Raw genomic sequence first — 72,089 nt, 5'->3', positions numbered from 1 at the left:
GGGAGAGTAGCGATCTGGGTTCAAAGTGACCATTGATATGAGTAATATCATTAGGAGTCAGCGTTCAGTGTAGTCACCGGAGTTAGCCTGGCACAAAATCGCCTGTACTCAATTCTTCTGATGATCACGAAAAGCCTGCAGTGCTTTAGTTATCCTGATTTAACTTTCGACTCTCTTAGATCTTGTTTCTTTCTTCTATACCGTCGATATGCGCGGTGTGTTTCTAATAGTGGGCTTATGGCCTTTGTATGGTGATATTATACCCAGTGTATCGAGTATCCGTATCTGGTTTTAGCCGAAATACAGATGCTGCTCAATTTCAACACCGCCCCACCCAATGAGTATTGACTGCCCCATTGAAAGGGCCCAGTTATCCCCAAAAGTCTGTGCAGACGGCTCTGTTTTGCTCTGCATTGTTATGGATATATATATATATATATATATATACATATCTATATCAACGCCGATATTCTCGGATCGCGTATCTCCGTTATATCTTTGTGGAGCCGGTGCTAACGGCGCCAGTACAGAAACAGTTCTCGTGCAGTGCTTCGTAATGCACTAACAGAAGGTCTAGGCAAATTATTGAAGCTAGAAGCCAAGTTCAGCCATAATCTGTATATCGTTGTTCGGCGACCTCTTCTTTATAGATTTTGCTCAGCCGTTATTATAATAAATATACTTATTAACAAGAGTATGCTCTAAGGAAGAAAGCAAACAGCAAACAATTTTTTGACATTTTCTTAGGTGGTGGCCAAGACCTGCATTTATCACGGTGCTGAGCCTATAGGTAGTTTAAATCCAGTCATAGAAAAACAAAGAAATAGATTATCTTTAGCGCAGTTTACGTTATGCTAGAGGGCTATGTAACGAACCTGATTCATTTGAACGTTTCTTCCCTGCCCAGCTTCATATGCCTTTGTTTGGATTACAGACTTGCATTATACTTTTTTGTATATTAGGTCACTATGTTGGAATAGAAAAACAGATAGTTCCGTTGGTGATTCTATAAAAAAAAAAAAGTTGTACAATATAGAAGCTGACTAGATTGCTTGGTCTCTAACAAGTAAACGCTCGAACGATCCAGTCCCATATCCTCAGTTACCTCTATCTTAGACGCTAGCGAGAGGCTGGGGTTTTAAATAGAGCCAACTAAATAATCATGCAAGACGTCTGCCCATTTGTCGACAGTAACTTTTAGATTAAGCTAAATTCGTCCGTTTCGTTCGGCCTCTCTCACCAAATAGAGCATGAAACGTCTAGTGGTCGGTAGAAGCGGTACAGCGAATACGATCGAGGAAAGAAAGTGTTTTTGTTACCCACGAGTAAACGCTTCCATTAGTATGATTGTACCTGTGTGGTTATGTTGACAGCGTTCTTAGTAGAAGCGGTCTTCTCTAAGTACGTAGGTGTTAAGAAAACTAGTTCGAGGAAACTGGACACTGCGGAGTATTGGGCATGTACGAAAATTGGGCATTACGTTAGCTAATTGGGATAATGCACACACTGAGGGGGCGCATGCACAGGTTCGAGTTTATGCCAACTATCATTAGTGCCCATAACTCTCTAATGATAACTACAAGTAATTAAGACATGCAGACGAAATTGCGCAATCAATTGCTTTTGTGACGACGCATATCACGCAAAGAAACGCAGAAGCGATACTGAAGTCAGGCGATAATACAGCCAATTAAGACAGCTTTCCTTCAGAATCTGCTTGGGTTTTAGAGACGCAATACAAATGCCCTTTTTCTACTAAACTGTTCTGCTTAGTGATATGGCAGCTGGGCTATTAGAAAATAGGGTAGATATACTAGCTTATTTTTTAAGTTTAGATAATAGTAAACCATGACTTGGTAAATTAATAGTGAGCTATATTGATCAGCCTAAACGCTGTTCAGAACAGGTTTTTATTGACCTTTTTAAATAACTTGATGTCGAATCCGTATTATAGATAATTGGAGGATACTTTTGGGCAAGGTGATATGTCGATGTGTATGTAGTTCATACACACCCACACGCACACACATACTGAAATCATGACCTACAGAAACTTACAAATATAACAAACTAAACTGGTTCGTTGATTACTAGACTTCAAAGCATAAAAAACCTGGTAAGGCAAGTCGAGTTGAAAGATCATCACAAAATGAAGTGTTTTTTAGGGTCAGTTTTCAGTTACGGCTTGTTCCTTCAATGGCTTGTTCAAAATTCCTATAAAACAGTTTCATGCCTCCAACACATTTTTTATGATGACCATATTCACAGCAATACCAGTGATAGTGATAATTTCTAAATGTTTGATAACCCTCATTTCTCCCATATCAGTTCTTTTCGTTATTTTATCCATGGTAAGGGTGGAAAATGCCATTCAATATCAATATGCGTTTCATCAAGCGGCATTAAATTCGATCTATCCGTACAAGCGCCGTTCTGCGCCACGAGAACTGTAGTTTCCTACGTATACCCCGTTCAGAAATGTTGAACATAATTTCACATTTCTTCCCCTAATAGTGGAACTCTTTTATTTTATCCTTATTCATGTTTCCTATCATATTCAACGCTTCAAGTCAGACAGATCATACGGGGGATAAGGGCAGGATCCTGTTCTATTCGATGGATGTAGTCGATCGTAAAATCCAACCCATTTTCAGCCGTAGCATTTACCCTGCAGAGTTGGTTTTTACCATTCGAGCCAATAAGCCAGCCCTGCATATCGCAGAGCTTCAGGACTATGAGATTCAGTGAGGTAGTAAAAGCGCGTGCACATTTATCCTTGTTGCCAGTGGCTGGGGGTTGGTGAGGGCTATGGAGAAGTGGACTGATTTCTCTCGCTGACGGCAGACGCCGGCATTCCACCGAAAAATTCTGCACTATTCTAGGCAACCCACGTCAGGCCCCTGGTATCAACCTTTCCAGGGCGCACGCTTCTTGTCTACATATATACATTCACATCCCCAGACGTCCATTCATACAAATCTAACCAAACACTGGGCCTTCTACAGCTGGCGCGCTGCATCCGAGCAGCCAAGCAGTTCCACCATGATTGCGGAAGCGCTCGCTTCGAAAAACAGGGTATTGAAATGTCTCTTCCGACAGGGAAAATTATTGCGTCTCGCGCCAACACCACCCGTATTCAGTTTTTAGAAAACGAAAGCTAACACTCGATGGAAGAAAAATACGCCCTGTGGAAATACATGTACAAGGACAACAAAAGGATTCGGATTGGGTCTTACCACAATGCTCGTAGTTTTTAAAAGCACGTCATTTATCCTTTTTACATTAGTAGGGAGCCTACGAGCGCCAGTAGTGGCCGATAGGTAGTGGTTCAACGTAACCGAAATCAAACTGTGGCGTTTCCTCGCTGCTCAGTAACTCGATGGTATGATTAACGATAGCTTTTTATGAACGCAAAAACGATTACGGTCGATCCGTCATGAAAGGTTGGCGGATGGCCGTGGATGGATACAAATTCAGGATTTTGACGAAATGTCGTCTACTCAATGCTAGCTTTTAATTAATAGAATGCGCTTTTATAGCAGTACTGATACACACATATTCTAAATTTTAATTTCTCTGATGGGACAGTTTGATAGAATTTGAACAAATAGCTTTGCAATTAACAATAGATCGCCCAAATGGGAGATCCGAACCAGAATAAATATACACATGTGGTACAAAGAAAATGCAAGCCATAATGTCTGAACGCAGAGTCGAAAAGCAACGGCTTGATCTACGGTGATCAGCTCTGTATTTTCTTGGTATTTTCTTCTCGAATCCGAATCTAGAATGGAGGCACATCAGCTATTCTAAGCGTTTTTATTTTCAATGTTTACAAATATGGATAGCGTAATCCAAAAGATGGCTCATGCACGTCTACCTTGAAGCCTGTTCTTTCTGAATGGGGCTGAGCAACTTGCAGGAAGGGAGTGCCGACAAGGCGAACTTACCGCCTAGGTCCAACTTCTCGACAGTTCATTGAATTGCGCTTATAGCGGTGGCATTGAAAACGCTAGCAGCGATCATAACCAGAATCCATAGAGCTGAAAGAAAGTTATTAAGCTCGTCCTTTTTTTAACGCATCTTTTGTGCCTCTCTGAGACTGAAACTAAACTGAAGAGCGCGGACATTTGCTCAGAACAGAAGAAAATGACCGTAGATGTTGGCCATCAAATAAATGACTTTCTCATTGCGAGCTTCACCACAATCCAAAATTGAATCCCATAGAAAAAGGGGCTCGTCTCGCGTCTACGCAGGTTCAGCGTACAAAATCTCGTAATGCAATCTTATAAATAAAGAAAAACAATGCGTTAATTATAAGAGACAAGTTTTCGATACACGAAAGCTACTTTTGAATTTATGCAACAGAACTTCATATTCATGTGTTACGCTAGGTCAATTTATGGTGACGCTCTATTTTTACATGCGGGGTACTTTTTCTGATCAAACACTTTCAATACTTTGCCCAACAGATTTCGTTCTGCTGTTCTGTAATATTAATTCTTTAATAGAAAAACAAATTTACACGTCTCAACAAAAACATGTTGTGCGAGCGGCCGGCAAAAAGAGTGGAGCTGTTTTCAGAAGAAGGCTCTGAGGAAAATTCTTTCATAAAAAAAGTGAATTTTCCTCAGAGTACAACACGACCTAGGTATACATATATACATATGTACACATAATAAAAACCTGTTCAGACAGCCTGGAGCTAAAAAAATAATACTCGACTCGACAGTGCTATCTGTTAGCGTACAATTTAATGATTTTTTTTTTTTTTTCATTTCTTTCAGATGGTTTTTTTCTTACGTTCTCAGAATGTTTTCGTCTGGCGAAGCCAACTTGCAAAAAATAACTATAAATCTTTAAAGCTGTTGGTTTTTTTCGACGGAAATATCGAAACTGGAGCAAAAGCTTTTATGGTGGGTGAAATTTGACTCTAAAGTTAGGGCAAAACAGATGTGCTGGCAACAAGTTAATAGGTATACAGCCGAAAGGGCATTTGTTTAAACTATAAATAAATCGCATTTTTTTCACTATTCAATCTTTTACCATGACAAGAACTATAGGATAAATCAGTTATAAAGCCCTATACATACAAACTTCACTCAATGTAGAGCATAGGATAGATTCAATAGATATCCGCACAATTTACTGTGAACTTTGAATTTTAAAATCTTATATTTGAACGCATAAAAAAAACTTATACAATTAAATTGATTTAAGAGTAATGATAGTAATAGCCGATTCTAATGTACGACCACAGAGTATACGATACATGTCGCTTCTCTGACAAATATAAATTTTTTCTAGAAGACATCTTTTCTTCAAAACGTTAGCATAGAATAACTTAAGCAATTCATTACTGGCTTTCGTTAAACGGCTACCGGAAGAAGGTTTAATGCCTTTTTCACTCTAGCTACTATCTCTTACATAATTTTTATATTTTTGAAATTCGACGGCCTCTAGTGATATGAGTGCTTTTTCTCTTCCTTGACTCTTCTTATCTTCGCTTGTCTTCAGATGGGCCGATTCGTTTTATTTCTAACTTTGTTTTCTTCTATGTCTGATTTGTCTGTCCTCTGTTCTGTGCACATATCGGATGTTGATTGCGATAAGCTAAAGACAGCCAATCCTTTGTTCTTCAAGGCTGAAGGTTTTTGTCTGTTATACCACTAGCAGCAGTAGCAGTAAACGAGCGGATAGGGTTGGGAAAACAAGTATGCTACGGCGATGGGTTTCTCCAGTACAATGTGTTACGTGCAGAACACCCGTATGTACCTATTCCACTCATCCTTCTTGTACATACTCACAAACAGAACGCTTGGCATGTGCTATCATCTGGGCTGAAATGGTAGACTTCAACTCAGACTCTACCGCTAAGTCAGAGTCTACCGCTAAAGGTACCGACCCGGACTGATAAATGGTATCGGAATTGACGCAAGTTTTTACTGCTGCATATGTCTTTGTACACATACCGTCGAAAAAGGAAAGGGTCCGCTCGGCAAAGCTCGAGGGATAACTTAAAGGTGAATGATGAGAAGCTGTGGTAATTGGACTTGTGTCGGTCGCGCGCCTCTTAGGACATTGTGGATGGCGCGACTAAACGAAGGAAGAGCGGATTTGTCTGCTGCGGCGCCGCGGAAGTAGCCGAGGGTCTGGTGTTCGAGTCAACCTAGCAGACGGACACCGTTTGTCCACACTGTGCTAGTGTGCATTCGGCTTGTCTGTAACCAGAGGGCTGCGCCAAGTACAACAACATTGAAATTTCCGGGAAGTGTATGCTAAATAGCGAATGATGTAATGAGGGAGCCAGACAGGGACACAAATGATATCAAGACAGACATGGATCTTCATTCAGGGATGAAAAAAGTATTCTGTATGAATAAACTAAATATCTCTTCAAAGCATCTTTCGTTTTTCAAGTACAAGACAAATATAGTGTTTGACGTGTTATGATTAAGCGATCATTGAGTTCTTCTTGGTATCGAGTCAAAGAAATCTATAAATATATCCCTTATTTCATGCATTTTGCACACCTTCGTCTGTATGAAGTAGTGTGTATTTCTGACATTGGTGACGCGTAGCTCATATGCCCTAATATACCTGAAACGGAGAACATCAAGGTTCAGGCGGTTCCTGAACTGCTTCTCAAAAACTCTTATTGTGACATTCATTTTTCATCAAGTTCTGACACGTAGCTCAACATAACATTTACGAAGTGCTTGAAAACGTCTCGCGATAGTCACGCGCGCCTAGTAGGTTCTGAGTAATCATTTAACTTGTCAGAAATACAAAATTCAGTAGCGTATTCTGTTAAGTTCTTTAAACATGGTCGCTAGCGTATTCTGATCAAAAACAAGAACAAAGAGGCTGCCAAATTGTAATGGAACCAACAAGTTCCCTTAGAACTTCTGTTTGGAAGTTTGGCGCCTGTGCAATTACTGTCAGAGAACATAAACATCTGTTTTCGAAAGCAAAAACAGTATTACTTCCTGTTTTGTCATTGTTCCTGTTCGTAATATTCATATTTTAGTACGGTTTCACGATTAAGCGCAACTCGAAACTATACTTAGATATATGCTAAAATTACCCCTAAAGGTAACCAATCATGATGGAGACAAATTTTCTATTCTAGCTAAATATTACTCATTTACATAGTATAGCTACGAACGCTGAAATTCATCAAACTACAAAATGAAAAGATACGTTTCGAGCGTTAAAAAAAAAGATTGTCTTGGTTTACTTTTGCTCTTGTACATTGGGTAGGTATAGAGCCAATGAGTTTCCTTCTGTGTCATTCATTTCAGGCATATTTTACTCTAATTTGACAACGATCTCGAGCCTATGACTAACTCCGATCAATTGCAGGGGCTTTGGCTACAGTTTCAAAAATCGGCTCACACATCTGCGGCTCGAACAGAACACAGGAACGTATTGAGGTTAAACAAAGCAAAATTGGCATTGCGACTCGGGAAGCTTGGAAACAGGAGAGTCTTGTTAGCATACGGGTCACGTCGAGAGCAATTGAGGTCGGTCACGAAGAGAGGACCTGAAACGGTGGGCAAAGATTCGGAATCCAAAATGGTACCATGCAGGGTTGTACGACAAGGCAAAACTGAGTCTACACAGGCATTGGGGTGATCAGAGACGTTGTTCCTAGAAACGCCAATGGAATACTTACATTCGTAGATAACGACGTTCAACTGAGTAGCAACTGACTTTTACCCCAAACACTGCTTAGGAAGAAGCGTGGACGCGTTTCGCGTGAATTCGAGAGGCTTCAGTGGTTTGTACACGGTTTACGGGACCATCCCGCCATGCGGGCTGAATTTGGGGAAAGGTGACGGAGGGACGCCTCAACAGAACGTCGTCGAGAAAAAGCGTAAATTCTTCTTGTCGCGGATCATGGAACGTCGAAACGATCACGACTGCGGCCAACCAGCCCCGCTACCTCAACTGAGTAGAGTACAGGGAAAGAAAGGCTGTTCCGCTTGGAGCAAGGCCCGTAAGTTTCTTTTATTTGGAATCACGCTGGTCACTGTCTCGCAAAGCATGGTTCACTGGCCTCGTGAGGCCATGCACCAGCCCACAGAAAGGTGCTTGTGCTATTCATAGGGGTTGAAATATACTTGATAATGGCTAGAAAGACGTCTGGCTGTAGATGAACGACTTTGCTCGATGACATACGAGTACAGAGGACGGTCCTGGTAACAATCTTTCTCCCGCTCGAGTACTGCTTTTCACAAACGCTTTCGCACTTTCTCTCAGAAGCAAGCGAACAGATCCAACGAAGAGGCAAAAAGCTTTTAGGGAGGGAGAAGCAGGGAATCGTACAAAGTTAAACGGCGTCAATGTAACGGTCTAAATTCGAGGATAAACGGTAAGACTCGGTTTGAACGGTGCCCGCAAATAAAGGTATATGATAATACCAGGGGTTTTATGATGGCGTTTTTAGCATCTCCTTCTTTGAGAATTAGGAATTATTTTAAGATTAGGTTGTATACTGCGAATACTGCCTATCACCTTTCACCTGTACACTTCGACCAATAAATGTATAACATTTTGGAATATAATTCATTCATGAGGACTTCATCAAGTTTCTAGCAAGCAGAGAAACATGTTTGGCCTTCAAGTTCGGATGTCGATGGAAATATAGAGCATAGGTCGTTATTGGTCATTTACCTCGTCTTTTTTATATATAATGGTACATAGGGACATACATTCGTATTTGAAGCACGCTCCTCGAATTGATTTCACTTCGTATTGTTAAAAAATTAGTGACTATTTTTTCCCTATCAATCTAATCTTAACGATGCGTATCATCAAATGGGAAATATCTAGGATTCTGTAATAAATTCTTAACTATTTACTACACAAAAGATAGCGATAATTTTTTAAATTGCTTCAGTCAACATGGCGAGAGATGTGTAGTAATGGCGAGAGAAATTAACGTTCTTTGTCCATTTGTTCAATAAGCCTATTGTGTAAACATAAAACTGCAGGTCAACCTGCCTGAACCTAACAATAGAGCCTTCGAAAACTATGTAGGTGCCGATAACCTGTCGATGAGCAATTTATATTAATAATGAAGTGACGATGAATAAGCTCATTGCTAGAAGATTTCGTTATATGGAAACGTTTGTCTAAAGTATTTCGAGCGTACACTTATTGAAGCAGCTCCTTGATTGCTGACTACACTGTATGAATCTATAAACTCAATACAGACAAATCAGCGGATAAATATATTGAGTGGGTTTCGAGGCGTCTCAAGAAACAAGCGCGTTCGAGAGCATGTGATGATAAATTGAAGATATCGACCTGCTGTTCTTCGTCTGATTGATAAAAAACGAAGAGAAACGTTTTAACGACATGGTCTGGCCTGCATTTAGGATGGTGTTGTACGCCTCTATAACTCGCACGGTCTACAGATTTGTGATTTATCAGTTCGAAAGGACTATATCGAGTGGCTGTTAACAACGTATTTTCCTAGCACCCAGGCCAGGGGACAAGTAAATGCGATCATTAGATTTCTATTGCTAAATCTTTTTTGGGTTCAAACGACTTCGCACTTCTCGTCACAGATACAATTTAACATAAAGGGTTTACAAAAGCGATCGATATGCGTCAACGTATCTTCGAAAGCACGCTGAAACCTATTTATGTACGACTTCAATTTACTTTGAAAGTAGACTGATCGACATATATCGACTATGTTTACTATGCATTACAGGAAACGATTATCTAGAGAACCATAACTCTGAAGCAGTCGAGAAACTAGCTTTATCTCAAAACGCTCAATCTTTCATTATGGAATAAGCTTGAAAATAGCTGGTTGAAAATGTCACAGTGTTTCAGCAAAAATGTCGCTGATAACGTTTACATATCTTGCGTAGGCCATTTTAGAACACCGTGAACGCGATCGTAATTTCAACGTTTCCATGTCTTCCTGGCGTATGCGTTTTTTTCGTTCCTAAACTCTATCGAACTACTTGCCCAATGAAGTGTTCACTGCCTTGAGGAGTGGCAGAGGGTTTACCTAAGGCCCCGAACTTTCTGAATTGGAAAAGCTAACTTTTAAAGTACGTCTTCAAAATAGACGACGCGTTCAAAAGCCACTCAAGTATAAATGTACATAACTGTCTTAAGGCTATTATGTGTAATGTAAGTTTTTATTGATCAATGAGCGACGTTATTAAACGACAATAAGTAAATAACAACTTATTAACGGATACGTACGTACATAGGTTGGCTATTCCGATCGGAGAACTTTGTCCTAATGGATTTATGAGGTTGGGTTAAAGTTTCCACATAAAATATGAACATACTGATTATCGTAAAGAGAAAGTGGTACCTCTATTCCACTGACACGTTGTTAACGTTAAACAAATATTGTTTGGTTTTAAAAGGGAAATGGCTTAGAAAGTAAATATATTTATGTAGATCTGAATCCGAGCTGCTTCTTACGATAAATAAATTGTGAGAAAAAAAAAAGTGCTAGTAATTAGTCAGTCCATTATAAGCTGATTTTCACTAGTACTGTTGTTCCAGAGTACTATTAAGATCTATCTACCACCATTTATCTTGAACAACATTTCCGATTTAGATAATTTTCTTTCTTTAATGCTATATCTAACTACATTTGTTTGTATCTAGCTAACTACATTTGTTTACTCGGATATGTTTTGTAACATATACTGATGGTGGGGCGGATCTAGCTCAATATCTGATTCATGTGTTAATATGTTATAGAGATGTTATGTTTTTGTTATGTGCGGGTACGCGCCCACCCTGTGGATACGCGTACAAACAATATGCATACATTGACGAACTACATATAAACACATACAGATTCTACAATTTTGCACAGACATCCGACATCTGCTTTTTACCAGTTGCTCTATGAATGGTTCGTCCGTTACGAAAGGGAGAATTAAGCAATCGATTAGGTGGCAATATTATAACACTATAAAACGAACGAGATGGAAGACAATTTCGAACTGGACCAGCACCCGATTTAACCTGCACAAAATATCGTGAACGTTAGTAGTCCTGCTAGCTTTTATGCGAGTATAATTTCAGGCACAACACAGCCAGGACCCGAACTAGTACAAGGTTCAACCAGTGTAAAAATACATTTCGTCACAATTCATTTTTAGCCTAGTTATTCGTCGGTGTAAGTTCATTAAAACTTAACTTAACTAGATTCAAACCTTTACACACGTAAAAATTTAACGTATGTACGCGACCGCTATGTACTTCAGGCTTCATCTATAACAACACTGTAAAAAGCATTTTGAATTTTCACCATAGCGCTTGACTGATAATATTGCAAGTAATGCCTATTTCTGTTAGCTAACCTGTACAGCTATATAAAATATCAATCGTTTCCGATCTCGCGGCCTAAAATACGGTCCTAATCAATGATTTGATATTAATCGATACCCATTATTATTGAGATATAATATAGATGCTCTCCTGCAGGGTTCTGCTTGGCTTTTTTACGCTGCCTATTTGACTCGGAAACGTCGATTGTATCGCAAATGTTGCTCAGTCGTCAAGTTGAATTTGTGCGTGCTCAGTGCAACTTATTGCACGACTCCTTTTTACCTCAACTTTAAACCGTAACCTGTTTCATGATCTAGCAGTGTCAACGTTAACGAACAATTACGTACTTGGTATATGTACAAACTCTAGTAGGACTGACAAACTATTATCGACTGGCCAGTGAAAAGCTAACTCTCACCCATTAGTCTATTGGGCATAACGACTTCGGCGACGTATACGCCTCTCTGCACTTTTTCCCACCTTACGATGTTAGCTGCGCTCGCTGAAGTTACGTTTCCGATGTTAAACACGTAAAGAATGTCCTTGCAACTGCAGGATATCTTAGTATGAAAGCCTACCCCAATGGTAACATTCCGCTGGGGTTGTTTCAAGATAATACTGGAGAGGTTTCACTGCCAATTGACTTCGGAGCAAACGGGTGTTTTTAGCATGCTAGTCACGATTAGAATAAGTAACAATGATAATATAATTATCTGTAATCAATCACTCGTTAGGTGCTTAATTCTCCAGCTGCCCAAGAGAACGATAATCTTGTGTCATGTATTTGCAATGACTAAATATTAGGTTGGATTCAGAGCAAAATCATTTTATATACAGCGGCTAAATTTATCAACTGAAAATAAAACTCAACATTTTTTCCTTTCTAGTGCATGTTTTCCTTTCTAGTGCATGTTTTCCTTAAGCTTTTGCTGGCACAGTGGACTATGTACCCAGTATGTTAGCAGCATAACCTTCGCCTATGTTCGCATAAGTTCGAAGTACTTTGGAGCTACGAAGTTCATACAGATTATTTATCTACATTATCTGTGTAGTTTTACAGATGTCGACACCTTTTAAAATAGGCATGTCATGATAAATCCATAGGGCCATTGATAGGTTTCCGTGTAGGCATTGGTAAATTTAATCAAATTGATAACAATTAACAAAGGGATAATTTAGATAGTGATCTCGCAAGGCTATGTAATGGAGCTTAGGAGTTGACCGAATTCTGCTACACAGACCTACGTGATATGTCCCAGTATTTAGGCCTTAGAGATTTTACAGATACAACTCTTACCTGATACACTCCATCTTTGCGTCTCGTAATGTGCTGCAGACCTATTGATAATGTGCCTATTTAAGCTAATCACTTGCTTACAGTTGCCATAGTTTCTAGCAGGCGTTGTGAAATCCGACGAATCAGATCCTCACTCCTTTGCTTTCGGGTCGTTAATGAATGTGCGATAACTTAACTTACTATTTCTGGGATGTTAAGCCTTCGTGCACAAATAACGGTGTTTCAGACAGCAGGCGGAATAGCTAGTTGCGTACTGTCGCGTGAAGGCCCAACATTAACTTGAAGACAGCCGATTCGACTCCGATATAGTCATTGCCAGATGATCTGAAGTTTGTAACTGTTTTTTGTGCAATGTTCAGAGCGACTGGTTTGAGAGCGGTGTCCACTGATGGTTTCTGAGATGTGGATTACAATCGTTCCCGAACGGAACTCAAACGAAGTTTTAGCATCGACAAAAGCAGCATTTAGGAAACGTCTCGAACGCTTTAAAATCCCTTTAGTATTTTTAACCAGCCCTGTAAAGGCTTCCATAATCAATTTACCGGCATAAAATCTCTGTATATTATTCGGCTGGCAACGCATCGCGGCAAGAAGTTAGGCGTCGTGCGAAAATGCTTATAAATGAATGCTTTTCTTTATATAGATATAATCATGTGTATACATTATATATATATATATTATTACAGTAATATATATATGTATATAATAATAATAAATAATATTCCGGTCCTTTCCATTAAGAACTACGAGTACTCTGTAATATAAATCTGAAGAACAATGTAAATAATTATTCTTCAGATTTGCATTTGTAAGTTTGTAACGGGTGTCTAGCTCTATCGATACGTATGTTCGGCTAAGTTTTACGAGCAACTGTATATTATTTAAATGGGAAAATGCAATAGCTTCCTTATTAATCTGCTCAGGAAACATTGTAAGCATTGGAGAAGCTAGAACGAGCAGAGCGTAACATGCCGTCGTGATTTTCTTATTTGTTGCTAAATTTACCGATCCTGAAAAATCGTTCCGCGCTTTAAAACGCAGGCCGATGCGTCCAATAGGATCAAAACTAGGATAGGTCGAATCTGCAATGAGCTCACCCTCAAAAATGAATCGCCGTTATTTGAATTTCCTTTCTTGACTCTGGCTTCATTCTCTGCGCTTTGATCATTTTTACTGTTCCTTTCACAGTTTGACGCTCCGCGTCCGAATCGAACAACTTAAATGGAGACAAGTTTTGAATCATTCGGGTAGTCGAGCGTGCTTGGGGCGAATGGTGTCTGCCCCCTCAAAAACGCGACTGGGCTTGTCTTCAGTGCAGTCGTGTCTTCGAATAGCGCAAGATGAGTAGTCGGATTTTGTTTGGCGAGATGCTTTGAATAGCACTTATCAATCTGGTAAACAACAACTCCAGCGTCCTGCAAAGAGAGAGGGTGTGTCCCGAGGTATAGATGTGGCCATTGAAGATTTGCACATCCCATGGCAAGCATCACTTATCTGTTGTTTTCTTTTATCTCGTATCCAAAAGTGCCGTCTGCAACCTATCTAGGTCGGATTCCACTATAGAAGAAGGTCTATGCTAGAGCTACTTCGTAGTCTTTGGCTGACTTAAACCGGACTTCGCATCGCCAGGCTGTAACGATAATGTGCCACCCTCAACGTATAATAACATCGCGGCGATAGGGGCAGTTGTTGGATCGGCCAGCGGGGCGGGGGTAGGGTAAGTGGAAAAGAAGGTGGGGTGGTAACTGTGCAGGCGGCACTCATGGCCCTATGAGAGCAAGGAGCTGCTGGATGGATGGAACTACCCGCTGGGTGGAATCCTCAAGTGGTAAAGAGAAGTGGAAGAGCGAAAAGGAGAGTCAATGAGAAGCGGGAAGCAAGTGACAACCGATCTACTTGATCGGTAGCAAAAAGCAGCGAAACTCAGACAGAAGTGAAAACTGCCTGTCACTGGTCAGTATGGAAATTTCCGCGGGGCCAGTGGTCAACCAGTATTGGCAGGCTGACGGCTCTCGATAGTTTGTCTTTTGCGAGTATTAGTGAATACCTTCAATTCGTGACTATTTCAGATGAATTATTTTCCCGGTATACGAAATGGCTTGCACTACGATAGGATACAACGACTGTAGATTCGTTACCTCAAAGGCGTGCCACTTTTCCCCGCTTCATTAAGCGGGAAATTTTGAATGATTTAGGCTAGCGTATCGCGCGCGACTGCTAAAGATTCTAGTTGTCTCTTTCTTAACATCACTCAGCTCGGTAATGATAATTAGATATAGTGAATACCGATCACGTTAATTCGGTAATAACTAGCGGCACCAGACATATTGGTCGTATTGGAGTACACTACGGAAAGGAGCGTTATTGCCTGGTCATGTGAAAATCCAATATCAGAAAACAGCGCTTGTCAAAAATTGCACTTCTATCCGAATCTCTGCGGCGGAGCAAAGCTGCCTGACCGTGTTAGTGCCTCAATTGTTAATGAAATAGTATAGAGCTTTTTGTTAGTTATCCCTGTTATAAACTACATTTCATCTCTTTGTCAAGGTTTTGGCTATGTATATGTTAAAGCCAAAGGTTAATAACAGATTATAAAAGGGGATATATATATCAATTTTAATACTGAACTGTCCTGCAATTATTTAAACACGTGCGACTTTCTGTGAGGGTATCTGAGTCTATTGCAGTCTTTACAGGGCGTTACAATGTGCAAGTTAAGAAGATTTGCAATACACAAATTGGCAACTGATGTCTTTGTCAAGCGGTGCCTTCGATTTTCGAAATGTACTTCTTTTAAAATTACCCTGCCCATTAGGTGTAGGTACTGGACTAAAGTGTCGCTCATGTTGTTTAGGATAGGTGCCAGCCTAAATCACAAAAATACTTGTTTATTCAATTAAATTATTTAGTCGGCTTGAAAGCTTCTTCGTGAATTTGTCTCTAAACCTTCAATACTTTATAACTCACGCTAAATTGGTATTGTCTAGAAAATACACAAAGTATATCTTAAAATTTTATTTTGTCCAAAAGAATGAAGGTCTGTTGGGTCCAGGGTTTGTAAGTAATATAGAAATACAAATGTGGCTATTTGCATGATTCAGTATATATATCAAGGACATTCGGTAGATTAAAACGTAGAGAAACACCGGCCAGTATAGGGTACACGAGGCCATCATGTCTAACTCGTTCCAACTAGCGGTAACCCCATGATCTTTTACGGTTTTGAAGGCTTTTAAACTGTAGCTGCTGGTGATTCATTGAACGACAAGGCAAGCCTCGTTAAGTGTAAGTTGTGATATGCTAAGGTGGTCCACATAACGCTTCGAGAATTTATTGGACATTATGTCGCTAGGTTACACTACACTAGGTTGACTAGGAACAGTTTAGCGACGTGGATTCGAACAAGTTCAGGCTATGGCGCCTTCAACTGACTGACTCGACAAATGTCTGTGAAACGAAATAGTAATCATATTTTCTCAAAAAGATAAGGAGAACAGATGGGCTTCGGGGTTTGCTTCTCAGAGCCGCGAAGTTCGAGAATCGAGCTGTTAGCGTCAGCCAAAGGCCTCACCGGCAAAACACTGAACTAAGTAAAGATGTAAAGAAACCTTCAGTACGAGGTTCAAGCTTGGTATTCAAGTTTAGGACAACGTCAGAGGTTTGATAAGCAGGGATAATCATGGATACCGAATACAACAGAAAAAAACAAAGACAATCAAGTATTAGGGACTCACATGAGGAGATACGTTATCTCATTTTGCAAAACTAGCCAAACTACCTGTAAAGTAACTAACAAGCAAGTCATCTATTTAGGATAATATGGGCGTCTTGTTTAGTACTCAACATTCGACCAGTTACAAATTTATAACGATCTATTTTAACTACTTTGTTCTAGTTACTGGCATGCGGCCAGTGCAATAAACAGGACTAGACTACAATGGATAGACAAGAATTTTTTAGTGCTGGATTGCGCAAGACGAGATGGGCGCGCAAAATTTGAATTTTTCCATCTTGTACAAAGTATTTTAATTTGGTAAAAGTATAGCAAATACCTATTGATTGTTCAAGACAAATTTTTATTTCGAAAACGAACTTTTGTGACCGAATCATAAGATGCTAATGTCCGACATTGCACTCTAATTTCAATTTGTCTATGAAAAAAGGAACTTGACTTGATTCGAATAATATTAATGTTTGCCTAATTTATACAAAACCACTATAGACACTTTGGGTTACACGCCGAGCTTTTGGTGGCGTTGGCTCTTGGCGACTATTGCCATTCGTGTCGTTAGACAGAATCTCGAAAAAGCTTCTCGTTACATAGTTCGGCGTGCGGAGCTGGCCTGGCTGCCCATTTCATTCGGTCTATACTTGCACTGTGTTAGCGCAAGCGAATCAAAGAAACGATAGAGAAAAACTCCGTTGCCCGTCCAAATGGTTTTGCTACACTCCTCGTTAACTCACATCTCACGTCCGCCGGCGGCAGCGGCTGTGGCTCATGACGGGATCAGGTCCAAGCAGGCAGGCCGGAGGAATCCAGCGAAGCACATATATATACCGCGTGGTGCGCTTTGACTAGCATTTTCAGATACACACATCAACACTATTGACGCAAGATATGGGTTGGTGGGCTAAGGGTAGTGCTGGCCCTGGTTTCGATGTCGACGCGAGCCTGGGCGAACGGGGACGCCGGAAGTAACCATTCGCAGAGCTTTCGCGCTGAGCTTGGTCAAGGTTCGGGAAACGGGGAACTGGGCGTTGCTTTTATTCGCACAGTGGATCAATAGTATACAGGGAACGTTTGTATGTGACGTAACACGACTCAATTTATGCTTCTCATTTACCTCAACGTTCCCTCTCTGCTAAGTAACCTCCTGTTTATAGAATACGGCTGGGGCTGTGCGTACGTTGTCAGACGAAGGCCGTATCTTTTGTGAACACGATGATGCTCACGATGTTTCCACACGTGCACACACACACTCTTGCACACATACAGATAAACTGATACAAACCTCGAGAGCAATATACGAATGCTGCATACTATAAACAGTTGGTAGCTCGTACCTATGTACGTACGTATGTATGTATACTTACATATGTAGCTAGTGCATATGAGCACCTACAACAACTACAAGAGAAAGGAGATGCTCTGGCGTCTACCGCAGAAGCATGGTGGTATTATACAACTATGTAATGATGTTTGTATGCAACAGATGTGGTGCGTAATCGAGGAGAGTGGATGAAGGAGAGCCAACGAAGCGCGGAGGGACGATGCCAGACGAGTCGATGCGTTCGGGTTCAATCCAACACAGCTCTTCTCTCTCCGTGTCTCTGTCTCAGTCTGATGGAAGAAGAATATTTTCACGTCTTCGCGTTGACGAAGATCATGTTAGTACACGTAACACGACTATATATATACACGCACAAACATGGTCACACCCTAAACGGTTGTGGATAAAAAGGCGAGATGGGACAAGGTAGAAGGTTCATAGAAGAGGACGGTCAGTTTATCGTAAAGATCAGAGGTGACGGTGTGTTGATGACATGAGCATTTCTATGATATTTTCTATGAAGTTCCTATGAAATGAGAAGACACACGCACGCACGCACACACACATACACACACACACACACATACACATATATACTTACAAACACTCAGTCGAAAACACGATAAAAAATATCGGGCAGTCAAGTTAGACAATAATCAACCACTGTATCATATCGTCATATTAAGATTCGTCGCTTTGCTAAACGCTTTAGAAGAACCGAGTGAAACTCTGGTGTTCCGTTACGCATGCCATTACTTCACAATGTCTGCAAATTCAATCAAATAGGAAATAATGTATAGTTCAAAGCGGAATAATGAATTTTCCGAATCGTGTATCCTGGCGGCAAACATTTTCGGAAGAACGGTGATTTTGGAAACTTCGAAAAAATGAACAGTTGTGGTTATTTCGTATCAGTCGCACCCTCATCATAACGTGTAGCAAAACTAAGGCAGGCGTTCAAAAAATAGTTGGGGCCAATTTTTTTCCCAGCCAGTAGCAGTTATCCAGGTTACGGTGAGATATAAGCTTCTCGCCAAATAATCTGACAACAGGATCGGCAGATCGCCGCCGCCGCCTAAAAGGGTACCTTATTGGCAATCTTTTCTCATAGCCTACTCGATTTGACGCGGTGTACCGTTGCGCGTCTCTGTGACAATGCAGAGCACTGCTTTACGGGAGCTTACCTAATGGGTCTGTAATGAACAATACCGATTCGCGTAAGGGACATTACAAAAAATAATAGGTAAAGCGAATAGGGGGTCAGCATTTTTGCAACAATCCAGACAAAGTTACGAAGGCGGATTCGACAGATCAGTTTAACAGTGACAGCTTGTGCCAATTCCGCTAAACGGTTTCGTCTGCTGCCGTAGCACACGTTGCGCCATGGTAGAGTCTACGTCTAAGCCAAATGTAAGCGTCCTGAGTAGATCAAACCAACAGCAGCAGCTTTCGATCTGAGGCGAGTCTTTCAGAAGAAGAAAATCGATGATTTACCCTATAAGTTATGAGAGTCTGAGTGTGATTGTACATGGTTTCACAGTTTAAATACGGCAGGTTCGCGTTAACAATTATATTGGCAGTCGATGTATAGCCACGCTATAGCTAATTCCGAAAATATAGTCAATAAACTCTGCTTGTACTCTATATATGTTGCCTACATTTTCACAACTCATATAAAAAGAAAAACATGTTCTGTTCAAGAGTAAGCGTTTTACCAGGTTTTCTAGTGACCGAAGAAAGCACGATACAATAATGTTCGCTAGAAAGAAAAATGCGCATTTTTCGAGCGCAATTTGCACAAGAGATTGTCCAGTATGAGATACTGAAAGCTCGTTGAAATTGTTCCTCTTCAATGATGTTTTGCTGTGTTTTTCCCATAAGCAACTGGCTTGAGTTGTTGAAAAAAAAGAAAAAGAAATCGTTCCCCTATGAACACTCATGCGGCGGAACAGAAGTGATGCAACGGGTTGTTACGGGTTGTCTGCCACAAAGGTCATGCGCTGAAATGAATACTATTATCAACTTGATGAGAATCGCTAGCTTTATCTCTGTCAAGCGCATTAAAACGATACAACGCAGGGCTTTTCATCGAAGCTGCAGTGAGATAATCCCTCTAACATCGACAGACACCGTCACAAGGTAGCTATCCCTAGTTCAATGATCAATCGTGCAGATATCTTCGACAACGAAGTCAGCTGAAGATACAATTGGGACTAGAATACAGAAGAATCTCAAATTTACGGTCGCCTTATTAAAAAAAAAATAATTTTTGTATTAAATCATATCGGCTAGTCGTTAAGTTATATTGATGTAGAAATAAATGAACCTGAACACGCAGCCACGCAGAGATCGATTCGCTCTCAAAAAGGCAGATTAACATAAACACACCGAAGTACCAGCGAGAAGATTGAAGCCGACGCTTTACTAGATGTTTGACTCTGTTGTGTTAAGGGTTTCCCTCAATTCGTTGCCAGTAGGGAAAGCTGTGGCAGAAAACAAACAATCAGTGCACTGTTCTCTTAGGTTTTCTATTTAATCACTGTTTACGCAAAAACACAACGTTCACTCAGTGAATTTCGTTTCGCAGTACAGACACTTTTCTTGTTAGGCGCTTGTTAGGTAGTTGGCTCAGGGGTTGGGGTCTCACTTGCTCTAGGTGATTCTATACTACAGGATAAAAACTTAGTAGGAGCCATAATTCATTGAAGTGATAATAACACTAATCGAATTGCTACTTTGCTAGCCGCTATTAAACCGGCACAGTTTATTGTGAGACAAGCTTCTCAAGTCTAAATGGCGCCCCTGACGGGCCACTATCCAACAGCCCCAGTGTTATTCCCCATCTTAGAATGAAGCGTAATACATCTTTTCTTATCGAAGACGAAACACCTGAATGGTATCGCCAACAATGGCTATAATGAGTTACACGAATTGCCTTAGTGCTAGCCGCGGGCGATCTCGTAGAGTTCAGTATGTTTGTACCAAATATTGAATCTTTGCCGATCCTCATTATGTATATTCCAGCGATATGCCATACGTGTTGAATGACTGTAAGTATTTAACAGTCAAAGTTTTGCAAGCAGTAAACAATATATAGAGAAGGGCGAAAATATTTAAACGGAAGGAGGATAAGCGTCCATCGTAGGGCTGTCGTTTAACGGCTTGTTGTTACATGACTGGAATGGCAGGATACTGGACGCGACAAAATAGCGAATTTCCATAGTGTACTTTGATATTATTGATCAGTTGATATGGTAATGTGTCTTTTTTATACAAAAACCGACAAGTGGATTCTGTGCAACATAAGTGTTCATCGACAACAGAAGAGCGTACAAAATTAAAGTTTCTGAACGGAAGTATCGCTCCTGTCTTCATTTGTTCACAGCCATAATTTTCATATGGCCAATCCTTAGCACAAATAAGCTATACAAAGCACTTCAGCTTTTTGCACCATAGAGACTTCCTTCCTTTGATTCCTCATCAAGACACCCTGGATTTTATGAGCAATGATACTTAGTGTCATAAACTGTTTATGGCCGTCCCAGATATTAGACCATTGCGTTGGCTCTATTACCCGCACAAAATGCTCTATTACCCTTAAATCTGCTTGTTTAATCTGTCAAAGAACTTCAATTTAGTCTTTTGAAAGCAATCACTGAGCTGTAGAATATATTTAGGCCAAAGGCCCACTTTTAGTCTAAACCTATTCGATGCAATTCACCTTTGCACTGACGCTCGACGAGTGTTAATAGAACTATTGCACTGTCGTCACGTGTTGACACCCACAATATTATCGGTAGGTAATGTTTCTTATTAGAGACAGATGGTCTCTATAATAAATAAATAAAGAAGAGTAAGAATAAAAAAGAACAGTAATTTTTCATTTAGATCTTTGCCCTCCTCTTAGAACGTGCTTTTCATTAGAACATTGCATACATTTTCATTGTATCGTTAATATAAGTGTTGCTCCTTCAATAAATGTTTCAAGTGATACTCGGGAGAATCATTAAATAAAATGCGTTTGTAATAAAATCCTTGAAGAAAAGTTATTCTTTTATTAATTTGTCGTCACTCGACATGAAAAAATTCTCTTTTTTAAATCAATTATTATATAGTCTACCAAGGTATAAGCGGCGATTTTAGGGTTTAACGGATTCAACATTAGTCTGAGTTCATCATGTAATTTACTTCGGAGGCATTCTCTGTCACAATAGGTCAAATAGGTAAATCGCGCAAAAGAGGACAAGGTCAAAAGCTATCTATATTTATTTAGGTAATCATTCAGGGCGTTCTCTTTCGAGTTAAGTAATATCTTTTACTTATTGAAAATGTTTTAAAGCTGTTCCCAGTGCTTTGCTGGTTGCCGAGCTATCCGAGCATCCCTGAAAGGCTTTAGCCCTAATATTACATTAATAGTCTTAAAATATTATTATTTTAAACAAATGCAGTACCGTTCAGATGATTAAAACCTGTAAAAAGGATAGGATTTGGAAAAGATGCTAAGAGATAAACCTAAACCCCATTAGAAATTAATCTTTTTGATTCTATAGAATAATTAAAACACCCATCTGTATCACATATCAGTACAGACATGACTATTCAAAGACAGGCTCGGGTATAACCATTTGACCAGACATTTTAGCACACTGGCCTGCAAAAGTTCCGTCCTTACTATTGCCGTAAAAACCACATTGACCTCCTGTTCTGTAAGCCTGCACGTTCTTGCTAAATTTATATATTGCACTTGTTGGTTTAGTTTTCTATCATAATGATAAAAGTTCATCGTTGTTGTGATATTTCCTAGGGCCATCGTCCTTTTTGCCTAAGCCACTTCCCTGATAAACGCGGTACCCAACTATGGCCTACGGGACTTGAAACGGGTGTGGTGTACTTTGTCCGTCTGTGCCTTCGTAACAGGACAGCCATAACAGTTTAAACTGAAAATAAATTTATTGCCCAGCGCTTTGGAATAAATGCGTACAGTTGAGCTTGGGTCTTTGGAAGCCAAGTTAGGACAAACGCGGCTAGTTCGAACGCTGCCACACCGTTTGAGTACTCCTAACACCGTTTTCAGTAGACATATACCCGCAATGTCTTGATCTATATTGGTAGGACAAACTTCTCCAATAAACTAGACACTGACATCACATGCACAAACGCACTAACGTCGGTCAAGAAAAATCTATTGTAATTAAAAGAATTACATACTAAATAAAGTCGAACACAAAATGATTCATTTTTCAAAGACAAAAATCCCATAACGACGAAAGGTGGATCGTTGCTTCTTGCAAATCTGGAATTAAATAGTGATAGGCTAGTGATAAATACGTATTTATTATGTAAAAATATTATGTACCAAGTATATGAGACCCATTTCCGAGAACGATTGGCATTCTTACCAGTATAATTTCAGTGTTATTTTTACTAAGCGTATGAAATCGTTTGACAAGTTGTTTATGGCTGTTTGCAATGGCCAGCGCAAGGGCTAAAACGTAACTCCTCTATTTTTGTTTCCGCCCTAATTCCTTGCTTACTATTTCACCCGTCTCCTCTGCACATCTACTATTGCACGAAACGGTTTTGTTCGTTGTATTTGCCTTTATTTCCGTCTGCATCGCCCCTTTTTCTTCGTCTCCTTTCCTCTCGGTCTTTCTTCGCTCACCCTACACGATGCATTGCCGTGGCGGGTTTTTGTCCCTGGGGGCTCTAGATCCGTTCACACGAAGCTTCGCTTCATGCCTCTGGTCTCTCTACCTCACCCCAGTTGGCGTTTCGACTTTATATCAGGTAGTAACAGCAACAATGCTGGCGCCTGCGTTCAATTCGTTTTTTAGTCAGCGGTATCGACCCACCCCCGGGGTGACCAACACTAGCAGCTACATTAACCACTGCACGAAACACTAAATCGGGGGGGGGAACAACGCTACGTGCACTACGTTAAGCAAGCGACGGTGGTTGTGCGGGTGGGATACGCAAGGCGAGTGGGATCCGTCGCTCAAGATGTTGGCAAAAGACTGTTCGATCCAAACTAAGGGATATCATTCGCCTGTACTTAGTTTCACCTTATCTAGCTACTAGATGCTTCCTAGTTAGTATATAACATATATGCAGTAAAGAGAATAAATACTGTAACACCACTAGGTGATATTTCTATGAGTACATAGGATAGACCCGAACATTAGTTAGCATCTAGGGATTGTATTTTTTTCCTCGTTATTCGCTTGTCGTCACGGGTCAAACACGTAGAATGCACATTAGTTAACCTAAATTTTCAAGTGTGTCGAAACCGCTGTTAACACCTATAGTAATATTTTCGAAAAATTCGAAGTACCGGTCCATCCAAGCCTGCTAACCGCAAATGAGGAAAAAATCGATAATTAGACCGTCAGAATGGTCGAACCTAAGGAAAGGATAGATAATGCTTAGACACGTGCCAAATGATCCACGTCTGCGGACTGCGCGTTTTTTATTTTATTTATCTATTTATGCGCTGTTTGAATTAAAGGGGTACGTTCATTTATGGGAAAAGAGTTCAGTTTGATTGGAGCTTATACGCGCAAACTATACGACTTGTCCATGTGACAGTGTTAACTACACAAAGCTAGGAAAAATCAATGACAAAGAAAGAAAGAAACGAAAATTTCAGTTCAATTTCGAGGTCACGCACATCCTCTCACTGAAAGAACATTAAGTTGAAACACCTGTCGCTTTCTGTTCCCATCTTGATAGTCCTATCAGAAGCGAAGCATTTCTGTGAGAATCGTTGTTTTTTTCTCGACTGCTCCTCATTCAATTGCAACTGAGAAATTTCAGTAAAAGATGCATTATTGCTAACTCACGCCGTTTTCAATCACATAAGGAAGCACACGTGAAAGGATTGGTTACACAGGAAGAATTGTGGGCATGTGCTCCTCGTTCATTATATCAAGCTTTTATCTTCTGAGTCGACTTCGGCAAACTCGTTGCAAGTTAAGGACCCTTCATGAGTGATTGTTTTATCAGCGATGAATTTTTTCAGTAAGGTCGGCGTTGGACAATACCTAACGCTTTTAGTGCCGCAAACAACGAACAAACTTCCTATCTAAATGGTAGTCGTTAAGATGCGCGCTTTCAAGGAAAGGTTTGATATCGGTGTGCCCCGACCAGAGGAGGCACTAAGCGTTGAGGAACGTGTCTTACAACCTCATTAAGAATCGCAAGGGCGCCACACTTGTGACTGCACAAGGCGCTCGGCATGTGGTTTTAAATAACAGAGATGACTGACGGGTCCTGTGCAGGAAAGAAAGGAGCGAACCGAACGTGGCGTCGGTAAGACTGACCCTCTCTCTCTTTATTTGCTACGTGCCTTTTTACATGACGTCGTCGTGTCCGTTTCCCTTATGAGAATGTCTTCAACAAATCCTCACACTTGCTTTGAAGAGGGAAGTCTATACATGATTGCTGATATACATTACTGCTTAATTCTGTCATATTTTCAGATCTGTTTTGGCACACATGGGTAGACTCTGACGTTTTAAGGAAACAGTATTTGACTAACTCTGCTCTGTTTTTTATTCATTTGACTTGACCGTTTTCGGAGTATTTCTAGTGATTTAGCACACGGTAAATATTAGTGTATAGTAAAAAATCGATCCTCATTTCCCCATCTGTGCTCTCTTTTAATGTTCAGCTAATTAGTTGATGACCAATTAAGCTCTACTTGAATTGCGAGTGATGCAATGGATTTTATCCCGGTAATATATGCCACATTCTGATGCTTTGCATTTGCAGCCAACGGTGTGGCAGAACATTTGGAAACATTTTTAATAATATAAGTATATCAATATATGCAGTTAATTTTTCTTTTTTTCTATACGCAATCTTTTACAATCCTCAGATGGAACTTCGCCGCTACAAGCGTTGAATTGTTCCTTGCCAAACTACGATAATATCGACTTCGTTTGTAGGGATTTATTCTAACCATCAGTATACAACTGTAACGGCTGTTTATACTATATGCTTGATACGTCACATCTTACTCTGTTTCAAGCACCAAAATACAAATTATTTTATAATTTTAAAATCTCTGTACTTTTCATCGTATGAAGTTTGTTTGTTTGGACACATGTTGGGTCTGTTAGGTTGTTTTGTTGTTAGATTGTTAAGTACGTATCGCTAAAGCTGAGGAATCTATGAGAGCAAGCTTCTTTACATATACGTATTTTTTAAATATTTTTTTGAATATTTTTAAATAAACTCGGTTAAAAATACCGCTGATTAACGAATGAAAATCATCGTTATCGCTTAGGTTAATGTATCGAGCTGATGAAAATGAACATGCGACAAAGGATGATGTTTTCAGAACCATAGATACGTAACTATAGCATTTAGCTGATATTCGTTTGAAGTATTCTGGATGATGCGTATACAATTTCTTGTACTTAACAATCGTTTTTTTCCTCCGTTTTCAAATTTCTCTCATAAAATACTCAATTGTCTATTTTTTTTTTTCTCGTGTGTTCTCAAAATGCATTAGGCATCATGAGAGGCTTGCAGTGTCTTGTGTCGCCGGTACTAATTAGTATTTTTACAATCTATAATTTGATTTACAATCTAAAACCGACCACGACAAACACTTCTCCCAATGAATTTATATGATAACGTATATTTATTGATTTTATAATTCGTATAACCTTAATTATACTTAATTTGTTAAAGATGTCGAGTAGCCAAGCTTGCAGTGCTTAATAATGGTAGTTGAATCATTAATAGGTTGACATGAACTTTAATTTGTAGTAGTTGAGACGGTGGCGATCGTAGCGGATCTGCACAAATCGCGTGCCCACGTTTGGGCAGCTCTACGAAGGTCTTACAACAAAATAAACCGGAAAAACACAATATGGCGATTGCTTGACTGGTGCGCGCATCTTGCAACTTCCGTAGTAACGTAAGGAGAGATTCTAGGGTCGGAAATTGTGCAGCTCTCTAGACCAAGGATGGGCCAAGGAAAAATATAATCAAACCTTTAAAAAGGTTTATGTTTTCTCTAGGCTTTCACTCTAGACCTGCATATCGATCGTATATATCGTCCAGAAAATCTCCACCATGAATAACTGACATAGCTAACATAACAACATAAGCAATGATGAGAATTTGTCAATTCCCAACATTGCTTAGCAAAATTATCTACTAAAAGGTATGTGTGTATCGTAATTTCCGTATTAATCAAAGGGTTTTCTTTCCATATTGCCAATACTATATAATTATATGTATGTACAACCTTTGAGATTACTTTACCGCGTAAGCGAATTAAGCTTTACTTTAAAACTAAAAGCTTAGCAGTACTCGATTAGATGAACCGACAATGTCACAACTTAGACATTTCCTAGCTGCTGCCATCACCAGATGTTGAGTGTGTTTGCTGCAGCAGTATCATTGCCGCTGTCTTCATCAAAGGAAAGCGTGTACCCTCTTCCCCCTCCACCAGGAAACATCAACGTAGCTTCCAAAGATCTACACGCTCCTCGTCCCTGCCCAATCGCTTTCTGCCTTTTCTAGCATGCACGATCTAAGTATATATAATAGAAAGGATGGCATGATATGCCGCAGTACTGAGCTGAGAAACTCCCCGCTAGCTAGCCGCTTGTATCCAAAGGGTCGAACTTCTTTTTTCCTCTAGGCAGGTCTTGTTCCTTCGAACTCTCATATATAGGAAGTTCCGACTAAAGGGCCTGAGGCAGTGCGCGCGTCATCAAAGGCTTCTCGACAGGCGTAAGAAGCGGCCACGAAACGAAGAGAAGACAGAACTGATAGAAAAGACTGACGACAAAAACGAGAAATGCAGCGGGCACGCGTAACGAACGAGGAATAAATAGATAATAACACAGTAGATGGAACGATGAGATCGGCAGTGAGGCTGTCCGGATGATGAGAAGCAGCAGATGATGAGGCGGCCTCGTTGGTGGTCGTCAAGTCTTCCCCGTGTTATTCCAATAAGAACGATTTGCTAAGACGCGACGAATGACATATGTATTGAAATTGTCAGTAAACTTCTGATCGACGACTGCAATGTGAGGATAAGTGCTGACATACTGAATTGTGGATCGGTAAAATGATGAGCGGGCTAACGTGGTAAAGAGGCGGGCGCTGTGTACACACGATAAAACATACCGTAAAGACAGGGGGTAAGTTTCAATGCTAGGGGTTAGGGGAGCCGCAGAATTAGAGGCAACAATCGGGGTCGCGATACTGCTCGACAATCGTAGTCATTGATAATGAACCGATGATGTCGTCAGGAGCAGCGATCACCATCAAAGATAGCATTAGGCCCACAGTCTGAAATGTGAAGACAGTTAAATACGTCCCACTAGCCAATCCTCAAATGACCACCCCACGAGTGGTGCTATGCTATAGTCCTTATACTTCGCGCTGTCTTACGTTTCCATGAATAGTAGACCGCCATTGGCAATCCACGAAATGTACGCAATCGACTTTAACTGCCTCATTGCAGATACTTCATTCATTATTGAAGTTACACATAACCTAAGCGGTTTAATACCTGAATAAGCGGTAGCTAACTTCTAAATGCCTGCTAGATCGAGACGATGTCAATTAGTCTATCTTGCTTCACCGTAAAATTCTATAGGTTCTAGAAGCTTTTTCGAATACCTTTCCGCCATTGATCACGGTACAATGAAGACCAGCTATTCAGAAATTAGGTAGATGTTATATGCAGTTTGACTGCTAGGTGCGATTAAGCTATATTATGGACATAATGAATCTAGCCTACAGCAGCTTGGACAAACGAGTAACAACCAATTAATCTTATTTTGCAAATATATTAAGTTGCTTCTTTCTGGTTTCTAACTATGTACTACTAATAATAGCGTTTTACGTTGCTGGCTACTGGGTCCGGCCTGGGAACTCCAAAAACATCTTCCGCTATACACGTTTTCACTTAACTCGTAGGTACGTCAGGACTATGGATGCAACGCCGGCGAAGTGTTTCAGAGTCAAAAATGACCCAAAAAAAAAAATCTAGTTAGGAATCTGCACGGTAGTGTTCCACCAGGCCGGAGTGGAGCCTATCCTACCGGATGGTTCAATGTTGACTTTTTAAGGAGCGGGCTAAGTGAATCTTTGCGAAACAGATTAGACTTAAAAGTTTAAAAAAAAATAATAGCTTGTATCACATAGGAAGCTCATAGGATGGGCTTAGATTGACATACTTCCATCGCCTGTAATAGAATCTGGTGTACGGTCATATACTAAAGTTATCAATTTCAAGAATTTGTATTTTTACATTTATAGAAGCTAAAAATACAGTCGTTGGTAACGAATGTCATGGCCTGTTTTGAAAAAAAAAACGTCTCACGAATGCCAAGAAGGACAACAATCAAATTTATGATCTTTCTCAATCAGCCTAAGGAGAATTCCGATTCAGGATAACGTGGTCGTGCAGATTCCTAGGTAATGACAATGAAAAACGTCAGCAGTGCCCAAGTGCAACAGTAGAAAGAACAGAAAGAATATACATTCTTTCTTCCATTCACTATAATCAGCGCATTTTAACAGCTTGACAGACACAGGGATGACTCTCAGTCGAGCGACGGGCTGCGCTAAACGGAGCCGAATTTAGAATTTGCCACAGTGGAAAAGTGCCCTACATACAAAAGGCAGAAAATATAAATTTCCCAAGGGGACAATTAATCATGTAGCTGGGTAAAAAAAAGTTTTAGAGGCGGTGATACGAAGCAGTTATCATGGCACTTGAGTAAAACTGTTGTATTTATTTGTTGTACTAGATGAGTAGTTCCGTAGTCCAGGAGCGCGACCTAACTATCCACTGCTACTTGCTTCATCGAAAAGCAACCAAAAAGATGAAAAAAAAAAAAAAATTCTATAGAATTCTAAGAAAAAATTCTTTATAGAATTAAAGCTTCGTAAATATTTATCTTTCGAAAAAAAGGCTCCTATTCATTATCCCATCGTTCGCTACCTTGAACGAGCCACGTAAAACCTACAGATACGGATGTTCGCGCTGATATTACACCGGTTTAGGTATTTGCAGGGGTCATCCATATCTTGTTCGATGTCCAAACTTCAAATTACCAAAGAACCCCCATCCACACATCTACGTCAGTAGTATAACGATGCTTTCGCGAATGCAAATTCAAAACAGCATACAATATTTTCTATACTACAGACGTAAATATCGTTCTTCATACATGGACGAGCGAAATAATGGCGCTGGCAAATCTTAAATGTCAAACAATAAAAGCTGGCCGTTTCTGTTTCGTATATGTACAAAAAAAACTCTATCAAACTCACTCCTTCCTTGATCAGAGGCGAAACTTCGAAAACATGACATAAATAAATGGGGGGGATTTGTAATAACATTATCAGAACTAGCCAATAGCACAATGTATCCACCTACCTTATAACGAAAAGAAGGCTTTCTTTTTGCTCGGCAATAGTTAGTCAACTATGCTAGGTATAACATGTGGGTTTTTAAAAAGTATTAGATAATTAAGCTTTAAGATTTTAATTAGATAGCTAAGCCGAATTTAATGCCGCTCTGATAAATACGTATAGACTAAACACGATTTGGGATACACTAAATATATGATCACCTGAGTGACCTAGGTTTGAGGCAGGCGATTCAGCTATACAGGGACGTTTGGCCTTACCTGACAACTCACCGTTAGCTAAGATGAATAGGTGCACAAAGGCGTTCAGGTCTATACGGCATATGAAACTGATAAAATAATTTAAAATGTTTATTTTATGTTTATTGTTGAATAGGTTCATTCTGTATCCGGGTTTGAACTCTTATCGGCTTATTTTGTCTTTCTCTTGCCTAATGTACTAACGTACCTAGGAACTGGACGATTGTAAACTTCATCATTATATTTTCTTCTATATATATATATATATATATATATATATATATATATATGCAGGCACTAGGTAGCAATTTTCAAAACTCTCCAGCAGTAATCGTAAATGTATACGGTCGTATATTTTTTAATATTGTGCACATTTTTGACTATACTACATATTAGACAGCTACCACTTTTACCGAATTCGATAGTCTGACGCGTTTCCCACCTCACTTCTTGATCTAACACCCCCATTCCCCACCTTCCATTAACTGGCGCTTGTCAACTGCTGTACAACGAGAAACGTCGAGTCGCCGGCAGTAGAGTACGAATTGAGCTGACATTAATTTAATGCAAGTTGTTGCACGGCCATCTTTTCATTGGTTCTCATGTCCTGCGGGACATCCCCATTCATTGGGAAATAACCAGGTCAAAGGCACACATTACACAGGATCCCTTGGGGAGTGGAATGTCGGGCAGCTTAGGGCAGCCCTTCAAAAAAGGACGCCAGGTCTCGACTTCCTTTGACCGATTTGGCTGGCTAAGGTTAGACTCAGCCGAGCGAAGCTGATCTCGCTTAGCGGAAAGCGGCTACCCTCAATTGCTCAACCCACCTCTCCCCTCTTGTTTAGGAAAAATACCCCCAGGGTTGTTACTGCTAGAGAAACTCCTCTTGGCCTTAGGGGGCATTGACAACAAACTCTAAGGCGTCCTTTTGATGAAGAGAAGATGATTTTCATAGGGTAGGATTTGAACTATCAAAACATCTTTGCGATGATCAAGACCCACTGGTCTTTTAGTTATCTATGCTCACTGTTATGCTACCCAAAAGCCTTATAATATGTAAAGGAAGAAGCAGATGACAATTTCCAGCTTTACTCGTTGTTAAACGCTCAACCTTGATACTACGACACTAGTGCTTTGTCGAAGCTGTTGCAAGAACGTATCGTTAGCTTATAATTCATCACTGATCTCCGCGAACCACTACAACTTCTGCTATTTCTTTAGCGTCATGAACTTAGTCCACATGCTTAGCTCTGTAAGTTTGTGCGAAGTAAACGCTGCTCTATAGTGTTGCCGCAAACGAGAGCCACCGAAAGGCAGCGGTAAACGCATCCCCTCGAGGCATGTTTTTGTTGTTGTCGGCAGTGGAGGCGGCAGTTGCAACGTCCTTTCGCTGCTGTAGTCCCATACATCAGAGCATTTGGCCTTTAACCTTATTAGACGCGTGTATGGCACAGCAATGTAAACTCAAATCCAGTCCCTATTCTATTCCCTAGTCATGTGTGGCTGCACCGTTTGTTCTGCCTGCTCCATTGTAACGGTCAGATGCGTCCCAAATGTCGTTAACCCTTACCGCCCGTTTCCGCTTGCAGGACCCGGATAGATACAATACACAGCCTCACAAGATCAGTGAATCCGTTTGTTCCGGTGGTTAACTCCGGTGCGCGTTATTGAGTGACCACCGTTAGTAACGTAGCTCGCACTGGCATCGTTCGTCGTCATCACCAAAGTTAGCCTCTTCTTCTCGCCGTCGGCTTAACTTCATGGCGTAGGCTAACAAACATAGCGGTAACATACCGTAGTTCCTTGGGAATGATAACTGGCGTTTTCTACGGGTGGGCTATGGGGCCCAGCAACATTCCGTCTACTTTGTATAGGTGACCTACACTTTTGGGATAAATATCATCTCATAAGGCGTAGAACCAGTAGCATTTTGTTCGCTGACGTACACCCGTGAGCCGCTACGAACAAAGCTCAGAAATGGCAGATCTCATGCGGATGGGTGCAATAAACGCAAATGCTATAAGTATCTGGCAAAGCGTAGATGTCTATCACGATCGGTTGGGCCTGATTGTGTCGTGAAACTGATGTCGTTGCCGGATGAAAAAGTCGGCCCAGCTCCGGCTATCATTATAGGCCTGTACGTTGGTTGCGAGATATTGTACATGGAACCTTGAAAGTATTTTCTAACTAGCAATACAAGTAATATTTATGTTATTCGTACACAACTTAAACACAGCGTTTACAGGTGATATTATTACTCGCACATATGGTGCATGCAAGGTCGTTCGAGGGATTAACTAATAAAAATGCTATCATGCCTTATAACGTTTGCAAATTTGATTGATCTACCCCTGAGGCAACTAAAGTCAGCAGGATAAACATATGTTACGTGCTTGAATACGAAGGAAACCTTAGCGCAGTCGTTCAAAGAGTCACTCTCCTTTCTTGCCTATAATAATAATAATAATGGCTTGTGCAAGTGTACGAGGAATTGCCTATTATCCAAATAAGACATTAACGTGGAACTCAATTCCGCTTATTACAAATGATGAATGGGTCAATGGATCACAAAATACAACACACATATCTGACGCGTGCGTTTTATTGGTAACGCCCGTGTTAGGTCGTCGAAAAGATGATATAGATGGAATCCATGTGATTAGTTCTTCTCCGTTCTTCAAAAGTAATTCAAAGCTATTACTTATTATGACGCTACTTAGAATCTTTCGTCTGGAACGACTCGATTTGTATTACGCTTTAAGCTTTGCCTATCGGTGAGGAGATCCTGTTCGATTTTTGCCGCTTCCTCCTTATGATTGTATTTCCTTTGCCGGCATCTGAAGGGAGAAAACACATATTATTATGTTAGCCAGCTTTTATTGTTGATTAAGCTGTATCTACTCATTGTTCCATTTCTATGCGAAGGCTTTTATGAATCGTTCTTCGTTGCGATGTCGGCATGCTCTTCAGTCCCACAATCTGTGCAGTCAGTGAATAAGCGTGCATGACAATATACAATAATTACTGCCTTCGTAGGTAGATGACGAAGTAATCTAGAACCGAGAAAAAACTCATTCCTAGCCAAACACCGACGTAGCCTCCCAAATAACCAAACACCTGCAATTAGAACGCCTGTTATGTATTAGGGCTACACATTTTCATCCTGCATTGGTATTAAGCAAACTTTAACGCCAAAACTATGCATACTTGATGTAAAACTTTTCTAGTCGCAAACATGTACCTGAAAAACCCGTTCGGCCAATGAAATGTAACGATGAAGTCTTCCAGCACATAACTGGAGGGAGCAGTAATTACCGATGTTGAAACTTAACGTAAAACTATTGTATGTCGTACCTCAATGAAAGTAAATTTGCGCATATGTTGAAGAATAGTGTGTTTTTCCGACGCAAACATCACCGTGAGGCTGAATTCTCTTCTGGTTAACTCAATAGGTTCGGTCCCGTTCATCGAATCCGTTGGCAGGCCGTTATCGTCATAATAATACTCGACTGCCTTATCTGACATTAGAAAAACATGAAAGCCTCAATGACAGGTAACCTATCATGGAGAACATACCTAAGCCCAAGGACACTAGAAACATTACGTATGACCTAAGGGTAAGAAATATATACGCTACAACATCTGTCACTTTTGGATCGCATTTTGCTGCTACAAAGAAAGCATTTCAATGCCCCCATGTGATTATTACAAGGCCCGGAAGGAGCAATTAGGTCCACAAAGACGTTTTTAATGACAGGTTTTTATGGTGGACTATTTTTACGATAACTGCTCAAGTGGTTAGAAGGGCTAGTGTTCGCACAACATTAAGGTAAACATGCATTCAAGTGGCGCTATAGGACAAGCTGTAGCAAATTTCTAGCAGACACATATTTGCCCTTTTAGAAATCTGATCTTGTTTACCTATTCGCCCTTCAAAGAGCTACGCTTCCTACACGTTGATGAAGGCACTGGACTTCTCAGTTTTGTCCACGTTACGAGACCTTCTATGGAAAACGGCCTTTCCGTATCAAATAATAATAATAATAACGGAAATATTTTACCCTGATGCAAATGATACGTTTCCTATATGATATTGCTCCATGCCACATCTGGTTGCCTATTAGATTAAAAATGCAACACATCATAGAAAATATATAACTTCTATAAAGGATCGCATTCCAAGAAGCAAAGGGAGTTTTTTGTGTTTCACATCGAGGATAAAGGAAACACGGGCAAACTCTTAGCGTATGCATTACGACGAGTAGTATAGCAGGCAAAGAAAGGTCCAAGTTGGCTCCTTCCCATGCCCTACTGTGACTGGTGCGAGCTGGAGGGAGTAGCGTACGACAAATCACCGTGCGACCACTGCCTTCATTCGCAATCAATGCGTATCATTACATCATATGTAGAACAGATAATATTCATGGGTTGAAAACTAATGTCGTTTGGGCATTGATAATATTGTTTAACGAATGTGCCTTGAAAAAACGGCTGAAGTCTAACTCACCTTCTGTATACGCAGCGGCTTCACCCTCCTTTTGTCCCTGAGCTGTTACCTGTACCTCATATGTAACTTCCTTGCAAGGCTGACGACACTGACGAATGCACTGATCCGTGAAGTGATGATCTATGTCGATTTTGGCACATTTTCTTGTCTCCTCCTGAGTACAGACACGTGAGTAAAGGTCCCTATACGCATATCTGCAAAATAAATACCCACCTCACTGAACTATCTTTATTAACTTCAAGTTGATCCGCGGTTAGTCCGACTACAAGTCTAGATGGCCCAAAAAATGAATATTTTCAAATAAACAAAGTGATGCCGACAGTAACTAGATAACGTGACAGATGCACAAAACCCCTTGTACATCTATCATATAGTGAATATGTTATGTCCAATGTCAGTACAATAATAACGTCGCTGCCTAACGTTAGTAGCTATTGAAATTCATCTGAGGCAGTATTGAGATGCTGTGCCGGACGTAGAACTCAAAACATCTATTTACTTTGTCGTTAGCGGCGCGTAAACGGTGCCGATATTCACTTTGTTGATAGATTGGGGTACCCACCTTGGGGAGATGCACCGACAGTATAGATCCCAGTTTAGGGCCTTGCACATTTCGTAGCAAAGATTTTGAGTAATCTTTCCGTAGAACATTTCCGAGCGCGGCATAGCGTCGTAATCGATGCACTGAGTCTGATATGGCGGTGGTAGCGCCAAGGTTGTCAACTGCTCTACAAGAATAATGTAGCGCGCTCCAGGTTCAAAGAATAATGGGTGCAATTGTCCCGCAGAGTTGGTTTCCGCCTGGCATAATTTCCAAAAAAAATATAGTATCGCCAATGTTTTGGCCATAGAAAATGACAAAGACTGCACGATTAAAATATTCGTGCCGAAATAGCTTTGATCGACTGTTTCAAGAAGCCCTCCTAAATCAATCAATAAATATCAGCGAAGCGCATAGTTCGCACTATCTATTATATATATATATATATATATATATATATATATAAGCTAACTAAGATAAGAGCTGTCAAAAAAAATGTAGCTCTAATATATTAATTAGGCAGTTTCGAATACCTAATACCTATTGAGTTGAAGCAGCGAACAAAAACGATCATAGCAAACACATAAACGTATCATTTGCATGCTTTAGTTCCGATTTAGGTTAGGGAGCATAGGGAGTACCCGGTATAAAACAGGCTACGATAATCTTAAAACGACTCTTATACATACATCGATTCTCAACAATAAAACTATGACTAACTATAACAGTTAATACGTCGTAGCATTTGCAGAATAGATCGTAAATGAAGGACGAACGGCTACCTCGTGAAGTACAGCGTCAGCTTTGAACATATCAGATATTTGCAGTGTATTCTGTTCATCCCAGCCCATAACGACGTTAAGTTCGTAGTCCCATGGATATTTGCACTTGTTTAGTGGATGATTAGGGTCTTCAATAGCGTGCATATCAAGAGAGTAACACACTGCATCTGGAAATCTAAAAAGTTTACAGGTTTAGAGGTTAGTAGTTAGGGAAGCGGCAAGCCACCTTGAATTTCACGCACGACTATCGATGTGTATCTAGCTGTCCCTATTGAAAGATGGCGGAACGTGTTGCTAATCTCAGACAGATCTGCACCTAGAAACAGTAGAACTTACAAAAAAACTCGTTTTCAATTACGCTTAGTGACCTACATACTTTGAAGCATTGTGTCAACCAATTAAAAACACAGCTACCCCATCTTGCTTGAACCAAACAACTACATCGAGATGGACGAAATAGGTTCAATAAATTCGTATATTATCTGTGTACCCAAAAAGAGGCCTATTATTACCTTGAATAGGCAAATTTCCAGTTTTGACTGCAGTCGAACGGTTCACAGCCAGACGTTGGTTTCATATGGCAGTGTGTGATCGCCTCCTGAACAAATTGTTTTTTTTTTTGCCAGATAAATAATGCAGTTTAAGTTCACCTAAGATGTGACATAAATCTGTATAGCTGCTATATATTTTATTATGGAAACGAAATATAAATATTTATCTTCTTCAGTATATGCCACTAGTACTATAAGCCTCATGTGAAGCAAACTAGTTCAACGTAAATTCTAAAATCAGAATTAAGCTCATTGTTTATAGAACGTACCTCTCTCAATATTTTTTCTACTATCATAAAATATTCGTACATTCTGTTGCCCAGTTTTTTTTTTTCGGTTATTGCCATCCGTCAGAGTTATTGGCCATCAGCGACAATGGAGACAACAGCTGTGAAAGCAGCCTTTTTAGGCTTGAGGGTGCGTATTTTGCGTTGAAGCAAGTTCGTTAGTCAAAGATTCTAACCTCTTATATAAATAAATAAATTGGTTAGATTTTACATAAGTGCATCTTGTAAATATATCCATGTCACACTGGAGGTACCTCGGTGCGAAAAGCGAAGTCACTGATTGGCGTCTGGTTCCATAGGGCATTGATGAGTGCCTGAAAAGTGGGGCTTCCCTCACCACAGAGTTCCAGTTGAAGATCCTTTAATTTGCAAACCTATGCAGTATGCAACAAAATCGACATGTGCACATGATCATTTTAAGGTAAAAACCACACATTTTTAGTAGCTAACAAAATAGAAAATGTCGATTTGGGCTACATAGGTGCTGCCGTTTTTTGTATTAATTTTTGCAGCTTAAAAACTCCGGCTAAGGATTGGTTTCTTCTAATATAGATGTCAGCAAAGGCTATCACAGTAGAGTTACAATGCAGACAATTTGCTGGAGTACGATCGAAAAACATCAGCGACTAAGCGGACATCCTGCTTCTATTAAGGAAAGAGAATCCTCCGGTTGCTCTATTCTTTGCATTGAATAACGTTATTACACGTGTCGCTATGCGAGTCATCTTGACCATTAAGCAGGACATGTCTTCCGACACTGCACCGTCCTGCAGCTAGACGAACAGCTATAGCGTGCGATTTACCAGAGATTCCCAGAGTTGTCTCTTTTCGCGCCGGTTACGCTACCGAGTTTCAAACTTTACATTGCTGAATAGTGTTAATTTGGTGCCTGATATTTTGAGATTCGTGATAGTTTAGGTAGGTAGCTCGGTTTGAACACCTTCCAACTGATAGGGGTGACAAATGTTGCATCTCCGCGGGTTCGTATTTACAGACAGGGACATTGTGACAGATACCAGAAACCGCTAGCACTCAACGATACTGTTCCTCTAAAGTGCATACAATAAATCCGTATAAGGCGTCTATTTGAAAAACTATAAAAACATGAAACAGAGTTCTATAGATTAAAACTAATAGATGCATCTGTAGTGGAAATGTTTGTACGTCGTAGTTCTCAAACCAGTGAGAGAGCCAATGGGTTGTAATCAAAGCTATTTAAGAAGGAAAAGCCCAGCTTGTCTTTAAAAATCAAAATCTATCTCTGCTCTAGTGAATTGGCCTTTTTGTGCGATCTGCGCATTATCTCTGTAATACGTCGTATTACTCATGTGAGACACCATTAAAACGGTTATGGGACAAAAGTTACGATGATATTTTGTGCTTGCTTACTTACTTTTTCGCGGCTTACCCAATTTGCCATACAAATAGTCAGAGAGGGAAAAATTAAGTCTTTCATCGATTCCACCCTGCAATTCAAGAACTCTTTAGTTAGTAATTATATCCTGATATGACGACATAAACGCCAGCTTAAAATTTATCTAGAGATGCATAAGTGTTTCGCCAACTTATCAAAAGTTATTGATAAATAGAAGACTATTGACTGGCGAAGACGAATCTACGCAGTGAATCTATGCTAATGCGACCGAAACGTATTTACAATAGGCCTGGCAGTTTTATGGATGGTTACCTAATATTTGTGGTTGTGGGGAATCGGAAGAAGCCAAAAAAGAAGTCCGCGCTCTGATAGACGAAGCCGGCAACGCACAGGATTGTAATGAAAGACCTTTACGGATCTCGGCATCAATTGTTAAAGATGTTAATTGACATTCAAGCAAGTAGAAAACATTGAATACGATAATTATTTTCAGAATTCTAAGTCAAATGTTTATATTTCTACGTACAATATTAAGGGCTTTTTCGTACCTTAGCAAAAAAGCTGGTTGAAGAAGGTGCCGTAGTTTTCGGAAAGGTTTCTGTTTTGAAGAGCCTGTTGTGAAACTTGTTACCTTTGCTCGTCTTCTCGCACTTAGAAAACGTCTGCGAATAATAAAAATAGTACACAATGAAGTTCTACTTACCTAGGCCTGCATGCTATCGACGAGGACCACACTTTTATGAAAAGTATGTATGCTAAGTTTGCTTTATCCAAGTTACACAGATAAGAATATCGTCGTTACCACTTGCAAATATTATGACGGGTGGCAAATATAATTGTCGCACATTCTAGTGCAAGATTTATTGTAATAGAAGTTTTATAATAATTTTGGAAATCTCATCAGTCAACTTCGACAGCTGCTTGAAAACGCGATCTCAATCTTTTGTAAACTATAGGCATACTCGAGGTTCTGTGTAGATTTAAAAAAAGCCGCCAATTTCTTTCCATTTAGCCCTGTCAAAAACGATCCTATCATACGTATTATGTGATAGATGTATAAGTCAATTAAAGTAGACTGTTCAGCTTTTACCCTGTGGAATCCTGTGGAGGAGTTTCGAGTTTTCTCTCAAGATTTCCCGGCAGTTTCTGTGAATACTTGTCGCTTGGATAGGAATGATCGGGCTCACTGCCGAAGTTGTAGCGACGACGACTTCGTACTGTGCTCGCACCCGTAGTGCCCTTTTGTGGCACAATGTCCGAAGTATGTCTTAAATTGTACATTGCCCTTTGATTAACAGGGGTATCCGCTTCGTCGTCAGAATTTCAAGATACTACGGTGTCTGTCGTATAGAATGAACAAGCAGCACTTTAGAAAAAGATTGTGCTCGAGGTGCGTACCACGTTATAAACAGGAATAGTGAATTATTTTAATTAGTCTTTAAATACATTTTTATGGCCACATTTGTACCTGTTAGCACTGCCTTAGTTGGTACCCCGCTGGATGGAAATGTAAAATAAATTATCCCAAGCTACAATCGTATGTCGAAGGAACATGTGGCCTAGACTATGAAATCTTTGGCAGGACAAATTTAGGTATGCTTTGCTAAAAAGCCTTATGTGAAAGTGAGTAAAAGAGCGACTTAATTTCTCCCAGAATAGTATTGATTTTATTCAGAATATATATGTGGATAGATTAGAAAGATGTTGCGGAAAGCTAAGCATCTGGACAAAAAAATATGTAACGGCACCCCATTTTTACTGCAACGATGGACAAAAAGTAATAAGTAGTTTGAATAAAAAACCTCTCAGTAACTAACGATTTCGATGTTTGTTTCAGATTACGTAGATGATCCGACAACTTGCTATCTTGATTACTTATTACTTATTTTTAGAAAAACGCGAGCCATTAATTCTGTTTTGCACCGTTACGTGAACAGCATTACCGTCATATCAGTCGTCGCTGGCCTGAACCTGGTTTTCATCAGAAATGTTGCATAGCTTTTCCAGTGTGGACAAAGACACATAAAAATCATTCACTTACCATTGAGTGCGGTTGGCCGAAAATAAAATGAAGGACCAATTACACTAGACCAATCTAAGAAGGCCGTCGACAGCGCTATAGATAAAATGCTTGATATGTCTGGCCGCTCTGCTACACTGACTGTCTATGTCTGTTAAACGAAAGCAGCAATCATACTATGCGGGCAGCCTGGCATATATGGATCAAAAAATTTGAAGGATTAGAGCCTTGGCGATGTCAACAAACGAGGCGAGGAGGCCTTTGTCGTAACGAATATAATTCTACTGTTTTGCACACGTTTTATATGGGTGTTTGTACGAAATAGGTTTTTAATCAAGTAGAACAAGCACTTTTTCTACTCTCGCATACCGCTATGCATCAACTCGCGATTCCACCAATAAACGTAAGTGGCTTTAATTAAAGTTACCTAGTAATTTATTAACTAGATGCTTCAATGTATCTATGCCGCTAACACCGAAACTGTATTTGCTGTGGACGATTTTTATAGTTTTCTCCACTGCCGATGTCAATAGCTACTTATCGATTCATCGATCGCGTGCTACGCTCGGCTTGTTTATGCCACATTAAATATTCGCTATACTTCACGAGGGGTTGGGGGGCAACGGTTTCTCAGTTAATTGTCGGAGACAGAACACTCCAATGCGCCTTTTTCTGTAGGCATAATGGACTTTACATGTATGTAATTTGTAAAGAAAATGGACCGACAAATTCAGCTTGAAGTAGCGAATGGGGCGGGTCCCAAAAATTCTCACTGTCGCACTGATAGTCTAGCAGCGTTTAACTTCAAGCATCAATAGAATAACTCAAAATACTGCTATAAAACATACGTCGTGTCCACCTTTTTTAGAGGTGGGAGTCATAATTTATTCGAATTATTAGATTGTTTATAATGTACTTTAACAACTGAAACTCGTATCGAGAAGAGAGCAACTTAATTTTTGTTCTGTTCATTAATCCCATGCCAAATTAACATGGCTAAATTTTCTGTGTGATGCAGAGGGGAGAATTGTTTCGTTCCCGAACCCCAAGAGTTCCCACAAGCGTTATAAGTTTACAAATGATTAGCATTTCCAGTAACTACGCTAGTCGGGACTAACAATACTTACATTCTGATCGGCTATAACAATACGTCATAGCCGATCAGAAGTGTCATCAGAAAATGTTTAATTAACTTCTGAATACATATGAGAACTTGATCAAATAAAGACTTCACTGAACCGTGACACAAGTTTGTGTGTCTGATAGTGCCCACGGATCGATGTGAACGCTTCGAAATAATTAATAATGCAACATGAAAAGTAACAGTTAAGATATCTGAAACATCGCCACTCAGACCCCTATAATGTACATGTGAAAGTTTAGAGATTGCAAAAAAAAAGTTCCTGACGGAAGTTGTGAATTGTTTGATGTCTAGAAATTCAAATTTTATAGTTTTTTTAGTAGTTCGGAATAATCTGTTTTTTTGTCCATTTATCCTGTAGAGAACATGTTATTCAAATAATAACCAAGCGAATCATTGTGCAGCTAACGGCTGGCGGCCCTGTGCTGGCATTGTGTGTTTTATATCAAATATTAGGTTCAGAAATAAGGGCTGCTTGTTTTTCTTTGATTTGGCTGACAAGTAATGATATGGATGACTCGTAACGATCGAAATAGGCCGCAGTGAGGGTGCTTGCAAATAGGATTCCATCACCGAAAGTAACATCTTTCGTAGATTAACTGAGACCGTTCGGATCCACGATAGAACTGGTGTTTCGGTGTCTCAAATGCTAACGGGTAGCCTGTATTACCGTACAGTGAACTTTACAGACAACATCTAAACTGCTCTATTTACATTTGGAGCTTTTCTTATGTATTGTTTGTTTCTTATATATAACAGACGATTCAACGAGATGCGTCGTAATCGTGTCGCAGATCTTGCAGAGCACGTTTCAGAGTCTCTCTTTGCCATTGTGCCAATTTTCTCAATGGCAGATGAGCGCGACTTGACATTGTCGTGTTGAGACCCGCTGAACTATCGCTTAACAGCGTCGTACGTAGTAATACAGCGGCTTCAAATCTGAGCTGTTTAGCGGAATCATCTGCAAAATTCTTAAGTGGTCGATTCCTCACTAGCTGGGTACCATAAGCCACCATATTGCTAGAAAGTCTATCTTCTTCCAGACACTCCATCTATTTACAATAGCGCAACAATTCTTCGTGGACGCAAATAGACTTGTTCATTTGTGGTTCCAAAGAAAATACAGTACCGTAGCACGACGTACTTTTCGTGGACGCCACACCCATGAATTAGTTTTCCCGTAATAGGCGTATAGTCGGAATCGAAAAGTAGTCAGTGATTGCTTTTGCGGTGACTTCTTTGTTGAACAATGGTCGGCGTTTCCTCGCTAGAGAAGAATCGTCGCTTGTTACCAACGGAACTGAGGAACAAATGAGTTTGAAGATTTTATCGGCGTCAAGCAATATGTACGTGACTCATACCTGAAGTCTTCATAAATGATCCGCGACTTCATAACCATACCAACATAAAATTTGCTTCGAAATGGTCTCAGAGTCATTGAAAAATATATTTTTTGATGCTATCCATTATCTGTGAAACTCGGATTGCTCATTTTCTACGCTGAAATCTGCTTGTGCTTCTTGTGCGCCTGCAGGTTCACTTACAATTCCGTATCGGTTTGGAGTAACCAAAGAAGCTCATTGGTCTGTGGTGCTTCACCGAGCTTGAAGGTGATTGCCGCTGAAGTTTCGCCACCACTGTGATTTTTGTGTACATCATTTTTCAAACGGATTTTCATCTAGTGACGTCACTTTTCAATAATCGTATTCATAAAATTGCGCGTGACCATGCAAAAAATTGGAAAGGACCTTTTTCAAGTTGGACTAAAAAACACGAAGTGTTTTGTTTTTATCCAAATAGGACTACTCTTCCACGTTGGCGACTCAAAGAATACCGCTCAGAAAACCTAATTTGTTTAGCGTTTTGTGAGAAAAGCCGTCACTTCTTCAGGCCGTATAGAAACAGATTAAGCCAATACACGCGAGACCGGAATGAAACTTCGCAAAGCCTTACACAAATATAACGAAAAAAGACATTACTAGATACTTTCAGATAGTTTCAAAAGTGCTCCGAAGCCAAAGAAGTTCTTTTCAAATAATGTGACAAATTGGTATAACCTTTTTTCTTACAAAATGTATGTATATGAGAAAAGACTACATAATTTTTATTGGAACTGTAAAAACATTTATTGCTTGCCTGTACACCTTATTGTTATCTATATGCCCCTGTATGGGTAATTGCTGTCTGTTGATTGTACATGATCCCCGTTGCCAGACAGGATCAGAGAGTCCCTGGTAGTTGTAAAAACATTGGCCATAGCAATAGGAGGAAGAAGGTCACGCTTGAAGGCAGCAGAACCCCACTGGATCCGACAGATGCACCCGTGGTGGCGCAGTGGAAGTGTTCGGATGAGAACTCTACCAGCGGCAAAGATCTTAAAAAAATACAAAAAGAAAGTTATATGTCAAGATCCGTCTTTCTCTCACATTGCGTTTGTGAGGTCAATGCAGAAATCATACGCTACTTTTTTCTTAATTAAAAAACGTTTAAATACTTAAATAATTTGGCTATTTGCAAAGTAGCTCAAGTAGATTTAAGTCATCGGAACAAAACAGCCATTAGGTGTTGGCTCTTCGAAATGGCCAAATTCTAACCCAAGTTGTACCAGCTTTGTATCTAGCAGTTAGCGTTATGTTTCGGCGATAGTGATTTGTAACAGAACGATGGATAGCCAACTTTTCTTTGCTGTACTACTCCAATTCCATTCTACATTTTTCTAAGAAAATGCCCTACTGCGCTCGCACTTAGTGATCTTCGTAGGCATGTAGGAATAGAAATTCCGTTAGCTACAAAAACGAGCCTCGCTCTGAATGTTCAGTCCAGAACAATGAAGATGCAAAGATTCATATTGTATAATTGACCCATTCGTTTTGTGAAGGTGTTCGAAAGTAGGCTGCACGATGACTAGTGAGCGTTCCGTTTTCTGTCAGACCAATGCTCTCCGATGTTTACTCAAATAATAATGATCCGAAGAATTTAGTTTACAGAACGTCAATGTTCAAACGAAATTATAGTTATATATAAATGTCTCAGATACAATCGGATGTGATCATTACACTTCGATAAAGGACACTTCGGTACGGAGTAGAGCTATTGAGCTTGGTACGGGCGAACTACTCCATGACGTTTACCTTAACCCTAACGCCGTAATCGTTAGAAAGCTAAACTGCTAGTTCCAACGAGCAACTCCTTTGTCGTGATAACACCAACGCGTAAAGTAATCCCCGTTTAAAAAGCTTACATCTAGATTATATTTCTGTATATATTATTCTGTATTATATTATACGACACGTGTGTAACAGGAGATATTTGCAAAGGGTAATGGCTTTTTAATAAAAAGTAAAAGAGTTGGACATTATGTCACTATTGGTAGCGTATTCAAATGCACTAATTTTTTTTAAATGTTTTTTTTTGAAGTTAATGATATCGGTAGCAAAACTTTTAAAGTCAAAGACGGATACGTTACTTTCCGTTTGGCAGCAGACAGGTGGATTGTCGCGCTATATGATGCAATTGTAACGCGGTTGCAGGCTCAAAACGTTGTACTTTGACGGTTTCCCGTAGCCAACGGCGCAGCCATTGTGAAAGCCACACAAGGCCACAGTCACATCGAAATGGATTATCTTCCAGACGAAACCCACCTGGGAGAAAGTACTGAATTAGGATGGCACACAGATAATCTTGTACATTCACATAAATAAATAGTAAACATGTCGATTAAGGCCAAGGTTTGCGGGACTCAAACGATACATTATTAATCTACCCAACGCAGAGAAACATTTATTTACGCGGATCGAGCAAACCAATTTGCCAGGGTAGCGGTCCTAAGATGTACCATTTTTCACAATAATACAGACATTTTTAAATAGGACCGTATATATTCGATACCACAATTTCTATCTACAAGTCAGTATCAGGCTGAAATAAACCAGGTGATTTGTATGCACCCTTTATTTCTCAGTCGAATTCATTATATATCTAAACTTGCCCAATAAAGAAACCTTGAAGCAGTATTATAAACCTTCTATATTTGCGACTCAGAGAACTGATTTTATGGGTTGGATTTATAGGCTTGCTATTTGCCGGAAGGTGGTAGGTAAGGCATCGGTTTAGGACATCAAAATACACTTCGTGCTTCGAACAGCACGGCAAAGAAGAGCAGATATTCAGCCTTTTTCATACATGTCCTAGAAGAAGCAATTTTTTCGTTATCATCTCAGTGGATTTAGTATTATTCTCAACGATTATAACAGCTGTAACCCTCAGCCAGGTTTTGCGGCGGACCTTCATCGCATCTGTAGCTGTGCGAGGCATGAAAATTATTTCCTTCTATGATTCGCAGGGTGCATTCAATAAACACATAAATTGGCCTGATCGACTATCTGTAGCAAGGTTTGCGAAGGTGATGGCTTGTTAGATACGCGAAACGTCGCGGAATAGCGAGGCTACAGAACGTATATTTCAGGGAGGCCATTTACTATTTCGTTCTATGCAGGCCAAGAAAAGCAAAAAAAAGAAAAAGGTTCCCCTCTCCAAAAACACTCGATTGGCGGACGCGGTTGAATATGCAGGCTGAATAGGCTAGAAAGTCGAATAATTTGAGACGAGGAACTGCTCCTCTCGAGTCGAAATGGTAGCAAGAATATGTGTGAGTAACGTTAGAGCTTCCCAAAAAACAGACACTGCCTGAATACGGCTCTAATCGGAGCCGAGCGTTTCTCCGGCAATCGGCCCTGTCCAAACTGAAGCGCGACGGGTAAATGTAGCGGCGGGAGCGGCCACGTGCACATATAGAGAAAGGTTGTGCCAGAAGGAAGATCAGGATGAAACAAAAAAAAAAAAGAGAGAAAATGTCTCGGGAAAATGAAGATATCATACCTGAGTAGATGGTAAGTCTCAAACTTTAATAGTTATGTTTAACTCAAACTTGACATACATTTGGCTTATATTAGCAGCAAAAACGAAGGAAAAGGTAAGAGGGAAGACAGTGTGACAGGTCTTGACCTCCCGCAAGAACGAACCTGCTAGAAATTGGGTGCTCTTGGAATATGACATCCTTTTGGAGTCGAGCACGCGTGGTGAGATGCTTTGCAGGAGGTTGGAGCGGAGATCGAGCGTAAGAAAGCGCACATCTGTCAGGTATCTAGACAAGAAACGTAAAATGGCAGAAAAAAGATCTTATTAGCGTGTGCTTCCTTAAGAAACGCGTCGCGCTTTGATATACTCCTGTGCGCTTAGTCAAACAGATGATAACAGACAACACCTATTATGTAACCAATAGAATGTTTGCATTCGTAGCTTTTAATACGTACGAACAATAGATAAGTTTTCCGTGCTTATTAAACATTTCAGCGTCTTCAAGAACACTCAAGAGGCAGTGAAGAGTAAGTATACAAGCACGGTTGGTCTTCACATTAAAACATTGCATCGCATATAGTGTGCATGCTAAATAAAGTTCTCAATAGCCATCTGAATTTTCTTTATAATTCTTTCTAAGTGCCATTCCTCTTGAAGTAAAAACCAAATACCGTAAAATATGAATTCATTTGGTAATAGTTCGACGTGCTTCTCCATAATATTTGTATTTAAATGGATAAACTAAATTGATTTTATCTAATGGTTTGAAAGTAAAGCCGCGATGCGTACTAACCGGAGAAGACCATCAGGCAGCTCCATAACTGAGGTATGTCGTATACGAAGTACCAGCTCGTGAATGTTTTCGAGTCCAAGAAAGGCGTCCGGAAGTATTGACCTTAAAGATGATCCTAAAGAGACAAAACAGCCTGTGATGACGATGATGATTTTTCTTATTCTCAAATTTTTTGAAGGCATTTTTTGTCTGTGTGTGTAAGGCAGTCTAAAGCATCTGTCTTTGTCGCAGTGATTTATTATATTGTCTACTCTAATGCTATGAGTCTGCGAATATTGGTTCGCTTTCTCATTGGAACTTGCACAGCAATTCCAATGCGGCCAGCATAAAAGATGACACTTAGCTAAACTATAAGGCAGTCTAATAGAACTTATCTTAGACATTCTATTGAACCACCCATGCGCTCTGGATAAGTTTAGACATCGTAACAGTTGAGAATGTGATCTGGTTCCGTTGGTAAGTTGTCGTACTACCAATTTATATAATTAACATATTGAGGAGCGGGGAACAATCATGCAAGCATCTTTAGGAACGAAGAAATTGCTGAGCGGTTGACTCGTGTCAAAGCGCGCGGTAACGAACAGAACGGACTTAGTGATGTGACACTGTCTTTTGATAAGTTCGAGTAATTCTACGCAATCAATGCGACACTTTCATTCGATATTCCTAGTTTTATTTAAGGACCAACTAGGCTTCATGCTGTCCCAGGTATTCCATCTCTCCGATATGATATAATGATGTGATGATCTCTTTAGGGAATAAAATCGATAGCAATTTCACTTAAGCCCTACTTTGGATTCTGCGTTCTAATGCATGCGTCCCTCAGGACACACGCGAATCGAGTACACGCTATGCCGACTGGTAGATCGGTCTTGACTGAAAGTGCGCATGACGCGTCATCCATAGAAAGGGTTTGGTGGAAATAACGGATATAATCTGCTCTTGACAATTGTTATTCTAAATTAACACAGCCAACGTAAAGTCTATTAATGATAATAAGTTATTTGAGTTTTTAGTATCCTCTGAGAAGTACATTAGCAGCTATTATTAATGAACGTCTACGGATCAACGTGCATATTGCTACCAATTTTGGTTATTAAGTTCCAGTAAGTTAGCTCTACAAAGTCTACTTAAAGACAGAATGTAAACTATAGGAAACAGCTTTTTCAGTAGCATACAAAGTGTGGTGAGCTCAATCAAAGGAATCAGGGACAGAACGAAGTGTATCTTAATAAAATCAACGTCTATGCTCAATTTAGGCCTCTGGACTAGTAAAAGAAAGTTGTTCGAAGCGAAGCTTGCGACCCATCGGTCGTACTCCGGGTTTACATTAGAACTATCTCTCTAAAAATTATAATCGTTCAGCCACATCTTAATTCTGGGCCTTGAAATGAATTTTCCGCATCACCAGTTCAACTTCTTATGAGCCGCTGACATGGCCCAGTTTTCTCACAAAAGTGGACCCAGACAACGGCAATTTGTCGATAGAACAACCAAACATTTCACGAGGGGTCAATATGTCTTTTCGCAGGCATAATTATCAACGAGTAAAACGTTTTTTTTGGGATTGGAGGGCCACGAAATGAGCGATACAGGATTATATTAGATAGATTTTTCTTTTTTTTTTTGGCCCATTGAGTTTTCATTGGTGTGGAACGATGCGATTCCGAACGTACGTTCCATTCAAGTAAAGACACTGACGTAGTTTAACTTATAATCCATGGGAAGTGGAACGCATAATTGTTGGAACTTGTCATTCCGTTAAGTTGCGTGCTTCGGAAGCAAAATCTAAGGAAAGCATCAGAGGCAGGAACCAGGGAGCCAACTATGAGCAATTAAACAGGATAACAATGGAATTCGAAGATGATAGTACCTTAAACGTTAAACCAAAACCTTCGTAATTTTTCTTATTTTGAAATATATTTGTGTTGCTCTACAATACGAAGTGAGATTTACCTAGAAGTTAAAAAAATTTTACTTAATCCGCTGCAAAGTTATTTAAACTTGCACATAATTTAATAGCTAATTTCGAAACCACAATAATTTAAATCAACTACTACATATAAAAGAAACCATAGGTTGTTGACTTGTTGTGGCATTAACATTCTTGCTTATCTGAACTTGTTTAAAACCAGTATATCACTGAATGTGAAGCGAGTGCTTCATTTTTTTGTTTATTTGAGTACACCGTCGATTCGGTGTATATATGGGGCACATATATATAGATAGCAATCTAAAATTTATTTCAGGTAAGTCTTACTTATAAACTCGTGTGTAGTAGAATATCACTTCGTTAACTTAGTATTTGCTGACGGCATATCTGCTATTTTCTCTAGCAACAACATTCTCTCAGTGGAATCAACTAGACCAGTCAGAGCTGACTACCAACGTTGCCATATCAAAGTCCTGCCGTATGCCCACTCATGCAAGAATACATTCCCTCTGGGGTGTATCGTGTTGTGACAGCTACTGTGGCGCTTCTGCGCGTACGTTTCTATTGGGCGCAGTGTTCTAAAGGAAACCGAATGACGGTCTCAGGAATCGACAAAGCCCTTCTCTTGGCTGTTGGAAGGTAAACCCGCCGGGCAATCGACTCTGAACAATACAACGGGCCTTCGAACTGGTTGCCTGTAGTAGAAGCACCAGCAGCAGTAGAAACCGTAATATTACTATCGTTTTGCTGTTGCTGGCACCCTACGCGGCGAAGTGATCTGGTCTCGCTGGTTCCAGCACGTCTGGTAACGGCGGCGAACGTGGCCGAAGAATCTACCTGCCTACAGCCAATTGTAGAACGGTGCGAACCAATGAGACCTGGCCTGGATTCGCCGGAGCGGCTACGCCGCGTAAATCCCGTGTATGGAACCGTTCCAACCTGAGTCGTCGCGAGTCTGAGAGACAGGGCTGTTGTCTGGCAGACCCCGTAGAGGAGCAAGTAGGTTCGTAAAGGTAAGTAGAGGGTAATCTTGCAGCAGCAGCAGCAGCACCGAGACCCGAGGCAAATACCAAAACACACAAGGCTCTCACGTGTGTAGCCAATGTAATACTGTATCGTACCGGGGAAGGGCTAACGATCGAAGCTAGAATTATTTTGTAAGTATATACGGTTGGAAAATACGCAGTGACTCCACCCCATACGGACGAGTGAGAAAATAGGCACGCGGGTCATAGCTACACATAAAGAAGTGCCGGAACGAACGACACATCTGCATGGCTGGCTTATCGAGGACCCAAGCTCAGGAAGCGCTCAGGGCTTGGCTGATACACCATGCACATTGAATCGGCCTTCTCAGCTTTGATTTGTCCTTTCAGTAGGTGTCTGGATGCGTGTATATCCACTGTCTTGTGACGTGCAAATAACTGCACGTCGGCTGGATCACTGCTATTTCTATAGTGAAGATGTTCATTTTCGCATGAGCGAGCAAAAATGGTAGCCGTGCAGAAGGCCTGCTGCTGAACAGCAACCTGACTTGGTTATCAGAATTGACTGTCTTCCTACACACTGGAATTTAGACAGTTTTCGGCGACATCGGGACCGGCAGTGTCACCGACCCTTCCCAATCGAGCAGCAGCCCAAGAATACGATACGTTCCCCTAGTCCACACTTATATAATATTAATGCAGATCTAATTGACGTATAGCAGAGAACCAGTAGGGGATGCATCGAATCGTTCCACCGCATTGCTAACAGCCATCTGTTTAGAATTTCAAATGTTATTTTCGGGCATTGTGTCCAACAACGGCTGAAAAGGTAGATATGTCACAAGGTAATAACATTATCTGACATGACCCAGCGTTTAGGAACAGCTCATTGAAATTCGAGCGTGTTTCCGCATAATTGGCATGAAAGTAATTTTCATATGTTAAGTTATCAATTAATTAGCTACATCTGGGCGCAGCTTAAGTCGATCATGTACGGCCAGTCACTGACACACTTGAAACGATTTTATCTTAAAAATATGGCCGCTTTAATGGGCCCCCCACTTCTCGAAAGTATGTTAACTAACAATGCTGCATACTTCCATAATATCTTGTATATTATACATTAGCGATTTTGTCTAAATTAGAGATAGTACAACGCTCCAAGTCAGACTGGTTACGGATCTGCAATGCCTCAAGGGCAACAATGAAAATATTCTAAATCATTCAAACTGGAGCTTGTTGAAATTAATCAGTGCTCTTAATTTGGCGATACGACCTATACCTGACAGATCACTCATCAGAGCCTCGATTTTTACATATCTTGAAATATTTTAGCGTAGCATGGACCGTTGAGTCGTTTCGTAACCCGAAAATTATTGTTGCCTTCAATAATGCATAAATAACGTACGCATCATGACCAACTACTACCTGTTAAACCTTTCAGTATACTGTTCCTATATATCCTTTAGATCTTCGAAAGTACCTGTCACTTGAAGTTCTCGTAACTTTGTGGTTGCAAAAGCCCACTGGAGTTGGTAAGAGAGAACTGGCTCTTCCACCTCAACAGTTACGTGGCGTAGAGCTAACGAATCGGAAAGTAATTCTTGCAGTCGCAGTGATCGGATGCCTTTGTTGTACGTTGACAGTTTTAGTGATGATAGCGCTCTGCAATAGTATATATATATATATATATATATATATAACTTACACTATACTATAGATATAATAACCAATAAAGTTAAGGCTCATCCAAAAATAAAGACGAATTGCTGATATATAAATAGTGATCACTAGTGTTTTTGTTGATAAGAGTCATAAAATGAAAGAAATTAATTTTATTTAATGTAATAGCTGAAAAGTGCCTTTGGATTGTGTTTGCTATAGGCACGGTTTGAAAAAACTCGCTACACTGGTCCTGGAAGACCGTAATCCCTTTTGAAAAATACCGATATAGGCTCAAATCTGTGGCAGATATAACAGAAAGAATTATCATCGACCTACTTGAGAAGCTTGACCATGTTACATTTCCACATACAATGAAGATATAACGCTTTTATGATTGCTGATAAAGTCGAGGCCTGGAAAAGCTTACATTAGGATACGAAGTTTGCATAAAGTCCTTACACATATGTTTAATATATTCAAGTGGCTATGATTGATATTACGTTCATTTTTGGGCCTATTGACATTACTTACTTGAGATTGTGCAGACACCGTGGATCGAGATTAGTTAGGCTAAGATTTCGCATGTCGAGTTCGCTTAGATGATTCAAACCTCGAAAAGAATGTAGTGTTAACACTTCGAGGGGGTTCGAGTTAATCCGCAGACGGGTGAGACGTGGCACCTTACGCCAAATCAAGTTCGAGATTTTATCGATCGCGTTACCCTCAAGATTGAGTTCGTGCAGTTGATCCGCTGAAAAAGCTTTAAGCAACGAGCTGAGATTTTGAGCTCTGTTATGCGACAGATCGGCGACGCGTAGAGACGGGGCGTGGACGACATAACGAGACACCAATGTTGTATTAGCTAGATTCAGTTCGGCCAGTAACGGTTCGTCGAGGGTTACCGAACGAACATTTGAGCCCGATACGTCGAGAACGAGTAGACCTCGGGGTAGAGACTGGCTGGACACGTTTTCTAAATGAGCGAACGACATTAGGGACACATTGAGTACCTGAAGCTTGCTGGGCGCCGACTGCTCTAATGATGCCACGGTGGGGATCGGGACGTGAGCCAGCCGAGTCGCTGAAATATCCAACGATGAAAGCGCCCTCAGTTCAGCCCCACTATTGCCGAACTTTTCAAGAGGGTTAAATGATGCGTTGAGCATCTGCAATGATGGTGGAAGGGCAGTGTGCTCAATTTGACGCAGTTGATTTCGCGACAAATCAAGAACGCGCATCATCGGCCAGTGATCGGCGTTGCTAGGTGATGATGATGATGATGGCGGCAGCGGCAACGAATCGGACGCTGGGCCTGTTGATTCTACAACACCACTGGGGCCAGCAATTGCGGCGGTGGTTGTCGTCAAATAGTCTTGTGCGAAGACTTCGGCCGAGGGCAGCGACTCAAGTCCATTGCCGCGCAAATTGAGTACTTCGAGCGCCGGTGAAAACACGCTAAGATTGGCAATAGCACCAGCAGAAAGTTGGTTTTCTGAGAAATCGGCTATGGTCAGCTGGCTTAAAGGTACATCACAAATTGCAAGCTCCTTGAGACGGTTATTTGAAGCGATTAACTGCACAAGTCGTGGCATCTTGGACCACACTTCTGACGTAATCCGATCGACGCGGTTGTTCGAGACGTCAAAAATACGAACATCGACAGTTCGGTTCTTTTTGTTAGTAAATATATTTTGTATCTGATTATTTGACGCGTTGAGAAATAGCCGACTGCCAGCGTCTTCGAGCATATCCAAATTCAGATGCTGTATAAGATTGTTGTCAAGATGGAGTCTTTGCAGACTCGGCAGTTTGTAAAATGCATAACATTGGACTCCCCTCAAGCGGTTCGATGAAAGAATAACGCTTACCAACGAGCGTAGATCCGAAAACGCGTACGATTCTATTTCCCTTAACGGGTTTCCAATAAGAATTACTTGTTCCAAGGATGACACATTTTGCAGGACGTTACTTCGCAGATAATGGATGCTGTTGTAGCTCAATGATAAACGAGATAGCTTTGATAACGTTGATATTGCAGGTACAGTGTTAAGATCGTTGCCCTCGAGGTCGAGATTAGTCACGGAGGCGGCAAACGGTTCAATATGGTATAATCTATTGTAATCGATCTGAAGTGATTTTAGTTTTTTAAGAGGAGCTAGTAATTTGTGAACATTGCGCACAGCAATGTCGCTGGCTAAAGTCGATGATATCTCCAACGCCTGCAGATTACCCAGTGCACCGAAAGCAGATCCATCGTAGTAGTGAATATTATTGAAAGAGAATTTGAGCTCTTTCAAACTTACGAGGTTCCGCAGGGCGTGTTTTGTGATCACCTTAATGGCATTATTCGATAGACTCAAACTGCGTAAGTTTACTGACCACTTTGTGAAGTCGTGCGACGTCAGGCGTTCGATCAGATTCGCCTGAAGGCTGAGACGCACCAAATCTGTTGTACCAGCAAAGGCTGGCGGAATTGCAGATAACTGATTGTAGGACAAGTCCATTACCTGAAAGACGCACCATTATTTTGGTCATTGTTGAATTCTCCTCTGAATGCTCCTCTCGTTTAGGGGGCTCCGTAATGAAGAAACGCATTTCGCATAATCTATTCGGTACAATGTAGCGTGCATGTAGCCTGGTGAAGCAGCCCACCTGGAGTGTTTTGAAGAACGCTGGATAAGAAGCGCCCCCTGACGCCACCGGCTCAAAGGCACTCAGGAGGTTTCCTCGTAAGCTGAGAACTGTGAGACTTCGCAAGTCGGAGACGCAGGCCGGCAGTGATGAAAACTGATTCTCACTTAAATCGAGAATCAGAAGGGATTTTGCTATGGAGCCTAACAGGAAAAATGAAGGGAACGCCCTACGTGAACCTTATTGTTATGATTAAATAAAATCATGTAATATTCCATGATTTCATCTAGTCGTTATTAGGGAGGTTGTAATAAGTGTCGTATGGGTTGAAATGTGATTCCACTGTATGCAGACACACACAAAAAAAAACAGCTGAAGCTAACGGAGAAAAAACACTAGCCTTAAAATATAAGATAAACCTGTTAATCTCTAGTTTGGTCTATTTTGACAACGCGATATAAAACGTTTTCTTTTTTTTTGCACTATTACAACGATCAAGAGCGACTATATCAATTTGGCCAATCCTTCGAAAAGTGTAAATAAATAAATAAAAATCTTATTCTTTGCGCAAGGATTTGTAGTTTCTAACACTTTATTGTCACGTAATACAATTTGGAAACACTTCTTAGCTTCTGGTCCACTTTAATACATTGATACAATGTACAAATGTTAACACCGCATAGCCAAACCATTGTATGCTTCTTCTTTCAACGACAAAAATCTAAGGGATAATTTATTTTCTAAGCAATTGCTCGACGTGTGTCGAACCGTTTGACACTGCCAGCCGTTAACGATAGAAAAAAGAGCTGTCGTAAATTATTCTAAAGCGACCGCTTAGGGTAAGCGAATCGACGGGACTCTATGATCGGTGGGATGGGGGGGTGGGGGTCTTACCATTAAATGTGCTTTCAGGGAGTTGCATGAGACGGTTAGAATTCAAGAACAGCTTTCTGAGACGCATGCCTTCGAATGCCGCCCCGCTTATCGTTGAGATAAAGTTATATTCGAGGTGCAGTGTTTGAAGATGCTCGCAGCTAGTTGAGTTCGCTAGGCCGATGCAGGGCGCATCAAGCTGCCGTAACGAGCCATGCGACAGATCCAAGACCTGGACAGTCCGGCCAAGGTGCCACCATTTTGGTAAGTGCTTGAACACATTATTGCTCAAGGACAATCGTTCGAGCGAAGCTAGCTTGTGGAGAATATGGCCTGGCGCCGCGTTAATTATATTATTCCCAAGGTTTAGAGCTCGCAATCCTGGCGGAAGTGTATTGCCCTCAATGTTGAGGATCTGATTGCCGTCGAGGTCGAGTGTGACGAGCGAGTCGGGCAGACAGTCCGGACTAATCGTTCGAATATAGTTTCCTGACATAAATAAGGTTGAGATATTGGTGTATCGGAAACCTTCAGGCAGCTCTGTGAAATCGTTGTGTTGGAGATTGACCCACTGTAACGCCCGCAAACTTGTTAGGTCTGGCAATGCTACAAGACGATTATCACTGAGGTCCAGGCTAGATAACGAGCTCTCACTCCCTTTAAATGCTCCTTGTGATATATTGTAGATTGAATTTTTGGGCAGACTAAGTGTTACCATTTGAGTAGGGCTCCAATCAAGCTGTAACAAACCCGATCGGCTAACCACGATTTGACTGAACTCGTTCTCCCGGTGAATGAACTGGGGTCGATGAAATATATCTGTAAAAACATACAAAATGATAAGACAACATACACTTATTAGGATACAAATCATTGATACAAACGTTGCGATTGCGTAAGTTATTGATAAGCGATGGGCTGGTGAGGTCCCCGGCTATTAATCATATAGTCTTTGCTTTGACCAACAACTAAAAGTTATATAAATTCTTTATTTTAGCTCACTGCAAAGTTCGCTTTGAGTATGGTAACGTTTCAAATTCCTAAATATATTAGAATTTAACCCATACTCTGCCACCGGCTTGATTGCAGCCCTGACAATAAAAACTGTCATTATATGTAAGAAACAAATGTTATTCATATTGTTTCTTAACTGTATAATTTAACTAGTAAAATCCTCGAGTTTATATTAAAAGCGTACCGTAAAGAGCGTATGCTGTATCTCGCAATGTATACACTTCTAAATGATTCAGTCATAGAAAGTTATATTAGAGGTACATAAGTAAGAAGGACGTAAGTTAACATAACTTACGTTCATGTCAGAAAATGCGCAGTGGGCGCGCAGCTATCCGTCGTGCAGGCAAATTAGATCCAAAATTGTAAGTTGCCATCTTTGCGTGCGGATGGCTTGCATGCAAATAATGAAATAGGCAAATGTGTTTAACAAATGCCGAAGGATATTCTGTTTAGACAATCTCAGTCGGCTATTCTAGGGAGACCATCAAACTATCTTTAGTACAATCAGATGAGAACAGTAACTCGCTGAACGCTGCTTTGACCGCGCGTATCGACGTGAACTGAAATGCGTCACCACGAGACCTGAACTATGCGGACGTAGCTTTCTGTTCAGAAAGTAATAAGAAGTTATATTTTGCAAAATATCTTTAGCTAAATGCAAACAGAGGTTAAAGCACAGCCAGGGACAAGTAGCTTAAATGATGACCATCACAAAAGCAGTTATTTCTAAATCAGGTAGCGAGTAAGTGGGGCGGTAGCAGTACATTGGGATGATTTTTGATGTGAGATTTGTCGTAGCAGGAGCGCGCGCGCCCCCATCCGCTATTTCTGTTACTACAAGAACGCCGTTCCTTGTATAACAAAAATATAAAAGCCCATCATGGCAGAGATCTGTGCTCGGGTATACTTGTTAAACTAGTAACAGTGCAGTAGCATTGTTTACCAGAACGGGAAGAGTATGAAAAGAAAAAGAGATGCTTTTACGGAAGGTGTAACATGTCTGGGTTTAGCATTGCTCGATGGGTGACGAACATTTCGGACGCATGCCGTATACCAATAAACGCAAGCAAAAACTTCCCGAGGGCAATAAGGGCAAGGCATTGGAGGGGTATAATTCCTTTCTTGAGTTCTTCTGATTATGCGGTAGCGACAGAAACGGATTTATAAAGATCATGGACATAAACAATGACTCGTTTGCTCACGATTCAGAAAATCACGCATACGAGAAACTTAGTCCAGGATTTGTGACCTGTGAGTTTGTTTTGGGACAAGCTGGCTTGCTGCACGGATTTGAATCCGGTGGATTATTATGTATGATAAAATTAAAAGCTAGCGTATTTCAGCGTAATAATGTCGATTTGCTTCTTTCGTTAATAGGAGAATATTAAAAGATACAGGTAGAGATATCTTGACGTAAGCGTGTGCGCGGTGCTCCAGTCCTGATAAGAGCGAGTGGCAGCTACGTGCAATAAACATGTCTCTTAGAAATGTATTGTAAACACATGAAAAAAAATAAATATCTATTTTACATGGATGAGGCCACCAGAACTGCCTATATATCACAGCTAGTATCAGTAGCTCTGGTGACCACGCTAACTGCAACACTGATGATAACTGTCACGATGATAATGATGATTATGACGACGACGACAACGACGACGACGAGGAAGAGAGGCAAACTTCGTAATGATGAATTGTGATCCATCTGCGATATTGTTTCCCTTTGAACAATTGGATTAAGCTGTCTTAATCGAACCCCCGGTGCTCTGCACAGCATTGTATAGTCAGCGATACGCGACCCATCTAAGTGCCACTGCAAAATTTGTCAGTGAATACAAGCTTACCCAGTACCGAAGCGGGAAAGGCGGCGAGCGAATAAACGGTCTGTGCTCAAGATAACCCACGAACGCAGAAACGCCGCAGGCTACACTGAACCAACCTTTCTCCGAGACAACACAGGGGTGAGGTAGGTGGTCGGAAAAGCTTGCTAGTTTTGTCTTATCGTTATGGGCTATAGCTGCTTCAATCATTGTATGTTTCAGGAAAGGTACCTTTTCGTAAGGAATATTTTACGATCTAGAACATATCACCAGAGCGTTAGCTGAGTTGGCACTTACCAGTGAATCACTCAATTTGACAAGAATAGATGCGTGCATGTTGCTCTTATAAAGAAAATTTTGAATTGCTCGTTGAGTGTCGTAGCTGTGGCAGGATGTAAGGTATTGCGTAAAAAAGGCAAAGTCGGAAAAAACAGCTTTTTACTCTTGGCAAAGCGTTTCTATCTATATAGTAGAATAAACGTGGGCATTACGGTGGCGTCTAACGCTACAACCAGTACGCTCTTTGTGCGCTGGCCCAGCGTCGAGTTGAATACAACAGACAGGCGCGGGGAATTATTTGCATACAGCAGCCGCCTTGCTGACAGGGCGTTATTCAAATTTTACTTCACTTTTCGATGGACTCCTTCGGTTACGCTCATCGAAGACACTCTCGCCTGTGTGCTCAACGGCCAAGAGGCTGAAGGAATCGGACGCGCGAGCCTTTTTAACAAGTTTTATACCGTAGCTTTTCTACTACCGCTCGCTTTCTCTTTCTGCTTTTATCCCTATTCTGTCGTGTGCTGCTTCTCTACGCTGTTTCTATGCATTGACATTTTATAGAGCCATCCTGAGCAGTCCCCCCCCCCCCCCCTGCTCAGACGTCCTCGGTTCCCACCAGTGGACGCATGGAAAGCTTCAAGCGCGGGCTTTACCCTACGAATGCAGGACAAAAAAAGTAAGCAGGCGATAAAGGTACCTGCGTCACTTGTGCAGATCCTAGTTACAGCAACGGCTCGATTTCTAGGAGCAAAGGAAGGACCTCCTGCTTTTAGTAGGAGTGATTCTCTTTAAATTTGATGCTGCTTGACACCTATGAGATGTGGGAGAAGTGCTGGAACAAAGTACCTATGTATGATTTTCCAGCCTCTGGGAATTATTAAAGGAAAGAGTACACGTTAAGTGCAATTATGCTTAGCTTGATTTTTTGCCTTCTGCTTTTCGTTTGTTCTCTGTTGTTATTTATCTAACCTGTGCTTTATGTATTTCGAGCGAGCGTATTGGGAAGTAGCTGAGTTTCACGCGTCGATGTGGCCTTGCCTTATAGGGCTTACATGTAAGGAGAAGCCTAGATTTTTATAAAAGCACATCGTATACAAGACAACAGCAAGTACTATTTATTGCTAGAAACAAAAATAATTCTGTGATGGATAAAACTGTCGTTGTTTTCAGTGCAAACTTAAAAAATCTGCCCCGAAACAGCGGTCGGTGGCCGAAACTTGTACCATACCTAAAAATGTAAACAAGTCGCATAGCGTCTTGGGATGCGTCAATTAACTCAAGATAACTTGGAAAGTTTTCACGCTTAAGAGCGGTAACACATCGTTTACGAAAACTATTGTTTTAACGGTTATATAAGGCTGAACAAAACCCGATTCATAGTGTATTTCGCCTGTTATGTGAATAGCGGAGTTGATGAGGTATTTCTATCAGAAAAGGGTCTTCTTTTGATGAACACTCTATTACTGTTTCAACATTACTAGTCAATTTGAGCTCTTACTTCGATTACAGAAAAATCCCCCCAACTAATACATCGTATACTCATATAGCTTTTTTAATTAATTTTAATTAAAAATATCTGCTATAGGGCTATTTGGCTACTGATTCTAAGTTCGGCTGAATTAATTATAAGCTAAAATCATTAACTGGCCTTCCAAATCTATTGGAGGATTTGTCTGTAAATGCTCCATTATGAAACATGTAGTAGAGGTTTGTGGGTGGACATTGGCTAATTGACCTGGATTAGTATCGAACGCTTTCACTGCATTTCCAGATCGCTACGGTTAGAGCGGTCGTCATTTTACGAGCATGTTGTTACGCTGCTTCAAATCTCAGCGTAAGAGAAAAGGAAATAGAAAAAAAATGTTTGGAATTAATTGCTGCTTCTGTGGTTGCAGTCCTGCTTTATAGGTTAATTGGAAAAGTCCCAGAAGAGGCCAGCGGGAAGACTTATATCAGTCGGAGTCTTAACGGGGGCGAGGCGTAAAAATAGGTGATTCCGAGAATTTGTTCGCATAAAATATCGCAAAAACAGAATGCCAGTATATCAGCACACAACTCAACAGTTGTACTTCTGCATTTTAAACTTTAAATAGGAATAATCTTTTCGAACGAAAAGAGGTTTATCTTAATAGATGCTCTAGAAGAAACGCTCTTTGCTCTGTGGGCTTCTGGCAATAATGTCAGTTAATTAGACTGAATTATTTTAAATTTATCTTATTATCACCATTATTATACGGTATGTTACTACGATAAAACGCATGCACTTTTGACACCATACAGCCTCTGTGTGTGTGTTTTTTTTTTTTTTTTTTTTCGCGTTTTAACTTAGTAATAGCGAAATCAAGTTTAACGATAGATTTTATTTTTGGCCTAGTTATTGACTTCGAATCACTGCGTACTACAGTATTTTGGCTGGCCATTTTCCTTCAATAAATCATCAACAAACACCTGCTTCTTTTCAAGCGAGTTATAAGCTTTCTTCATTCTGAATGGACTCATTCATGTTATCGGTAATATTCGTCATTAATACTGAGAAATCTTTTTGAGGATTTATGTTCCGTTTGGATTCTACACGTAGAACGTAGCTACAGATTAATAACTATTTAAAAAAAAAAAAAAAAAAACTGGCTCAAATTTTGTTTGCAGAGTGTCAATGATCAACATGTAGGTTCACGAGGCAGGATTCACAGACAGTCGGCATCGGATACGGATCAAATGAGCTCGATATCTCATCTGCGTAAAGGCGGTCTCGCCTAGTTGGTCATCCTAATGCTATTTACAGAAAAACAACCCGCTCCTGTGCTATCGACGTCTCTATGATGGGCCCATAGGAATGAATTTCATAGAAAAAAAAAAATACAACATGTAAATCACTTCAATCGACCCTAATACTTCATTAAACAATTCAAATAACATTATTAGTATCATCATTATATTAGTGATAATTTTAGAATCATTATTATTGGCAAAATAAAATTGTCATCATTTTTTGTACATTCTTATTTTTGAGGTCTTCTATTGGTGTTCATGCTTACCTAGGTGCTGAAACTGGTAGTAACACTTACGCAACGGTGGAAAAATATTTCTGAATATAATAAAAAATTGAAGTGCAAAAGTATGAGTACTCACGAACGTATATGCGAATTGATCATCTATAATAAATCAAATGATCCACAAAGTCACTGAGTTCCAATGGGGAACATTGTGGCTGTGACTCGGCTGCGGTACTCGTCGTCCCGCAGCAAACGATATTCATACAAATTCATCACTGTCAACGCGTGTTTTCGCTGAGGATGGTAAAATCATTGTGTGTATTACTTGAGAGCGTTCATAGGAGCCGTTTTCCATCGAATAAAATTACCCATATTAGACAGACTGCAAGTACCGGCACTGACAGTAAGGAAGTTCAACTCTCGCTTTATTATTTCTTAAAGTAAATAAGATCGCTTCTATATGTCGGTGAGCGATAACGAGATCCTATAGGCTTTGAAGCTATGCTATATACAGTCCTTGAAGACGCCAGAGAGAAAAACCGGAAGTATCTACTTGTTGACGATCTTTAAGCGCCAACCTGACACACTCTTAGAAAAGGCACCGTACAAGTAATATAACTCAAGCAACGCCCGATTTGATTTTTGCAAAGATTAAAATGAGGAAAATCAAAATTTGGCGCGTCACTTACTCGTCCTTCGAAATTGTAGGCTTTACGTACTCGTATTTTAGCTTAGACCGATGTGATTTTCACAGGAACTATTAGAAGTATGAAGTATTTTGTGCTTGCTATATTGTTTATCAAATGACCTTGCTGTATAAATATGACAAATGCGATACAAGAATACTGAGCACTGATCGTTCTACCTACGTCGTTTTCGTTGTTATGCGGCCATTTTCGCAGAGAAGCACAAGAGCCCACTGCTAGCTTAGGACCATATTTGTGCTAAGTAGACTGATTTAGATAGGAGTTAGTTGTATATGTATACATAGCTTGCTTGAATGTTACGCACGTAGCTTTCTCACAACTGTGCTTCTAGCCTCTGCCCAGAAGCAGTGCAAAGGACCCATTGCCTTTCTACACAGAATGGCCAGCTACAGTTCGTTGTCCGCTTGGCCATACGAATGTGTGCGGGTGTGTAAATAAATTCAAATCGACATATTTTTCGCTCTACGGGACGTCCTGCCCTTGGCTATACACTGCCAACAGGCCCATCCACTCGACTCTGCTCTAACGGGAGCTACCGAACGAAGTGGAAACAAACAGCGGTCGTATAAATTAATTTAACTGCCCCCTGCTTTCGTATGCCCGCTCCGCTCTCACATCTATTAGTCTTAATTCGAATTTAAACTCGAAATTCGCGCGCGGGCTGGATCTCTTCGCTTTCGAAATAGTCCGTCCATCGGTTGCGTAGATACGCCAGCAGAAGGCGCTGAGCATGGTTGTCAGTCGAAAGATCTTGCTTTGTTTCCGGGTTGGCCGCCTGCGGCTTAGATATGTACGCATCCTTTTCCTTCACACCATAGATACGTTTAACACTATGGGCGCTTTCCGATACGACGTCCCACAGAGATCACGCACGATAGTGGTCAGAAGCCTTTCGAATGCCGACTCAAGGGGAGCGATACATACTGCGAGTACTTCAGCCGTTGATCGGTGATTCCTTGCAGTGCCTCCATTCGTCATGTTGTATAGATACTGTAACACGTACTTAGCTAGCGTTCGTAGTTAGAACAGTAAATATTAGCTGCATTTAACTAACGAATAGACATACTGCATAGCAACTTGCCTAGCGTTCTAGTAATAAATTCGCAGAGTACACCGGTATTAGTACAGTTGATTCCCATATGAGGTCAAACACGTTCAAGCTATAATAGAACTCTCCGAGTCATTGTCGGCATAGTAATCTTCACTACGTTTCTTCACATGGTACCCGCCTTTGCCCAACTGTCCCGGTCACAGTCATTCTTTTCCTTTCGCCATGTCAGCAAGCGGCCGACTGCCAGCTATTAAGCAGTACCTGCGAACGAGGCGCGCTGACATTTCGAGATAGGACAGTTACGCAGACAATAACAAGCTGTGTACAAGCACGTGTAAATCATGGGGATGGAATAACAGGTGAGTGCACACATGTGTACATATAGCATGCTTGAATGCTTGCCTTGTGTGAATGACGAGCCCGAGGCGGCACTGCGGTGGGTACTAACCACTACGGCGAGCAGAGGGCCGAGGATTCTGTTCATTGTCAAAAAGGTTGACCCGCTGAAAAAGCAACTACATGACACATGAAAAGACACGGAGAGCAATAACGAGAGTCGCCGAATGGGCCAATGCGATGAATAACTGAATTGCCAAGCAGTGGGGCTTTGAACTGGGTCGTTCGACTGGGGCAAGAAGTGAAAGAGTACGTGCGTAAGAGGCGGTGCTAACAAAGTAGTGCACAAACGGTAGCAAGGAAACGTTGCGAAACGAGCAGGAAGAGAAAACAATGCAGAGTGAGTTATTGAACATTATCTTCGCGCGACAAAGAGGGGCCAACGAAAAACAAATGGATGAGGGAGACGGGCTAAATAAGTTAGCGAAGTTAATTAAAGACTTCGACGAGGTGAACGAATCGCCCGAACTCAGTTTACTATCACGTGGTTTCGGCCGCGCTTGCTTCTGTTACTATAAAAAACATTGTGCCTAACTTTATTTTTGCTGTTGCTGATGCTACGTTATTAGTTACACTCTCAGCAGACCAAAGATTAAGTGAGTCCAGCCGCTTGGCTCACGAGTACTTCCACTCATTACCACCATCAACATGATTAGATATATCGTTATAAGGCTAGCGGTTACTAAGTTCCTTCGTTGGAGCTAACACGCCGAGAATTCATGAGACTCGGGTGGAAGTTAAATTACCATATGCTTTGTCCTCACGTTTGGCACGCGAAGTAAGGTGTATTATTTGCTGTTTAACTTTGGTCCGCTTTATTTAACTAGTTCTACCCAATAATTCGACTGCAACGCCAACAAGTTTGCACCTCTTACTTAATTAAATTAAATCATTAATTAATTTAATTGTTGAATGCATCTAAACATAGAAGATATTTTTTTAGAATTTATAATTATTATGTAAATAAAACATATAATTTTTAATAACTAGCAATCTTCATTTATCTTTATAATTATCTTAGCTATATAAATAGCTCTGTTAGTATGCGTTAATGATGCAATTTAATTATTAGGTAAGGTTTATTTTAATATCGGCAAGTTACCTGTGTAGGGATCTGAGATTTTACTATGTATGCCTAGAACGGGAAAGTTTGAAATAGACTCGATGGGTATAGGGAAACTACCAATGGAGTACAGCTTCTGTGCTGATCAGCTGGGAAGTCTTCACGGCAGGTCACACGCGTTACTATCCAATATGCCAATGGTATAATACTATTTTTGTGAACTGTGGAAATACGCTATCATGTATAGTCATTTCTGTGAACGATGTCACAGTAGCGTATGCATATTACGCCTATAGCGATAAACATCCTATTCTAATTGAGGTTCGTATGCCGTTTGTAGAGGCTCCAATATATTTTCACTCATACGAATAATAGAAACTCTTCAAGTTGAATCGAACAGAGCCAGTGGACTGTTTTCGGGTTTATGGAAAAAGTAGACCCGTAGCTGTTCTTCGAGAAAGACTTCGCTCGCGCTACTAGCCGCCCGTAATGACTGGTCGGCGAATGACCAAGTTGAACTTAAGGAAACTTCTAATGGGCAAAAAAAGCATCTTTGCCTTTAGTCGAAAATTAAACGGGAACGTGCAGCGAAAGGATACGTCGTTGAGCGCAGCTATAATTTACACAGGTGCATCGTGCTCAACTCGAAACTCCCGTTAGTCTGAGCTAATGTGAAGCGTTCTTATGTGTTACTTTGTTATACAGCCAAATTTCGAAGGACCCTCGACGCAGAAAATAATTCATCATGTTAATGTCTGATTTTTCCATGATTTCCTTTTGCAAGAAATAACAGCATGTTAAAGATGACTCATAATATTTTCGATCATTGTGTTTTTGAATACTTCGTCATCAAGGGAAGAACAAGTTAAATAATCCCATCTAACAGCTCTATTACTTGAGTGGTCGACATCGTATTATATGTCCCGTTCATTCCTGGATCACCCTACCTTTTTTTTTTTTTCTTTCGTGTTTTCGAGGAAGAAATTTAGCGTTCCATTTACTATCTACTAGGGAAAAGGTTTCTGTAACCGTAACGTAAAAGAGACACGCTTTGTTGTATTACATTTTATGTATCACAAAATTTATTGTTACATCGAATTTTGTGGACCTTCAGCAGACAGTGGTAAATACAGACGAAACACAATCCAACGGGCCCTTACAACTATGTACACTAGTCTTCGCTTCTATAACAGGCAAAATAGGACGTCCTTAAATTTGACGTTTAACAATTTTATCCATATCCGAGTTTTTGCTATCCAGACAAACTGTGATGCTGTGTTTACATGTCCTTAGTGGGTTTCAAGCAGCAATCCACTGATTGCTTTAATTTGCCAGATGCTGGGTTTCAATAAAATATATACCTAATTCCGATAGGTTGATCTCCATGCACATAACTTGACCCGTCTTTCTCATTAAACACGAAAAACATATATATATATATATATATATATATATATTATTTTTTTTTCCTATCTCATCTACAATTTTTATTGTATCACAGTCGATAATAGTAGAAATAACAGTAAACATTTCTTTGGATCAATCATTCCATTACTTAGGACGAATTGGTAGCTATGTGCTTCTACGAATGTCTACGATTAATCCACTTATTTTATAAAATGTCACTAATTTCGCATCGCTGAGGCGCTCCAAGTGACTGAGAACGGACAACAACTCCTTCTATAGCCTTCGATGTCCTTATTGCGAGCAGGACAATCTATAGCGTGATGACAAGTATTTTCAAGTACATTAGCGATTAGTAGTATTAAGAATTTATGTACCCTAGAATGATTCACTGAACTTCAGATAGAGACTGAATCAAAGATCCCGGCCCACTGGCAGAAGGGCACCAGAGATGGGACGTATCGGTAATCTCGCGCCGGTTGTGGGAACTAATCCATTCTGGTGTCACACGTAAAAACGAAATATATAGAGTTTAATGTATTTCTATGCAAATTTGCCAGTTCGTTTGTTAAGCTGGCTAACGTGCATACAACGATCGATGATTTTAGTAAGATTAGCAATCTGTTTACGAAGCGCCTGCGTAATAAGGGCTTCAACGCAACGTTCCAATAGAGCCCGCTTGGACGCAAGACGCTACCTAAACTCGTACACGATCCAAATGACTTCTTCTAGTTGCTTGCACTTTTTTTTTTATCATGGCTGCCTTGACCAAGTGGGTGCACTCGGCCTGTTGAATACCATTTTCTACCCATACCATCACTGAATCTAATGGACGTGCCAACTCGTCGATTTTCCTTAATTAAACGTCTCAGGCCATTACAATTACGTAGCGGGTGATTAGGTTAACTACACGAGTTGAAAACTATATCGAGGACAATATTGTAGCCAGAGTGAGAGAACTTGTCCCACGGTGGACCGTTAGAGAAAATAATTACTCTCAACTTACCTTGTAGTTAGGACTAAATGAAACGTGATTTTGAGATTATTATTTGCAAGTTAAACTGATTAGCTACCCTGCGCCCAAGTATCATTGATTATTTTGCCGACCAGATTTTAATACTTGACAATTTGGTGTACCTTTAAGGGAGAATATCCGTATACCAACGCAGGTTACCATGGCGCTTTTGCACGAACACATCGCGTGAAAAGGACACTCCGACGAGGCCGAACATCTTCCACAAAACATGCAAATCAGTGTCAAAAACACCAGTATTGCCTGTACACGACAGCAACGAACTTCTCTTCGATACATTTCGTCCTAAATACGCCTTCGATTGCAAACTTTAATTTAATCCACGTGTGGTCCTTCACTAATTATTTCGCTGCATAGAGCAACAGCAGCACACGGCCAGCGGTGTCGACAGAAATTTTCATGACCTTTGTTGCCACACTTGGTTTTTCATTCCGACACATTGATGACACTTATTTGTCGACACCCGTTATACCATGCTTATCTATTCACTGATGCACAATTTAGATGCTTTGTTCGCTTACGGCTAACTATCTTAGCTTATCACCATTTGCATGATAATACCGTATCTAGTATCGCCTTGTTGGATGGCACGATTGAAAAACAGTAGGTTGGCTTTCAGGACCGTTTATACGTCCAGGGTAGTTTACATTGTTGCGTTTGCCAGTATTGCTCTCCGGGCGAACGGATCGCAGAGCTCCGCATCTTCCTGACGGATGCAGCGATACAACAGATACGCACGTGGAATTTCTACCGAGAGAAAGGGGACCACGGAGAGGATCTATGGAAAGGGCTTTGGCGAGTGGTGAAGGAACAGCGGCTGTAGTACAAAGAGGGGCAATGTTAGTTGAAGAGCCCCGAGAAGCCATCGGGTTACTTGTTCCCAAAGGGAAGTCAGGACTGCGTGAGCCCATGAAGACAATGCAATTAATAAGGCTGTCTTAATCATAATCTGCTCTAGCGTTTCGTTAGTCAATGCTTTACCAGATATTTCTCGTTTCTAAATAAAAAGTCTATTGTCGTTGACTACTTTTTCAAAAAAAAGAGAAATTTTTTTTTAATTTACCCTTAAACCTACTCGCGAAATGTTTAAATCACTATGATGTCTTGGCTCTAACTGTAATTTGCAGCTGTTTTTCCTCGGATCGTTAAAGAAGCGCTGAGTTAGATAGTATAAGTTATGTACGTAGCGTTTTTGGTACACTGATGAAGTTTGGCTTTCCTAGCAACTTTGCGTTATTGTACTACATCGTATTAAACAGCTGGAGGCTTTTGTCCCTAAAAAACAAACATCCCGAGCAGAACTTAATTTGTATTACCTTGTACCTTGGACAACGTGGAAATGCTTGCATTTGTATGCAGACTGCCATCGCATCATCATCATTCTCGAATCGGCCTTTGCTTAGGATTCGATGCTTTTACCCTAATTTATTAGGGGGTCAGCTGGTACGATACGAACAATGATCAAACGTGACTCCGAAAAGAGCTAGTACAATACATTTTATATACCTCTTAAATTCAAGTCCGCTCAATGGGAACAGATTGCCTCTTTTCATATGGCATATTTATCACATATTCCATTTACGCATAAGGGGTAGCGCTTAGGTAAAGTCCTAAAGCTGAGCGTAGGCAACGTGTACAGTGTATTGGTTCGGTGTTTCAGCCAAGCCTTATTTAAGTGATTTCGCGCCTTATACTGACTTAGTTACTTTTTAGGGACATGCAAGGTGAATTTGTAGTTTTGATAAATTTTTGGGTTTATCAAGGTGTGTTATGAGAAACATGGATGCTCGTAGTAAATTAATGGGCGTACTGTTTGAACTAGCTACATAACTACTTATGAGAGCCTATTGATGTTCTGTTTTTTTTCTTTGAAACACAACAATCTGATTATCTCAATAATCACGAAGCTACGCTTTCCCGTTTGTGTAGAACGTGAACGGGCAAGACACGGAGTGCTTCTAGCTTCGCCCTACTGAGGACGATTGGCCTGTCTGCCAGATTGGGTAATCTATTTTTGACAAAACGACAGATTCGTTTGAAGATATAACTGTTTTCCTTAAAAGCTTTGCGATTGTTACTAACCAGTTCCAGCTTTGTGTGAAGTTAGCCTTATTTGGCTGCATCTGGTTACGTTCGCTATCAGTCTCGATGAGTTCGACGCTACGCGCCGAACGCATAGGCAACAGCCAAGCGGCAAGAAACTCTTGATATAGCCTTATACATTTATGGGCCTCCGGCAAATATGTATTGGCAGTTGGGGTTTTCCATACAACCAGCATGTACACTGACCCAAAAAATATTCTACGATTAAGCCAAAAACAAATAAAAAGTATGTGTCAAAAAGTGAACTCTATACAATGGCGAGGAGACTTGCTGGAGCTCCAATCTGCCTGCACCGATGCTCCTTTAACAATGAAACAATCCAAATGGCTTCCGAGGACAAGATGGATTCGTTTCCCTGCGGCTCCGGTCGTACGGGCGCTGCATACAAAATACGCGATATGATATCAGGAATAGAACGTCGCACACATGAGCCCAAGCACATTACCATGCTGCCACAGACCGCAAATACGTTGTCGGACTACTGTCTTTTGGCGACGGCGGCGGCGGCGACGGTGGGAGCACGCCACTCCTGCGAAATAGAGCACGGCGAGACGGTAAGATCACAAAAGCAAGGAAAACTTTAAGTCATACCCCGCCCATTCCCCTAAAGGGTCCCCTTGCAAACCCACATTCGGTTCTTTGCCTTGTCCTTTAACTCCGCACCAGGCCTTTACTCGCTACTTGGATCAGCTTCGATTATCTACTCTGCACGGGCTCAGATCTTGTACAGCGCTTGTCTTGTTTCAGTAGTGCTTTCTTTATGCCACTTGCCACCTCAACAGCCGTGCTAGGAAGTCGCCATCGGGCTGGACACATGGGTAAAGCAAGGTCTTGGATAGTGTTTATATAGCCCAGAAGTTCTTTGCAGTGCATCTAGGTAGAGGACTAGCAAATAATTTCATATTACGACGTTATAGGCAGTATTGCCGACAGACAGTGTCTCTGTACATCAAGGGCTGACTGTCGCGATGAGAAATACGTACACAGTAGGGCTCAAAGGTACGTGTATTGCTTCCATGTACCGGGTATGGGTAGACTAACGATACACAACTGAAAACCTTAAATGATGAATATACAAATTTGTGCACCATTATAGAACAGTCGAGTGATCTATCATGCAACATGGCTATAATCCAATCAACATGAAACTTAAACCCTACGGTATCTAAAAATAGATATGAATATTATCGCGCGCATTTTATGAAGAAAAAAGTGTACGCATGCATATATACACACACACAAACTGGCCAGTTAAGTAACTAATTAGTTAACGTGCCATATCTTCAGATACATTGAGTAGAAATGTACGAGTTTAGTAGCATATTTACTTACTAGGTAAACTGAGAAGGAAATAACGCAGATCCTGCTTGCCTGCTAGTGGATCCGAGGGCTATTTACCATCCCATTGATAAAGGCAATGGCCACGCGAGCGTCATTTTAATGAGGCTTCATCGAGTCGATGCGACGAGAAGATATGACGGAGGCCCCGCTGTGACGCTCCATGCTAGGTGCATAACAGCTAGAATTGTTGTAGCAGTCTTCAACTACAGCGGTTTCGTCCATCCGTCCAAAGGTTTGGCCGGCACAGGCGTGACCAGGCATGCATTAACAGTGAGTCTATCGAACCCGACGAGTCAGGCCCAGTGGGGACAGCCTTGTTTCGCGTGTCAGTGTCTGTATCGCGCCATCGAGCAAAGAGGTATACTCCAACCCGATTTATTTGAAGGTGGTGAAGCGCTTACTTTTGACGGTTATTCTATACCATGACGGTGACGGCTGAAACTCTCGCCGGATGTACGAATCGCCAACGTGAAGATCTCTGGGCTCTTCTTCGGTTGGGGCAACCAGCTTAAACTCAACTCAAACATCAGCTCTCCGCCGGTGCCCTCAACCGGGGTTGCGGCGTTCGGAGCTCGAACGCATCGATCCGATGTCGCAAAGTTTCGGAGCTCCTCAATGGTGTTTCTTCACTTCTCATTCGATATTATCGAGTAAGGGACAATCGAACTTCGGGTATTTTCGCAACGGAGTTGACACTGAAGCGCTACGGGCAAGCAAGCAAAAAAGGAAAGCGGACGAACGAGGAAGAGCACGAATGAGGTGAAGGTAGTAATGGTTCTGCCGAAAGCCACGAAGCTTGGTCTAAATGCGAAACGATTTCATATAAATCTAACGTACCAGCAATGTGTAGAAAATCGATTTATTACAGAATTAGTAAGTAAGATCATTCAATAGAATTGGAGAAAGCTAAGAGATAAAACAGTGAATTCTGTATACAAGTATGACATTAATAGTAGGTTACATACCACCACGACTGTTGCTTTTTATTTAAGACTATTGGATACAGCATGTTTCCTTCAGTCCCTCTCTGCGGGCCGCCTGCAAAGCCGTTCTGGTCTGTCTACCAAGTAACGCGTCAAACCGTACGTGTATACAACCTTCTATGACAAAGTAAATTCAGAGCAATGTAAAATACATCTTACGGTGTGGCATAGAGTGCCATCCAAATGTGGGCTGAAGGGGTAATTTAGCTTTGATAACTTCGTATCGAAAACCAACTGTAAGCATAAACTACTTCTGCATAAAACCATGCTATCCGTAGGTGTTTTCCGCTAAGGTCGCTAAGAGTCAGCAGAGTACGTAGTAAAAAATCTGACGATATACTCAGCTTGTACAGCTGACGCGTCCATTAAAATAAATTCTAATACACAAATATATAAATAATAAAGGATAATATTGCGTTTCTACTCGAACTACAAGAGGGCATTGTAAATAAGTGAATAAAAGGTTGCATTTGCTGGCATCCTATGGGCAACAATATGAGAAATCTCTTGAGCGGAGCTATCCCAGAATGGACCCATCATATATATTACTAGACGATGGTAATATTCGACTAAGGCTCAAAGAAGCCTATCCAACTAATTTCTCTTTTAATATAGGGAGAAGGGAATTAAATGCGGAGTATGT

At 40.7% G+C, this 72,089-nt stretch overlaps 2 protein-coding genes across 7 annotated transcripts; both read right to left on the bottom strand.

Moving 5' to 3' along the window:
- Positions 1 to 32,901: 32,901 nt before the first annotated feature.
- Positions 32,902 to 40,774, bottom strand: LOC111251329 (acid-sensing ion channel 1B-like). Of its 4 annotated transcripts, XM_022807804.2 has the most exons (13): positions 40,402 to 40,774; positions 39,451 to 39,700; positions 38,909 to 39,022; positions 38,673 to 38,768; positions 38,379 to 38,451; positions 37,240 to 37,359; positions 36,660 to 36,745; positions 36,148 to 36,322; positions 35,387 to 35,625; positions 34,825 to 35,018; positions 33,672 to 33,835; positions 33,343 to 33,434; positions 32,902 to 33,154 (listed from the first exon to the last, which is right to left on the bottom strand). In XM_022807804.2, the coding sequence occupies exons 2-13, from the start codon at positions 39,639 to 39,641 to the stop codon at positions 33,034 to 33,036; spliced, it is 1,665 nt and encodes a 554-aa protein (XP_022663539.1). In that variant the 5' UTR covers positions 39,642 to 39,700; positions 40,402 to 40,774; the 3' UTR covers positions 32,902 to 33,033. The 4 variants fall into 4 exon arrangements, with proteins under 4 accessions (XP_022663539.1, XP_086846980.1, XP_086846982.1 ...); XM_086990854.1 differs by having other exon boundaries at positions 39,451 to 40,774; XM_086990856.1 differs by lacking the exon at positions 33,343 to 33,434 and having other exon boundaries at positions 40,402 to 40,773.
- A 2,854-nt stretch (positions 40,775 to 43,628) lies between these two features.
- LOC111251740 (uncharacterized) lies at positions 43,629 to 67,829 on the bottom strand. 3 transcript variants are annotated; one of them, XM_022808661.2, is made up of 9 exons: positions 67,124 to 67,816; positions 55,281 to 56,078; positions 54,408 to 54,589; positions 52,287 to 54,262; positions 51,574 to 51,755; positions 47,172 to 47,286; positions 46,543 to 46,664; positions 44,988 to 45,162; positions 43,629 to 43,895 (listed from the first exon to the last, which is right to left on the bottom strand). In XM_022808661.2, the coding sequence occupies exons 1-9, from the start codon at positions 67,296 to 67,298 to the stop codon at positions 43,742 to 43,744; spliced, it is 3,879 nt and encodes a 1,292-aa protein (XP_022664396.1). In that variant the 5' UTR covers positions 67,299 to 67,816; the 3' UTR covers positions 43,629 to 43,741. The 3 variants fall into 3 exon arrangements, with proteins under 3 accessions (XP_022664396.1, XP_022664397.1, XP_022664398.1); XM_022808662.2 differs by lacking the exons at positions 43,629 to 43,895; positions 44,988 to 45,162 and adding an exon at positions 45,197 to 46,263 and having other exon boundaries at positions 67,124 to 67,822; XM_022808663.2 differs by lacking the exons at positions 43,629 to 43,895; positions 44,988 to 45,162; positions 51,574 to 51,755 and having other exon boundaries at positions 46,541 to 46,664; positions 67,124 to 67,829.
- Positions 67,830 to 72,089: the final 4,260 nt, after the last annotated feature.

The sequence above is a fragment of the Varroa destructor genome, unplaced genomic scaffold, assembly GCF_002443255.2.
Source record: "Varroa destructor unplaced genomic scaffold, Vdes_3.0 BEIS01000005.1, whole genome shotgun sequence".
In the NCBI taxonomy this organism is placed as follows: domain Eukaryota; kingdom Metazoa; phylum Arthropoda; class Arachnida; order Mesostigmata; family Varroidae; genus Varroa; species Varroa destructor.
Note: the sequence above shows the minus strand (reverse complement) of the source record. Positions and strands in the feature narration are given on the sequence as shown.

Coding starts and splice junctions, on each gene's coding strand:
- LOC111251329 (XM_086990854.1), bottom strand. CDS start 39,641: ATGTACAATTTAAGACATACTTCGGACATTGTGCCACAAAAGGGCACT. Junction 38,452..38,672: donor CCCACAACCACAAATATTAG/GTAACCATCCAT, acceptor CTTGAATTGCAG/GGTGGAATCGATGAAAGACT. Junction 35,019..35,386: donor TGTCGGTGCATCTCCCCAAG/GTGGGTACCCCA, acceptor TTTATTTTGCAG/ATATGCGTATAGGGACCTTT.
- LOC111251740 (XM_022808661.2), bottom strand. CDS start 67,298: ATGTATCGAAGAGAAGTTCGTTGCTGTCGTGTACAGGCAATACTGGTG. Junction 47,287..51,573: donor ACGAGAACTTCAAGTGACAG/GTACTTTCGAAG, acceptor TTGTCTCTTTAG/GATCATCTTTAAGGTCAATA. Junction 45,163..46,542: donor GAGCACCCAATTTCTAGCAG/GTTCGTTCTTGC, acceptor ACTTTCTCCCAG/GTGGGTTTCGTCTGGAAGAT.